This window comes from Somniosus microcephalus, chromosome 1 (genome assembly GCF_052327205.1).
Source record: "Somniosus microcephalus isolate GS21.2 chromosome 1, FLI_Smic_1.0, whole genome shotgun sequence".
NCBI lineage: Eukaryota > Metazoa > Chordata > Chondrichthyes > Squaliformes > Somniosidae > Somniosus > Somniosus microcephalus.
Genome location: NC_140987.1, coordinates 196,582,373 through 196,654,210, shown reverse-complemented (window position 1 = coordinate 196,654,210; position 71,838 = coordinate 196,582,373). Strand labels below are relative to the sequence as shown.

Here is a 71,838-nt window from a genome sequence, read left to right as displayed (position 1 = left end):
TAAACAGTCAAATAAACAGCACCAAAGACAGAGTGAAAAATAGGTACAATTATAGAGGAAGAGACTGACAGGCAGAGACAGATAGCGAGTAGGGGACGGAGCGAGTGTGTATGCAAGTGTGTGGGAAAGGAAAGAGAAAGACAGAGTAGGTGTGAGAGTGAGTGAGAGGGTGTGAGCTGTTGCAATTTTCTCCCTGATGTCAGTCCCCACCCTCTCCTAAGTATTCCTGGTCCGTACCTCCCATTTATAGCGCCTGACCTGATCCGTAGGCCCTCTCAGCCCAAGTGTTTCCCCTCCCCACATGAGATCTTCAGCTATCATCCCGGATCCCAGCTTGCAATTGCTTTCAAGCAAGAAAACAACTTTAATTACTGTATTTTCCTCCACATAGTCGGCAAATGTAGTAACAGTGGATTTTGAACATAATACCTAGTTTCAGGCCAGGACCTGAATTGATGGCTAGGATCAGATGGTGGCTGGGTGAGCACATTCTCTTAGTCCTGCCTCGCCCCTCAGTGAACCAGTACCCTTGCTGCCACTACAATTCTTTCAGAACCTGGCACCCTTCTCACACTGCTCCCAAATCCCAACAACTCCCTCCCCCTCCCTCCGCAGTGCTACGGAATCCTGAGTTCCCTTTTTAGTCCTACTGAACCATGGGACTCTCTCCCTAGCGATACCAACTCCTGAGATTTTCCACCTTTACCGACCGCCAACTCTCCCAGACTCTGTGGGCTCGAATTTCATCGGGCCATTGAGGCGGGTTTGGAGGCGAGTGGGGGGGTTAAAATAGCAAAAACTGGCGGGCGGGCCCAACCCTGCCTCCATCCCGCCTCCAAGCAATTTTCATTAAATTGTGTCGACTGGTCCCGTCTCCATCCCGCCTCCAAGAGGCGGGATAGGCCGTTAAGGCCCTTAATAAGCACTAAATTGCCTCTATAATGCCATTTTGATAGGCCTTTGTGATTTTAACCCTTTTCCCACGTGAAGCATGCCTGTTCTGAAACACAACGGTGAAACCTGGCGGGAGCACAATTGGATTGCTGACTATCAGCTGCAGCTCAACCATTATATAGGAGATATGATCAGGAGCGCCAAGCTGCTGCTCACCCACCTGAAGCTGCATAGGCCAGAAGGGGCCAGCGCATGGAAGCCCGTCGGCGCAGGAGATACCCCCCAAACAGGGTCTACAGATGCAGGGTCAGCTACCTCAACATGTCTGAGCAGCAGTGCCAAAGGCGACTCCGACTTTCACGAGAGGTAGTGGGTGACATCTGCGCAATGCTGCAACAAGACCCGGAGCCCAGAGGACCAGGTGGACAACCCTTACCAGTGGCCGTCAAAGTCACCACTGCACTCAACCTTTTTGCCTCAGGGACATTCCAGGGATCAGCAGCAGACATCAGGGACATCTCCCAGGCGGCCGCACACACTTGCATCACGCAGGTAACCGATGCCCTCTTTGCCATCGCGCACAATCACATCCATTTCACCAAGGATCAAGCAAGTGTCACGACGCGTGCGGTTGGATTAGCTAATCTGGCAGGCTTTCCAAGGGTGCAGGGCGTCGTTGACTGCACACATGTGGCCCTTAAGGCACCCCATTGCAATCCAGGTATTTTTGTCAACCGTACGGGCTTCCACTCCCTTAACGTTCAGCTGGTGTGTGACCACAAGAAGGAAATTTTGCATGTTTGTGCCAAGTACCCTGGCAGTTGCCATGACTCCTTCATACTGCGCCAGTCTAGTGTGCCTCCGCTATTCAGTCCGCCAGACCAACTTAACGGATGGCTACTTGGAGACAAGGGCTATCCCCTGAACACGTTGCTAATGACGCTGTTGAGGAGCCCATCCAATGAAGCTGAGGAGAGCTACAACTCCAGCCACATGTACACCAGAGCCATAATCGAGCAAACCATCGGTTTGCTGAAGATGCGCTTCAGATGCCTGGATAGATTAGGTGGAGCCCTGCAGTACTCAGCAGCCAAGGTCTCCAGAATCGTCATGGTTTGCTGTGCACTTCACAACATGGCACAGCGTCGTGGCTTGCAGATTCCTGAGGACCAAGTGGCTCATCACATATCCTCCTCAGATGAGGAGGAGGAGGAGGAGGAGAGCGAAAACGAACATCTTGCAGAGGCCCATCAACCAGCGGCAGCAGTACACGAGAACATTGCTGCCCGAGATGCAAGGAATGCACTCATCTTGGCCAGATTTGCTTAGCCTAGCCAATCAAGCACTTTTGCCTCGCAGCTTCTTACCTCAGCTTCGACAATGACCAAGAACCAGTGGATTCCTAGCAATTTGACCACCATACTGACAATTGCAAGTAATCCTATGCCCTCAATTTGGAAGTCCCATTCACGAAATGACACACGCCACAACTACAGCAGTAGCCATCAGATTTTTTATTTACAGTAATCATCGGATGGCTTTTTAACATAAAACATCAAATTTCACCCAAGTGACTACTCTTGTGACTATTTGTGCAGTATCTTTCTCTTACGCGTGCTCCTACGTGGTGCTTCCCCTGTGGCTTCAGCAGATGTGGAGGCCCCTTGCTCACTTTCTTGCTGCTCCTGTCTTGACACCTTTGGTGGGTGTCCTCTGGGGTTGCGAACCTGTAAGGGTTCGCCAACAGTCTGCTGCTCCTGCAGCTGTGCAGGGGTTGAGACGCCAATCTCAGTTAAGTGTGGACTCTGGTGGGGCTCTGACCGAGGGCTCTGCAGTGACATGGAAGTGTGAGCGCTTGGAGAGGAGCCCCCACTTCCTTGATGTCTGCTACCAACTTCCCTCTCATAGGTCAGGTCCCCCTCAGTGCTTGCCAGTGGCTTGAGAGCACCTTGCTGCACATCAGGGGGGCCATGAGGACCCATATCTGCACTGGCAGTCCTACTCAGAAGGACTTCCATGAAGGTCTGGTTTCTCTGTATAATAGCTGACCATCGCTCCTCCAGCGATGTCAGCCTATTCTGAACAGTCACCATGTTTTCTGCACTCTGGTGACTTATCACCTCCATGGTGGTTGCTATCCTTTCCATGGTGATGCGTTCATGCGCCAATGACTCCACAAAGGCTCTGCTCATGTTCGCAATGGACTCCTCCATTTGCTCCACACTCGCAGTGACCCTGGAGACAAAACCTGCCAGAGACTTCTGCATCTGTTCTTGGAGTTCCAGCACCGCTGATCTTATGGATGGGCCCAGAGGCAGAGGGTCGACATGCAGTTGAGCCGAGCTGGCAGAGTCCTGCGCCCTCTGACTAGGACTCTCCACTGCTGTCCCTGTCTCCACAACCTGCTGATGCTCACTTGTGAGCTGTGATACACCAGGTGACAACACTACTCTATCTCGCGATGGTCCCACCGAGGTGTGAGTGTCTGCGCTGGTGCTGGGTGCGGTGAATTCTGCTGATGCTGTACCCTCAGAGGTTGCAGCTTCCTCTGAGGAGTCTTGAGGCTCATGCTCTTCCTCCTGGATAGTGGGGATGGTTGCTTGCGATGGTCCTGTGGGGGAGTAAAGGAAAGAGTCAGAGATTTGAGGCCAAGGTTACATGCACATTGCATATTGCAGATGATCATAAGTCCATCTGTTAGAGCTTAAGAATCATTATCAGCGACTCATGCAATGTCATTGAGAGAGATGGAAAACTATTCTGTCACCAGCTTGCTGTGATGCGCCCGTCTGTCCATCCCCCACTTGGGAATCTTCCTCCACTCCCACGATCTCCAGGACTGCCTCCTCCCAGGTGGTGAGCTGGGCTACTGAGGGTGGCCCTCCTCCTGTCCTCGCTCTTTCTCGCTTTTTGTGAGCTCTCTTGAGGGAGACGAGTGGAGTTTGAGTGAGAATGAAGGAGTGAGTGTAGAGAATCCATAGCATAGATGCTTAGAAGGAGACAAAGATGGAGTGAGGTGGCAAGACCAAGGGCACTCCCTGTGTGTTGGACATTGCATCACAGTGATAGGGAGTGTGAGGGCTGCATAGTCGAATAGTTAGGTGAATGTGATCATAGAGAGAGAGGGAATGGGTAAGGGTGCATGGATGTCAGTGTCAAGTGGGATGTGGAGGAAGAGATTGCTAAAGCTGAGTGCTGGTGAGGAGAGGCAATGGGGATCAGATTGAGGGTGATGGGAAATTCATACTCATTTTTCCAGTGCGCAGAAGGTCATGAAACGTCTTCCTGCACTGAAGCCAGGTTCTGCGGGTTATTGACAAAGAGTTTAGCTCCTCTGCCACCTGGGTCCACACAGCCTTGGTTTGCTGGGGAGGCTTCTTCCTCCCTGAAGAAGGGAAGAGCACCTCTATTTGCTCTTGCTCCCTCTACTAAAGCCTGCAGGGCAACGTCATCAAAGTGGGGTGCAGACCTAGGTCTCTGGCTGGCCATTCTTCCTGCAGGTGCAAGGGCAAAAACTTGGCAGTCTGCAGAAAAAGCAAGGCTTTTTGCAGACCTTAAATGCAGCAGCAATGATGATGTCATCGGAGGCGACTTTCAGACTGGAAAAACTCATTGGCCATGGGTTCCCACACGTTGGAACTCAATTGGCCAATTAAGTTAAAATGGCATCATTTTCCCACATTGATTTCGAATCGGGTGGCTAACACGAAATGCGGATTACACGACCCCAGCCCGCCCCAGTATCAATATCCAGCCCTGTGACTCCATTCCATAGTGCTGACAGACCTTAAGATCTCCAACCAGTGCAACCTTGTCCCTTCCCCAGTACTCCACACCCCAGTAGGCTCCTCAGTGCTGCTACATCTTAACACCTTTCCATGCAGTGCTGCTAGACTCTGTCCATCCCCCAGTACTCCCAGGACCTCCCGATTGCCCCCCCTCCGCAGTGCTACTTTATCGTGGTAATTGCCCTTCCACCCTCCACCCACCACCACTGTCAAACCCTAAGAACCTGCCCCCTTTATGCCTGGTCAGAACCCAGTAAACCAAACATCGCATTCAATCCCATGTCCTATCAAACCTCATGTTTCACCTCTAGCATACTGCCATACTCTAGAACCATTCCCAACACTATCAAAACAGACCAATCCCTATAACTGCTCCTAAACACCACAACCCCCATCTCCATTACTGCTAAAATGTCCTACCATCTTCCTGTGTGTCCTCACCTTTAAAAAAGGTAAGAGATGAATCAAAGCTACTAATTTACAGTTTTCACAGTAAAATGCCTGTGATGAAATATTCCATTCATCACTGCCTGTGACTGTGGTTGGTTTCAGGTTTCCCCTCACCATTGTATTGCCTGTGACTGTGGTTGGTTTCAGGTTTCTCCTCACCATTGTATTGTATATTGGAATGTATGGAATGTGTTGTGTGTAGGGCTCCGCCCATACCTGGCCTCTATGTAAGCCAGCTCAGTCTGGCCTCATATCCAGTACTGCAGAGCTCCAGATGGAAGATACCTCTCTCCACTGCGTGTTATCTTCTAAGTTAATAAAAGCCTTGTTTTGTTCCGCTAACATCGAGTCTCGGGATTATTGAGGCACATCAATTTTATTAACTTATTTTTCAACACAATGGATCAACTCCTGAAACCCGAACGTTTGGATTTGGATCAGCATGCTCTGGACGCATCAGCACACTTCGGACACTGGTTTATGTGTATGGAATTCTTCCTGGACAATTCCGCAGCCGTCAAAGACGCTACGGACGCTGCGAGTATGAAACTCGGAATTCTGCGGAATTGGGTAAGCCACCGGGTTTACCCCCTCATCCAAGACGCCGACACGTACCTGGCCACCTGCGACATCTTAAAGGTGCATTACCAGCAGCCTACGAATGAGGTGTATGCTAGGCATCTGCTCGCCACTCGCGCACAGCGACCTGGGGAATCGGTGGAGGAGTTCCTAGGCACCCTGAAAATGCCTGGCAAAGACTGCAAGTGCCGAGATGTAAAAGCCGCAGTGTACACCGACGAGCTTGTTCGCGATGCCTTTATCACAGGCCTCAGCTCCACTTACATCCGGCAAAGACTGCTGGAAAAAACGGGATTGGACCTGAAACAGGCTGCGGACACCGCGCGATCCCTGGATGTGGCCCAGAGAAACTCGGACGCCTACTCTTCAGCCCGCGCCGTCCACGCCGCCACGTGTGCACCAAGGGCGCCGCCATCTTGGAAGGCATCTTCCCCGCCCGGCAGCCCGACACCGTCGGGGCCCCGCTCTCCCCCCAGAAGCCCTACGACAGCCGCGACGCGTCGGGGACCCAACTGCTACTTCTGCGGGCAGCCAAAGCACACCAGAAACCTGTGCCCGGCGAAAGGCACCACCTGCTTTAAGTGCGGTAAGAAGGGGCACTTCGGGAAGGTGTGCAGAGGGAACCCCGCCGGAAAACCAAAACCCGCCACTGCCGCGTGTGCGCCGTGGGAGCGGCCATCTTGGACGCCATCTTGCCCGACCTCGTGGGGTCCGCCATCTTGTGAGCAGACAGCGTGGACGCCATCTTGTCTCGATCAGGGCCCTACAGTGGCATCGGTCACAGTGGACCAGACCAGGCCCCACCCGCTATCCAAATCAATGGTGGACATCGAGGTAAACGGGTGCCGGGTTAAATGTTTAATTGACAGCGGAAGCACGGAGAGTTTTATCCACCCTGAACTGGCACAACAACTCTCCCTAAAGGTGGTCCCTACTCGGGGTACCATCTCTATGGCTGATAAAACCCAGACATCGACCATTCTGGGTTACTGCACGGTACAATTGTCCGTTAACGGGACTGTATACGATAATTTTAAAGTATTAATCATGAAGAATCTATGCGCGAGTGTGATCTTGGGCCTGGATTTCCAGTGCAACCACCAAAGCATCACGCTCAAGTACGGTGGGTCCCAGCCGCCCCTCACAGTGTGCGGCCTGGCTACCCTGAAGGTAAAGCCGCCTTCGCTATTCGCGAACCTTACCCCTAACTGCCGGCCAATAGCGACCAAAAGCAGGAGGTACAGCTGGGAGGACAGGCGGTTTATTGCGACCGAGGTAGACAGGCTCCTGAAAGAGCGCATTATTGAATGCAGCAATAGCCCGTGGCACGCCCAAGTGGTGGTGGTAAGGGGTAGCGAGAAGAAACGGATGGTGATCGACTATAGCCAAACGATCAACAGGTACACCCAACTAGACGCCTACCCGCTACCCCGCATATCAGAAATGGTGAACCAAATCGCCCAATACCGGGTGTTCTCCACCATCGACCTCAAGTCAGCGTACCACCAGCTCCCTATCAGACCAGAGGACCGCCCGTACACCGCCTTCGAGGCGAACGGACGCCTCTACCAATTCCTCAGAGTCCCCTTTGGGGTGACGAATGGGGTCTCGGTCTTCCAGAGGGAGATGGATCGCATGGTCGATGACCACCACTTGCAGGCAACCTTCCCCTACCTCGACAACGTCACCATCTGCGGTCACAACCAGCAGGATCACGACTCGAACCTCGAGAGGTTCCTGAAAACCGCACAAAAACTCAACCTCACCTACAACGAGGACAAGTGCATTTTCAACACCACGCGCCTCTGCATACTAGGCAGCATGGTGGAGAATGGGGAAATCGGACCAGACCCCGACCAATTGCGCCCCCTACGGGAGCTGCCCCTGCCCAACACTCCCAAAGCCCTGAAAAGGTGCCTGGGGTTATTTTCTTATTATTCCCAATGGGTCCCCAACTACTCCGACAAAGCCCGCCCCCTCTTGAAAGCATCCTCTTTTCCGCTCTCTGCTGAGGCCCACGCCGCCTTCAAAAGCATTAAGCAGGATATTGAGCGGGCCACACTACAGGCAGTGGACGAGAACACTCCATTTCAAGTGGAAAGTGATGCGTCTGACTTTGCCTTGGCGGCCACCCTCAACCAGGCGGGGCGGCCCGTAGCTTTCTTCTCGAGGACCCTCCAAGGGCCCGAGATCAGACACTCCTCCGTGGAAAAGGAGGCCCAAGCCATCGTGGAGGCAGTGCGCCACTGGCGCCACTACCTAGCCGGCAAACGCTTCACCCTACTTACCGACCAGCGGTCGGTAGCGTTTATGTTCAATAATAAACAGAGGGGGAAGATCAAAAATGATAAGATTCTTAGGTGGCGGATCGAGCTCTCCACCTTCGAGTATGACATCATTTACCGGCCGGGGGCCCTTAACGAATCCCCAGATGCCCTCTCATGAGGGATGTGTGCCAGCGCCACCGGGGATCGGCTACAGACCCTCCACAACGACCTCTGCCACCCAGGGGTCACGCGGCTGTTCCACTTCATAAAGTCCCGCAACTTACCCTACTCGATTGAGGAAGTTCGGTCTCTGACCAGGAACTGCCGCACTTGCGCTGAGTGCAAGCCTCGGTTCTACCACCCTGATAGAGCCCACTTAATCAAAGCTACACGGCCCTTTGAGCGGCTCAGCTTAGATTTCAAGGGCCCCCTCCCGTCCGTCGACCGCAATGTTTACTTCCTGAACATTGTGGACGAATACTCCCGGTTCCCATTCGCCTTCCCCTGCCCAGACATGACCAGCGCCACGGTCATTAAATGCCTCAACAGCCTGTTCTGCCTGTTCGGTATGCCGAGCTACATCCACACGGATAGGGGGGCGTCCTTCATGAGTGAAGAGCTACGCCAGTACATGCTGTCCAGAGGTATCGCCACGAGCCGTACCACCAGCTACAACCCCCGGGGTAACGGTCAAGTGGAGCGAGAGAACGGGACAGTATGGAAAGCAGTCACTCTAGCTCTAAGGACCAAGGGCCTCCCTATCTCCCGCTGGCAGGAAGTCCTCTCAGATGTGCTCCATTCGATACGGTCGCTATTGTGTACTGCCACTAATGCCACGCCTCATGAACGAATGTTTAGCTTTCCCCGGAAATCCACCTCAGGCGTATCCATGCCGTCATGGCTCTCCACCCCAGGTCCGGTATTCGTGCGAAGGCATGTGAGGGGCCATAAGACGGACCCTCTCGTGGAGCCAGTGCACCTACTCCACGCCAACCCCCAATACGCGTATGTCCGGCACGCCGACGGAAGGGAGGACACCGTGTCAATAAAAGACGTCGCCCCAGCCGGTAACGACAACAACCACGGCAATAGCAGCAACAACGACCACAGCAACTCTTACCCACCCACTACTCTTTCATCACCCCCGGAAGAACATCGACCAATGGCACCCCCACCACTACCCCTTCAACAACCCTGGCGGCACCCCCGGCAGAGACCCAGGAGGCCACCGGGGACACCCAGCTGACACCCGCGACACCACAACAGCCACGTCGGTCGCAGAGGACTACCAAACCCCCGAACAGACTAAGGCCTAGAAATTGAGTTTTGGCGCTGCCAGGGCTTTAGCGCCGGAAGTTAGTGCCGGAGCTAAGTCGCGCTGGTCGGGCCCAAAATTCACTGGTTCTGCGCCCAAATGGCTGCCGGCGCTGCTGAAAGCTGTTAGCGCCTGAAAACTGGCGCTATGTGCTGAATTTCGGCGCTATTCCGGCGCTGCGGCGCCCGCTGCGGTGCGGCAGGTTCGGGAAGTGCAGGCCTCCTCCTTCCCTTAAGGAGGAGCTGCCTGCACCCGGCCGCGGCCCGCGATAATCTTATTAAAAATGATCCGGCACCTCGGACAAGTGCCGGGCTTGCTTCTGTTCCGGGGGGGGTGGGGGGGGAAGTCCGGGGAGGGAGCTGCGGCCAGGCGGGCGGCGGGAATGCGCCGGCGCAAACTTGTGCAAGGCACCTCTGCCAGAACGTTGCTTGCGGCTGCCACGGGCGAGGCGGCCGCAAGTCAATTTCGGCGCTGGGGCCCGTCACCACGGCAACCGGGACGCTGCGCACACCGATGACGTCATCGGTGCCGGCGCAGCGCTACCGGTCTACCGCGGCGGAAGGGCCCCAGGCAATTTAGGCGCCGGCGCCAATTGCAGCGCTAGGCCCTCTAGCGCCGCAAAATCGGCGCTAAGGGCACTGAATTTCTAGGCCTAAATCTATAGAAGGGGTGAATGTGATGAAATATTCCATTCATCACTGCCTGTGACTGTGGTTGGTTTCAGGTTTCCCCTCACCATTGTATTGCCTGTGACTGTGGTTGGTTTCAGGTTTCTCCTCACCATTGTATTGTATATTGGAATGTATGGAATGTGTTGTGTGTAGGGCTCCGCCCATACCTGGCCTCTATGTAAGCCAGCTCAGTCTGGCCTCATATCCAGTACTGCAGAGCTCCAGATGGAAGGATACCTCTCTCCACTGCGTGTTATCTTCTAAGTTAATAAAAGCCTTGTTTTGTTCCGCTAACATCGAGTCTCGGGATTATTGAGGCACATCAATGCCCAGAGTTTTTTAATTCAATTTTCAAAACAGCAGTAGAAATCTCAAAGTACCTGGTAATAAAAATGGAATTTGACTTAAATCAGTGTTGTTGATTATAAAATGTTATGCATTACATGACATTACAATCCTATTGTTAATAAACAACCTGTCTGCTAACTCACCCTGAGGATTGCAACTGAGATCTCATGATATATATTAAAAGCCTTGCATATAGCATATACATCCTGTAAATGTAACATTCACATTTTTCAACTCTTTTCTGTCACACTATTTCCATCATCTTTTTCTGTCATGCTAATTAATGTATTTCTATTGATTTTACTTACATCTGATTGAGTTACCCATGACGGGTCTCCAAGGTAGGTGGTGCATTTGCCTAGTTACCTGTGAGACCTCTAACTTAGCCTAAGTGGCACTATGGATACAAGAATTAGGCATTTACAGTCTTCAAATAAGTTTAAAAAAAAGAAATTAAAGGGACAGGGAAGCCTTGATGATGAGAGAGGGGCTAGGATAGGATGAAAGCGGATAGCCATAATTCTCCTCCACCTTGTCTCCAAAAATACTGCCAGACCCCAGCCCTTCTGTCCACACCTGCCTGCCTCCAGTATTCACTCAAAATTCATAACTGCCAGACAATTCCCCCCCCCCGCACTCCCATCGTCTCATCTCTCCATCTGCTTTTCTTTCCCCTTTGACCTTTCACTATCACCATTACTCTTCCATGTAATTTCCTAGTGCCAGCTGCCAACCTGTTTATTGGGCAGTGTGATGTTTTGGATTTCTGACTATTAGACCACAGAAGAATTTTGGTGCTAAAATGATTGTATTGATTAAAATTCAGGCCAGAAGAGATTACGTCCATAGCATGCAGCTTTTGGGAAATGTGGATTAGAATCAGAATTCAGACATAGCAGTAGAGATAACAGAGGTACATCACAAACATCCCAGTATTTGTTCATGGTTAGGCCACAAAGTACTGTGCACAGGCAGCTTATTATAGAAAGGATTTAAAACTACAGTGTACGGCGCAGATTCAGTAGATGTTACCAGGAATTGGAAACTATAGTTGCCATAAAACACTTGGGCCTAGAAATTCGGTGGGCTGCGCCACCAGTTAGCGCCTAAAGAGGGCACTCAGTGGCTTTAGCGCCACTGGCCACGCCTCCCGCGATATTTAGCGGGGCGCTAATGGCGGCGTTAGCCTGTAGTGCTGCGCCGCCACCAATGACGTCATCGGTGTGTGCAGTGCCCCGCTACCGCCCCGATCACGATATTTGGTAGCGCCCGCCTCTGTAACGCCATTTGCAAATCGCGCCCGGTTCATGGGGCCTACCTGTGGCGGTACTGGCGCAAATTAAGGTGGAGGTGCGGGGCGGCCATTTTTTTCGGTGGCCGCCTGCCAGCACCTCCCTCCCCGGTCTCCTGATCCCCCCCCCCCCCCCCGGGCAGTGCCGGCTGTGTCCAGAGTGCCCGGCACTTCTCCTCGGTGCCGGGCTCTTTTGCCGGCACTCGCGATCGGTCATCGCGCTGGTGCAGGCCCCTCCCCCTTAAGAAGGGGAGGAAGGCCTGCAGTACCGCAGCGCACTGCGATATTCAGTTTCAGCGCCCCAAGAGGGACGCGGGGTGCCTCGAGCAGCGCCCCGCGTCCCTCTTGGGGCGCTCAAGCTGAATTTCCGGCGGGCGCAACGGCTCCGATCGCAGCGGTAATTCCGGCGCCCAGGCGAGCTTGGCACCCCGTTTGGGGCTCCACCGAATTTCTAGGCCTTGAGATATTGGAACTATTACCACTGCAGCAAAGTAGGTTCAGGTGGGCATATCTTCTGCTAGCAGCCAGTTCCACTGAAATGTAGTGTGTATTGTAGAACAGGTATAGCTCTGGGTTGTCTGACTTACAGGGCAAATTCCAGTAACCTATACCAGAACTACACCACTTTTGCACCAAAAACAAAATCAGAATTGCAGGCCGTAAGAACTGGTTTACAGCTTCCCTTCTTGAACAAAGGTATTATGTTGGCTAGTCTCCAGGCTCAACTTGCAAACTTGAGGATTTTAAATTTGTGATTAATGCCTCTGCTACCTCCTCTCTGACTTCCTTCAACAGTCTAGGGTACATGCCATCAAGGCCTGGTGACGTATCTATCTTGAGTTCTGCTAATAGTTCCAGAATCAATTCCTTTTCTACAGTTATTTCCAATAATTGTTCCACTTCCTTCTCTGGTACACCTACATTCTCACTTCCATCAACATTTGTAAAAAATCAGACCACAAAATATATTATTAATATCTCAGGAGTAAGCTGGAAAACCTGTATTGTTTAAAATAAATACTCATCAGTATCAATGTTAAATGATGCAGGCATCACCAGGTCACCAATGAAGAAAGCCTTTTCAAGCCAGGTTTACAGATAAACATCACAGGTATTCTCCATATCCCTGACTATCCATGCACAATGGCACAAGGGATGCACTAATCTGTAAAGAGAAAGGATAGGTTTTAATGTTTCCGGTGTAGATTTTTCCATCAGAATTGAAAGCTGGGGGATAAGTGACCTCCTGGACTGAACAAAAAACAAGTTATGGAAACTATCAGAGTGAATCTCCACAGGATTCTCCCATTCATTCACCATAACTTCGGCGGAATTTATACCATTTACCCAGGGTTTCCGCAGCTCTTCCACCGAAGTTATGAAGGATAAATAGAAGAACCACCCTGGAAATTCAACCTCTATATTCAGAGCAAGAATATTAGCACATCTTATAGTTAACAGATTAGGAAGTTACTGCAATGGGGAACTTTATGAGAAGGCCACATATTAAGCAAGCCTAATTTTATTTTTGGATTTCTACAAATGTTATATAGTCCGAATTTTCATGTGATGTATACTGTTAGCCTCCCATTTATAGGGTATATCTTTAAGAGAATATGCTGATTGGCATCATTTTGCATATCTCATAAAATGCAATGGTTTTTGAGCTACTTTTTTAAAAATTCCTTTCCTCCAATTTTCTCATCTTATTTCCTTCCTTTTTTGAAGCCATTGATTCATTTGGGGTGCAATTTCACATGCATCAACAGCCCTGCTATTTCATAAATGGCTATTCTTCATGTGTGAGTGTGAACAGGAAAGTACATGTAGGTGTGGGGGGAGGGAGAAGGAAGAGGAGGAGATTGATAAATATCCATGTCGGACACCATTGCAGACCTTGATTCTATGCTCACCTAACATCTACACATTGTGGGGGGTGGTGTGGGGTGGTTGGCGCATGCGCCCAGTCAGTTATTCCTCTGACTGTTTGTGAGCGGTTCGAATCGCTCCCACGCCCCTGGGTTCTAGACACCGGACTTAGGTACAGGCGGCGATACAGAAAAGACTTGAGTAGACAGGTGGTTGGATGTAAGCAAAACTCAAGATTTTATTAAACAGAAAAATAACACAGTCTTACAAGAAGTTACTACAGGTAGACTATCCTTTATCTGCACTTCCGAAAACCGAAAACCTCTAAAAACCGAAAGTTTTTTCATGGAGCGTAAGTCGTGCGCACGACATGACCCGAGTGGCGCCAAACATGACAGGAGTGGTCCGGGAGCTCTGCCTTTCCCTGTGAGCAGGGCAGAGGGTCACAGAGTTCCCTCCTGGGTAGGAGATTGCAGGCCGAGCCGGGCAGTGTGAAGGAGGTACCGGGAGAGTGAACCCAACAATACAGCGGCCCGTCCGATAGCTGCAGCGGCCCGTCCAATAGTCTTTTCTTCCTCCCCCCCCCGACCTGATTTGCGGGCCAGCTTAGTGTAGGAGTCAGCCGATATCCGGCTTTCCCACAACTGGCGGCGGCAGTCGAGCCCCAGACCCCCGCTAAGTCAAGGAATTCAGATACGGAGCAGGGGGAGCCGGAAACCTCGATCTAACAGCAGAAATCAGCAGCCGTTTTGTTGGGTTTTTTTTCTTCCCCTAGCATTTTTTTTCTTCCCCTAGCATTTTTTTAAACAGTCAGGCTGTGGAAAGAGTCTCTGTAGCTTAGCAACAGCTTCAGAGATGCTTCCAAGGCAGGGCCCAAGTGTTTACAAGCTGTTGCTAAGCAACAGTGTTTGTTGTCAGATACGGAGATGAAAACCTTCTGAAATCTGAAAAATTCCGAAAACCGAAACACAGCTGGTCCCAAGGTTTTCGGATAAAGGATAGTCTACCTGTAGTATAAAATTACAGGCAAATACACATAACTATACTTATACAGGGGATGGGGAACACACGGTACATCGAGGGTAAACAACTATTTTAACAATCCCCTTATCCTTATCCCACCCCCTATACCTAACTAGATTAAGCTATGAGGGGCCAGAATTCATGCTCACCAATCAAAGATCTGCTGAATTCAAAACAGCGGTGGGGCTTGGGGTTCGCTCTTTGTGCTCTCTGGAACCTGCCGTCGTCACGCGGTCTCCGGGTGCTGCAAGAGCGTTGTCCAGGTACGAGTACCCCAAAGTTAAAGTCTCTGCTTGGGTACTTTACCTCGCAGGGATGATGGTTCCTCTTCCTCGGCCGACAGTTTGAGTTTGCAGGAAGATAGTCGCAGGTCAGCTGGACTGAAGGCCCGATTATTCGAAGCTTTTCTTCAATCGTCTTCTTCACCACCTCGCCTCGTCGCGTCCCGCCTGGCCTGGCCTGGTTTGTCCGTGTCTGCCTGGCGCAATGCCGGGCGTCCCTGATGGAATGGGGAAGGCACGGGCAGTGGCCGGGCGGTAAGCGTGGGACAGGGAAAGAGCAGTAGCCACGAGGGCGAGGGGCCAGAGCAGGAGCCGGGAGCAAGGGCAGAGAGCAGAGCGAGAAGGTTGCCAGTGGGCCTACAATTATACTCCTTCGGACGGCCTATATCTGCATGCCAAATCAGGTTAGTTCTTTGTCCCAATCTTGGCAGGCTAGTTTAAATAATGGTAGCAATCTACACTAACTGTTTTTAGAGGGCCGGTAATCACATCTACTGGCCTGATAATTGACTTGTTTTGTTATTAATACTTCTTAATGGGCCTGTCCAGCCTCGATGGCTTCCTTAAGCTGTTCCCGATTATTTATGCAAACTGCTTGATGGCCTTAAGTATAGGCCAAACTGGTCTTGATCTGTCTCCGATTTGGCTTAATACATAATTCAAAGGCCTGTCTGGTTTTCAAAATGCAAAGTCTCTCTTCACAGAAACTGCAGCTTTGGTTTCGATTTCTCCACAAGCTGCCTGTGCCGCAGAGTCCCAGTTTTTAAAACCTCACAGGCTTTCTGCCACGAGGCGCGGATGCCATCTTGGGTACCCTTTTTAATTAAAATGTCCACGCAGGGTCCCTTTTGTTAATAATAACCTTTGGGAAAATGTAGAAATTTTGCAAATCCTACAACATGAATATTTCCATCAGGAGGTCATAGGATGGCAATCTGGAGTAAAATTTGTGGCTGCTTTTTCTTCTCCGTAGTCCAGAAATCCCTTTAGAGCAGCGGTAGCACTGTTTGGTCTGCTTCACCAACCATTTTGCTGTAATAAAGGAACAGTTGGCGGCTTTTAATGCTGGCTTTTAGGTCTAACACCTCTAGGATGGAAAGGTTTGACTGCATAACTAAACCTTACAACTGCTGAAGTAGAGACCTTTACAGTGAAGGTCGGGTGAGGATTCCGCTCTCCCGCACTTACATCATTGGAGTGGGCCGCCAGGAATTTTGAGACCATAGAATTTTTACAGCAGGAATGAGGATATTTGGCCTGTCATATCTATACCAGCTCTTTTATAGATTTATTTAGTCCCATTTCTCTTCTGTTTTAAAATGTTGCTTTTTCAAGTATTTATTCACTTCCTTTTGAAAAGCTGTTATGGATCCTGCCTCCACCACTGTTTCTGGTAGGGTGTTCTACATCCTACCTATCGTCTACTTATCTCACTAATTCTCTGTTCAACAGTTTGCCACTGAGCACCTTCCCTACATGTTACTTAAACAAAAATCTGTTTGTTACATAATTTCATGCCATGATGCAATTGCAAATAGAGGTCAAAAAGCAAAAGAAATATTGGAATGACAAAGGCATGAATTACTTACCAAATAAGGGAACCTCTCATTTCTTTCTTAGCTCAAGTGGAACTGGTTCCTTCAGTACTGCTTTTATCAACACCAAAAAATGGAATTCTGCCACTCTTTACAATCACAGGTTCCCTTTTCTCTGACATACAAGTGCCACACAAGAAAATTACTCCAGTTAAATGCTTTTAATATCTTTCAGCCTTGCTTTGGCTGCTATCAAAGCTGTTGCAACCTTTAACTATAATGTTAGAAGGAAGTCTTGCGCTTTAACCAGAAGAAAATGTGACCTAAAGTGACACAATGATAACATCGTACCGCCTTCAGTGAGGCAAATAAATAACTTGTTCCAGAAGCAGAATTTTGGTCTCAACAAAGATAATTTAAGCTGTAAGATAATGTAGACACAATACTTAATATGGAGTATTGGATGGCAGGGTGTGTCTAACATAGATAATAATTAATGATGGTTGGGAAGTGTTACATCCTTGAACAAGGCTCTAGCCTTCTGGTTATAATACTGTAAATAGATTTCCATTTGTTCTGTTTTACCTTTGGTGAGCTATCTAGGTTGGGTTTTTTGTTGGTGCTTTTCCTTTTGTCAGTGACAGGACCATTTCCTTTACTGCCGATAGCCCATCACTGTTAAAGTGATTGTGTTTTTAATGCTGTTTTACATCATGTATAGGGAGAGGGAATTTTTATAGGACAGTGATGGGATTTTACTGGACAATAAAATGTGTGGTCTTCCCACATTACAGAAAAATGATTTTTATTGAAAAATAACACTACTGTTGTAAATGTCATTATCAATACATACAAGAACAGTGTTTCCTGATATCCAGCAGTAAGAATGAGTCACGTGGCATGCAGAATTTATTTTTATTCCTGTAATTTATCCATTATCCATCCCAGAACCAATTTTTTTTCTCAAAATATAAATGCCTTCCTACTCCCCGTGGGCCAGCTCTACCTGCTTCTACATATTGTGCTCCATGGATCAACTAATGTGCTGCCCTCAAGCGTATTATCTAAATCCCCAGGAGGTTGGATGGATGTGTTCTGTTGCTTTGCAGAGTGAGATTGAGTTTTGGGGTGCCATCTGAGGTACTTGTGAATCCAGTTCTAAGGGACCTGAGAGAGCTTCTTCTGTCTTATGTGCAGACATGGAAAGAGAAAAAGTATTAGTCACATGCCCCCCAAATAACTGATTGCCAAATAGCCTTCATGAAACAGTTGGCATGGAGCTGCTGGTTTGTGCAAGCTTTCATTGTAACTGAATAGGATGTATCCTGCTTTTCAATTTCTTGTCCAAGTCCAGCTTGGTTTTGGAGGGCCTGGTACTCAAAAAGGGTCAGAGGTATTGTGAAGATAAAAACATGCAGCATGCAAGTGCTAGTCATGCATGCAAAGAGCTGTCAGTTGGTTATCCTGCGCAGCCTTCTACTGAAGGGAATGGTGCTCAACAATGCACAGTGCAGCTTAATGGGTGCCCATGGGAAGGCAAAGTCACAGTGAATAAATGCATGGGTGAAAAGGAACAATTCATGATAGTAATAGTTGGTACAGTACATAATTATGAGATGATGTTGCTGGCTTCCACCTCATTTCTCCCGGTGGCATCATTAAAATTTTTGCAACACTGCAGCCATATTCTCTGCACATTGCTCCTGGCATTAATGGAGTCTACTACCTCCTGATAAACGCTGCCCCACCGCCCTGTTAACCTGATGGCTATCTCATAGAAGGAGGAGGTTCCTCATGAGTTGCACTTGCTTCTCCCTGGATAGGGAGGACAGTGCCGCCAACATTCCAAACAGCAAGCTTCCTTTTAAGCTGCTGCAGGTCTTCAAGGCAAATCATCAGAAACCAAAAATACAGACAGGTTCAGGTGCATTCCATTCAGGCGCGCAGCCTGATTTATGCCTGGCTGTGGGGTGGAGTAGGAGAATTGGCCCTTATATGTTATAGAAATAATAACTTGGCGTGATTTCAAAACCATCTCATCAAGAGTTAAGATACCCATTAAAAGTCATTTGAGGTTTGTCCTCGTGGTTTATGATATAATCTGAAATTCTTCATGAGATTACTGCTTCATATCCACTCCTGTGTATTGGTTATTCTCGGAATAATACACTCATATACATTACAATCACGTACACAATAAAGTATCTTTGACCTTTAGCAAGCCTTTGATCTTCCCAAGGCCACCAATGAGAGTCCAGTCAACATTCAGGATTATGCTGCTACCCTTGTGCAATTGTTACGACACGGACAACTCCTACCTCTTGGAATCTGTCACCAACATCCACAGGATTCTGTAAGGCTTTCGAAATTTATGCCACCAACATTTACACAGCTGCCAGTGCCAACAAAGATACCTCTAGCTTCTCAGAGACCGCTGCCAGCATCCTACTGATGCCAGCAGGCTTTTGGAGTCCATCAGCATCATTCACAAACTAGCTGCTGCCATTATCCAAAAGGATGCTGCCAGCCCCTCACGCTGCACTTCCGACATCCATAGGCAAAACCAGTGAAAATAAATAAAATGCAAACAAAACAAAAGTGCAACTTATAAGACAAAATCAACGTTCGATACATCATTCTGACAATACTGACAAACACCATGACAGCGTGTCATAACAAGGAAGTGCGAACTACCCCAGCTGGAGCCACGTGAGATTAGGTAGGGTCATTATTACCACTGTAGCTTTATAACAGCTTTTAATTTTGCAACTGAAGCCGTTGAGGTGTATAAATAAATAGCGCAGAAATGTCACCATGGTGCTGGTCAGCATTCTCATGATGGTCCATCCAGTGATTGTTAGGTCTTATAAGAACTACTTGCATCTTGTGTACTTTTTTAAAATTAAATTAATTCTTTCGCTTTCCTACAATTTATATCTTTCAAAACGGTTTGTTTTTCTCCTTTTATATCTTACATGTCTATAGTGATGGACAGTTCATGGAGTACAACTCTCACCAACAATAGTGTCAGCTTGTCTGCTCCCACACCCCATGACCAAAAGTGAAAGGTTGCAAGTCAAAAATTCTAGTGGCCTTGCAAACAATGAGAACAATGCTCCCAGGGTTTGTGCAGCTAGAACCTTGAAATTGACATCTAGAAATGATACATGGGCAGTGATTTCCTCTGTGCACCGTGTTTCACAAAACTATAACCAATTTATAAAGAACCGGTTTAGGATTTTGGGACACGTAGCACACAGAAGACATCTTCCCCCTTAGTGTTCTTTTGCCACAAGGATTGCCTTTTCATACCACTACCCAAGTTTTATTGCACAACTTCACTTTTTCCACTTGTGCTGCCAGGTTTTGTCAACCGAATTTGTACTTTTTGCTTTTGCCAAGTTCTGCTGTTATATTTTTAATCTTTTATTATTAAACAAAAATTCCCCTTACTCTTCTCTCCTGAAGGCCGTAACTTGTGCTTGGGTACATATCGTCATGCTACTTTGCTCAGATAACCGTATTTTCTGTTTTCTCCCCTACAGGCAGTGGCGTTAGCTTGGTCCTGTTCCACAGCCATCACTGGTGCTCCAGTACCTCTTCCCGGTAGCCATTATGTGTGTGCCTAGTCAGTGACTTTTTGACTAGCTATTTGGCTATGGGCAGAGACTGGGCACAAACAGATTTTCACCCTGATATCTTGTAAGCATCGTGTTTTAAACCACACACAAAGATGTCATCTCACAAAATTATGGAAATTATGTTATAACTAAGAACAAATGGCATTGTGAAAAAAATCCTTCTCACAATTCTCACAAGGAGACAACCCACAATCCTTATCATTTTATTTCCTTACTTGATAACAGGCGGGAGGTGTGTGACCAAATGCCTGATATGCACTGCCAGTTGGCGAGGCTCTGCACTGGGAGTGTAAACTTGGAAAATTACCACCATAAACAGAATAAATGATGAGGAGCCGTGGTATACAATGTATTTATCACACATGGTGTTGATTAAAGCTCACTTGCAACTTTGTTATTTTTTAAGCTACCAAGGTCAGCCTTTTTGATATAAGTCATAGGCCATGGCTCTTTCCCATGTTTTCTCTATGTTCACTTTCTTTGTGTTTAAAATTGTGAGCTAACAGTTGCATTAAACAAGAAAATGAATGTACGATAAAGCATAGGAAAATAAATGTGTAGGTCTAATATTACGTGCATAATCCAGTCCCAGCTGAATTGATTATTTCAATTCTTTGCGTGACTGATTTAATGAAAACAAGCTGACGTGCTCCTTTAGAAATCTTAGCCAGCATCCAATTCCTTTCACCGTAAACATCAGTAATATGAACAGAAGAATTCTGACTTTTCAGAAACAGCGAGATAAGAGATACCAGCTTGAGGTGACTCCTGTAATTACAAATGGTTTGCTGTTTGTACGCGTCCTGTACTCTGTATGGTATGGAGCTGAACTGGTTTGTTGTAGTTGAATGAACTTAAAAACACACAGGATTTATATATCAATAGGGAATTATACACCAATAAATTGATCTATCACAATGTTTATGACGTTTTCCGTAAGACAGATATGCTTAATTTTCAGTGAAACAGTATATATTTCTTTCTGAAGTGTAAATCTTTATCAAATACAAATATCAATTCATTTAGAAAGCATATCTGATCAATATTGGGTTGTTAGAGTTTATATTATCATTGGTCAATGTAATAAGAAAAAAATCCAGATGTTTCATTTAAGGAGAGTTATCAGCTCTCAGAACATACTGTTTTGGAGGTAAAATGATGGATGAGTACATTAGGTGGGAAAATGTTAGGAGGTTATACAGGCCTCTAACGCATAATTAAATTGGAGGAGTGGCCAATTAATTCAAAACCTCCTGTCTATTCCCCCTGGACAAGGTACCAGCAGCTCCAGATATCACTTGCATTAGCTGTTAATTTCATGCCCAGCATTTTAAGCCTTCCTGGCTCCAATTTAAAGTTTGATGAAGCAATTTTTGTTACTTCTAAGACCATTGACAAAACATGATGCTCTGGGGTGTATTGTATCTGCATTGGTGCACCAGCATGCTGCATCATTGCTGTGGAGGCTCAGTCGTTGAGTATATTTAAGACAGAGATCAATGGATTTTTGGATATTAAGGGAATCAAGGGATATGGGGATAATGCAGGAAAGTAGAATTGAGGTAGAAGATCAGTCATGATCTTATTGAATGGCGGAGCAGGCTCGAGGGGCCGAATGGTCTACTCCTGCTCCTATTTCTTATGTTATCACACAAAAGATTATCATGCAAAATTAAGGCTCATGGGATTGGGGGCAAAGTATTAACGTGGATAGAGAACTGGCTGGCGGATAGAAAACAGAGAGTTGGAATAAACGGCTCGTTTTCGGAGTGGCAGGCAGTGACCAGCGGGGTGCCGCAAGGATCTGTCCTGGGACCCCAGCTGTTCACAATATATATAAATGATCTGGATCAGGGAATTGGATGCAATATTTCCAAATTCGCTGACGACACTAAACTAGGAGGAGGGGTGGGCTCTGATGAGGATGTCAGGAGGCTACAGTGTGATTTGGACAGGTTGGGGGAATGGGCGGATACGTGGCAGATGCACTATAATGTGGATAAATGCGAGGTTATCCACTTTGGGGGTAAAAACAGGAGGGTAGATTATTATCTAAATGGCAATAGATTGGGAGATGGGGAAGTGCAGAGGGACCTGGGTGTTCTTGTGCACCAGTCACTGAAGGAGAGCATGCAGGTGCAACAGGCGATTAAGAAGGCAAATGGTATGTTGGCCTTCATATCAAGGGGGTTCGAGTATAGGAATAGGGATACCTTACTACAGCTGTACAAGGTGCTGGTGAGACCGCATCTGGAGTATTGTGTACAGTTTTGGTCGCCCCATCTGCGGAAGGATGTTCTTGCCATGGAAAGAGTGCAACGGCGATTCACCAGGCTGATACCTGGAATGGCGGGAATGACCTACGAAGAGAGATTAAATAGTTTGGGCTTGTACTCACTGGAGTTTAGAAGATTGAGAGGGGATCTCATCGAAACATATAAAATTATGGCAGGCCTGGACAGGCTGAATTCAGAGAGAATGTTTCCAATGGCCGGGGAGCACAGAACCAGGGGCCACAGTCTAAAAATAGCGGGCAAATCATTTAAAACAGAGATGAGGAAGAATTTCTTCACTCAAAGAGTGGTGAGCCTGTGGAATTCCCTGCCACAGAGGGCTGTGAAGGCTAATTCAATAAATATTTTCAAGAGAGAATTGGATATATTTCTGAAGGCTAAGGGGATTAAGGGTTACGGAGAAAAGGCGGGGACGGGGTACTGAACTGGTAAGATCAGCTATGATCTCAGACGAAGATCAGCCATGATCTCATTGAATGGCGGAGCAGGCTCGAAGGGCCGAATGGCCTACTCCTGTTCCTATCTCTATGTATGTATCTATGTATATAGACTCAAACTGGTGTTCCTGTACACAGCAATCTTTTGATCTTAACCAAGCTGCCAAAGCAAAGACTCATAGTAAAACTGGTCACAAACGTGTGCAGTTCATACAGATTAGTGACAAATCCCTTGCCTACATACCTACCTTTTCACTCAGAGAATGGCATAATGTGCAGGGCAACTAAGAGTGTTGGGGGAGGGGGGTGGTAAACAATTTATTAAGAAATAGCCCCCTCCCCTCCCCGCTGCACAGTATATTTGTTGCATGGTGTGGTACCGAAATGAGGAAGGTTCTAGTTTCAGTTCCTGGCCTGTCTTGAATTACATGATCCCAGCCAGAACAGAAGCTGGGCAGTGGGTACACAATAATTGGAATCTGTGTCCCCAGGCTAGGGAGGAGAAAAGGGCTCCTGCCCTTGATTGTTATCCAATGTCCCCTACTGTAAATTGCATGCTTGTAAACACCAGTTGAGGACAGGATCAAGCTCGGGTGGGATGCCTCCATAGTCCGGTCTGCCAACACTCCGAGGCTCACACTTGAATAATGACCATTGAGCAAATTCTGGAGAACTGAGGATGCCTGTGGAACTTACTACAACATGTCTGCAGGAGGGAAAATTGGGAATAAAATAAGGATAAATAAAAATATATTGGCCCGGAATTTGCGGTCAGCAGCGAAGCAAAGGCATTCGCCGTTAGCCTCGAAGCAAGCTTGGCATGGGCGGCAGCAGACTGGGCTGGCTGGCTGACAGCAAGGGCACTAGTGGAGTGGCACTGGTGCGAGGATGAATGCTGTCATCCTGAGAGAGGACAGCAGGTTCGTGCGCCATGGAGCTACTGCCGCGCCCCTGGGCGTCGCCTCACCAATTCTAGTAATCTGTTGGAGGACAGATTGCTGGACTGCTGTGACACCCTGCAAGCCCCTATCAACACTGATAAACACAGCCATGATGGCAGCTGTCTGAGCTTGCGTCGGAGCAAGCTGAGCCTGCATGAGAGCAGCCTGAGCTTCCACTGCAGCATTCAGATGTTGGGTCGCTTCAGCTGAGACATCGTCCATCAGACTCAGCATCGTAGTTGGGTCCACAAGTACGCAAATAGTGTTGCCCATCACTTCCATCCTGGAAATCATGGGCTCCAAGTTCTGCTCAAAGCCCTGTGCAAAGTTGGTGCAGGACTCCTCCATGCTCCTTGACAGTGACAACACACTCTCTGGCAGGCCTGCCAATGCACCAAGTATTTCTGTGTGCATGCCCATCACCCTTCTTCTATAGGCCACCCCATCGAAGTCCTCATCTGAGTCCTGTGCAGCAGAACTTGCATGCAACCTTGCCCTGTGGGAGCTGGCACCTGTGCTACCCTTTCCCCCTGCCCTGGCTGCAGACCACTCATGCCTGGTGATTCACCATGTGCAGACCCTGCCTCTATACTACCCTCTAAAGTACGCGCAGTGCCAGTATCTAAGATGTGAGATCCTTTTGCTCTTCCAGCACTGTCTGGCCAGGTTGGAGTTCTTGGGTATCTGAAAGGAGAAAGGCACAAGGGTTGGGTTGTGGTGAGGGGAGTGGGGAAGCAAGATGTGCAGGCTTACACCATCAGCAGCTTGTAGGTGAGAAGAGATTGTGGGATTGTGGGATGAGGGGGAAGTGGAATGTGAGAAGGAGGATTAGGTATGAGCATCTTCAGTGGTTTCAGCCTCGCCATTCGTTATGGCCTCAGTGACGGCCCCTCCAATAATTCAAGCACCGTCTCCTCCAGCCAGTTGAGGATATGCAGGCTTGCCTGTCCCCCGCCAGTTAGCCGCTGCTGCCTGTGGTTCTGAGGCACCTTCCCTTGCCTCTCCCCTTCTCGTTAATTCCTGCTGCCTCCTATTGTGTGCCACCTTCTACTGCAAGAAAGAGGGAAGTCTGTCAGTGAGTGTGGTGCAGTGTGTTTGGGTGATGTGCCTGTCATGATTGAATAGTTGGCAGTGTATGCAAGTTGTGAGATGTGGGTGTAAGGCTTGCAGCAGTGGTATGTGTGTAAGGGTGAGGTGAAGCTATGAATGTGAGATTTGAGTCGTGATTGATAGAGATTGTTGTTAGGTGAGTGATGGGGGTGTGGTGCTTTGAGCAGTGTGTGAGGCTAGTGGTGCAGTTGGTGGGATATGGCTTTTGAAGATGCATTCACTGACCTTGACCACTCGTGTGAGGTCATTAAAGTTCTTTTGGCACTGTATCCATGACCTTGGGGCAAGACAGGTGGCATTGACCTCGTCGGCTATCTGCTTCCACTACCTCCTGACTGTGTGTCTGGAGGGTCTCCTAGCTCCCTGCAGATAGAGGATCTGTCTCCTCCTTTCCACCCCCTGCACTAAGGCCTCTAGTATTGCGTCCAAGAACCTTAGAGCCCTTTCTCTGGCCAGTTGAGCCATTTTTCACTCTTCTTCTTTTATGAGCCTTGCCTCCACAACCAGTTGCATGAGTTGCTGCAGGCAGAATGCACCTGCTCTTTAAGAGGTGCAGACTGTGTTTAAGGAGTGGAGGCTAGCTTTAATTGGAGCTAGCCTCGCACGAACTTGGGCCCCCTGCTGTGCATTCAGCCGCTCAGCAGTGTGTTCAGAGCTGGGCTGAATGCTGCAATCATTGTAATTAGCAGGCAGCATGAAAATTGCATGCTGCTTGCATTCCTTTCAACGGGCCCAGACCGATTGCACATTGCGAACCCGCGCCCATTTTTGGGGGCTATCGAATTTTTAGCCCTATGTACTTTTGTTTATTTCTCACGGTGGATTTGTAATTCTTGCAGTAACTGTCTTTGGTGCATCACTAGACTAAAGAGATTTTTCCCACCATCAAGTCTCCAATGACCAGCACCTTGAACACTTAGTTATTCACCTTGGTGCAAGTGACTGACTCGAAACACAATATCTGAAAGAACGTCACAAGCTTTTGCATTGCATTCAAATATCAATCTTCCTCAGTGACATAAAAAGACAAACACCTTTATCGCAGAAATGTTATTTAACAGCTTAAAATGTATAAAATTCTGATAAAAATGAAACTTATTGGCCTAGAAGTTGCAGTCGGAGGCGTACCTCCGGAGTACTCTGGGAGTACGCCATCACAGACACCGCGATCTCAGGGCTATTAATTTCAAGTCTGCCCTCAGGTTTAATGTCACTCGTATCTTCTGTGAACAATTACAATTTCCATGTCCCTTCTGATTTACTGTCCAATATCTAATCATATGATAGCGTGACTTAGTGGTCATAACAATGAAAATCCCTTGTTATGTAAACTGGCTACTGTTATCTCGCACGGCCCATGTGTGTTTCTCCTATTTTCAGAAAAACGGAAAATTGAGCACTCTAGTAAGACATGGCCTATTTAAATCAACAAGCTAGTTTCTTTAATATATAATGCATGAACAGAGAAATGATTACAGTGAATTTTAACTCATTTTGTAATGGTCAACACCACATAGAAAATAAAGCAAATCACACTTCCCATTAGTGAGCTAAATACACTTTACAGATTGGCATTCTCCCTGAATCTAGATGGCAACACCCTAAGGAGACAGCTGTGTCTCTTACTTTGTGGTTTACTAATTGTCCAAAAACTTTTACTTTCTGTCCTTATGTAGCAGGACGAGAGGCCAAGAATTGAACTCTGAACTTCCCACAGCTCCCCATATGTCTGGGGATTAGTCAGGTGGGCTGCCAATTAAACCTACCACCTTGAATCCGTAACCTCCCCCACCCACAGCATCTACATGTCCGAATCCTGCTATGCTGAGTGAGAAAGAGCCTTCTGATATTACATATGTGAATATCACTGGGTGACAAGCTACCAATTGAAATGGTCAAATAAAACTATCAATATCATCTCCCTCTTAAAAATTTAGAATCAGGTTCAATTTAGCAAAATGATCGTGGTCAGCTATGGCTCAGTTGGTAGCACTCTCGCCTCTGAGTCAGAAGTTTGTGGGTTCAAGCCCTGCTCCACAGAGACTTGAGCACTCCAGTGCAATACCAAGGGAGTTCTGCACTGTCGGAGGTGCCGTCTTTCGGATGAGATGTTAGATCGAGGCCCTGTCTGCTCTCTCACATGGACATAAAAGATTCCGTGGCACTATTTCAAAGAAGAGCAGGGGAGTTATCACCAGTGTCCTGGCCAATATTTATCCCTCAATCAACATCACTACAAAACAGATTATCTCGTAATTATCACATTGTTGTTTGTGGGAGCTTGCTGTGCTCAAATTGGCTGCCATGTTTCCTACATTACAACAACAACTTCTATTTATACAGCACCTTTAACATAATAAAACGCCCCAAGGCACTTCTTAGGAGCATTATCAAAAAGAAAGCAAAATTTGACACCGAGCCATATAAGGAGATGTCAGACCAGATGACAAAAAGCTTGGTCAAAGGAGCATCTTAAAGGAGGAAGTACAATTGGAGAGGCAGAGAGATTTAGGGAGGGAATTCCAGAGCTTGGGACCTAGGCAACTGAAGGCATGACCACCAATGGTGGAGCAATTCAAATTGGGAATGTTCAAAAGGCCAGAATAGGTGGAGTGCAGAGATCTCGGGGGGTTGTGGGGCTGGAGGAGATTACAGAGATAAAGGGCAAGACCATGGAGGGATTTGAAAACAAGGATGAGAATGTTAAAATTGAAGTGTTGCTTAACTGAGAGCCAATGTAGGTCACCGAGCACAGGGGAGATGGGTGAACGGGACTTGGTGCAAGTCAGGATACAGGCGGCTGAGTTTTGAATGACCTCAAGTTTATGGAGAGTAGAACTAGTGAGGCTGGCCAGGAGTGCATTGGAATAGTCAAGCCTAGAGGTAATAAAGGCATGGATGAGGGTTTCCACAGCAGATAGGTTGAGGCAAGGGCGGAGACTGGCAATGTTACGAAGGTGGAAATGGACGGTATTAGTGATGGATCGCATATGAGGTAGGAAGTTTAATTCGAGATCAAATATGACACCAAGGTTGCGAACCGACTTGGTCAGCCTGAGACAGTTGCCAGGGAGAAGGATTGGTGGCAAGGGAACAGAGTTTGTGGCATGAACCGAAGACAATGGCTTCGGTCTTCCAGATATTTAACTGGAGGAAGTTTCTACTCATCCACTGCTAGATGTCAGTCTGACATTATAGAGATGGTGAATTATTCGAGAGAGGTAGAGCTGGGTATCATAGAATGGTTACAGCACGGAAGGAGGCCATTCGGCCCGTCAAGCCCATGCCGGCTCTCTACAAGAGCACTTCAGCTAGTCTCATTCCCCTGACTTTTCCCCGTAGCCGTGCAAATTCTTTTCCTTCAGGTACTTATCCAACTCCCTTTTGAAAGCCATGATTGAGTCTGCCTCCACCACTCTTTCAGGCATTGCATTCCAGATCCTAACCACTCGCTGAGTAAAAACGTTTTTCCTCATGTTGCCTTTGGTTCTTCTGCCAATCGCCTTAAATCTGTGTCCTCTGGTTCTCGACCTTTCTGCCAATGGGAACAGTTTCCCTCTATCTACTCTGTCCAGACCCCTCATGATTTTGAATACCTCTATCAAACCTCCTCTCAATCTTCTCTGCTCTAAGGAGAACAACCCCAGCTTCTCCAGTCTTTCCATGTAACTCACATCCCTCATCCCTGGAATCATTCTTATAAATATTTTCTGCACCCTTTCTAAGGCCTTCACATCCTTCCTAAAGTGCGGTGTCCAGAATTGGACAATACTCCAGTTCAGGCCGAACCAGTGTTTTATACAGGTTCATCACACTTTCCGCGCTTTTGTACTCTATGGGCTCGATTTTCCAAGCCCCGAGGAGGTGGGTTTGGAGGCGGGAGTGGTGGGAAAATTGCAGAATCAGGGGCAGGAACCCATCCCGCCCCCAACCCGCCTCCGTGCCAATGTCCCAGGAGGCGGGTACCCGACCTGTGCTGGGAGCCGCCTCCCCGAGGCGGGAAGGGGATTAGTGCCAATTTTTTGCCTAATCCCTATTTTTAGCCCTGAAGTGTGGGCTGTCCGATGGGTCTGAACCACGGCAAGTTCGTGAGGCGGACCATCGGTCTGCAGGGGTTGGAGGGGTCGAGATGTCTTTTGTGCAGGTGAGTGATGGGTGCATGTGTGCAGAGGTAAGTGTGTGAGGTAAGTGTAAAGTGTTTTAATAAGTTTTACTTACCTTTACTTTCTCCTGCAGGCTTCCTTCCTTCAGGTCTCGGGAGTCCCTCAGCTCACTGGCACAGAAAGCAGAATAGCCGCTGAACTGTCAAAAGCTGCAGCCTCTGCTTTCTGGTTTGGAGAGCTCTCTAACTCAGTCTGAGTAGAGGACTCAAGATAGAAGACAGATTGTCAGTGTTTGACGGCTTCACAGAGCTGTCAAATGCTGATTTTTCATCTGTCAAAAGCTCTTGACAGATGAAATGTCAATCGCTGACATCACCAGTAACCAGGTGTCCCTTAATTGGCCTGCTAAGTCCACTGGGCGGGCGTAACAAGGTCAATCAAGGGAAAATAGTGTGGGTTGGCCACAAGTCGATGGAGGCGGGACTACAACCCAAAAAGTGGGAGTCCCGCCTCCAAAAGCTCCCCATTGACAAAATCGAGCGCTATACCTCTATTCATGAAGCCCAGGATCCCGTAAGCTTTTTTAACTGCTTTCTCAACCTGCCCTGCCACCTTCAACGATTTGTGCACATATACCAGGCCTCTCTGTTCATGCACCCCCTTTAGGATTGTACCCTTTAGTTTATATTTCCTCTCTTCATTCTTTTTATCAAAATGTTGCACTTTGCACTTTTCTGCGTTAAATTTCATCTGCCACGTGTCTGCCCATTCCACCAGCCTGTTTATGTCCTTTTGAAGTCTATCACTATTTTCCTCACTGTTGCCTATCAAATTTTGTGACATCTGCAAATTTTGAAATTGTGCCCTGTAGACCCATATCCAAGTCATTAATATATATTAAGATAAGCAGTGGTCCTAGAACCGACCCCTGGGGAAGACCACTGTATACCTTCCTCCAGTCCGAAAAACAACCGTTCACCACTAAGATAGCAAAATACTGCGGATGCTGGAAATCCGAAATAACAACAGAAAATGCTGGGAAAACTCAGCAGGCCAGGCAACATCCATGGAGAGAGAAACAGGGTCAACGTTTCAGGTTGAAGACCCTTCGTCAGGACTGAGAAAAAAAAGGCAGGAAATGAAACAGATTAAGAAGCAAGTAGGGGGCTGGGAAATGGGGCAGGGGATGAAAGAACAAAAGGGAAGGTCTGGGAGGGGTAAGGAGACATTTAAGGTGAGACGAGATGGTAATAGGACAAGTAAAGAGACAAAGGATGGCTCTAGATGAAGTATGAAATGCGCTGGCAGAATGAAAGACAGCTGTCATGTGGGGGAGAGAGAGAAAAAAGGAAAAGTCACAAACCAAAAGTGTGGATAAAAAATATATAAAAATATGATAGGGGCCGAGGTTATGATCTGAAATTGTTGAACTCGATAGTGAGTCCGAAGGCTGTAAAGTGCCTAATCGGAAGATGAGGTGCTGTTCCTCGAGCTTATGCTGAGCTTCCGTGGAACAATGCAAGAGGCCAAGGACGGTGAGGTCCGAGTGGGAATGGAGCGTTGAATTGAAATGACAGGTGACCGGAAGCTCGGGGTCACCCTTACGGACTGAACAGAGGTGTTCCGCAAAGCGGTCACCCAATCTGCGTTTGGTCTCCCCAATGTAGAGGAGACCACATCGTGAGCAGCGAATACAGTATACTAGATTGCAAGAAGTACAAGTAAATCGCTGTTTCACCTGGAAGGGGTCTTTGGGGCCCTGGACAGTGGGAAGGGGGGAGGTATATGGGCAGGAGTTGCATCTCCTGCGCTTGCATGGGAAGGTGCCAGGCGAAGGGGAAGGGGTGCTGGGGGTGATAGAGGAGTGGACTAGGATGTCTCAGAGGGAGTGGTCCTTGCGGAATGCTGAAAGGGGAGTGGAGGGGAAGATGCGTTTGGTGGTGGGATCACATTGGAGGTGGCGGAAATGGCGGAGAATGATCCTTGAATGTGGAGGCTGGTGGGGTGAAAGGTGAGGACAAGGGGAACCCTATTGTGGTTCCGGGAGGGAGGGGCAGGGGTGAGGGCAGAAGTGCAGGAGATAGAATGGACATGGTTGAGGGCCGTGTCAACCATGGTAGAGGGGAATCCTCGGTTGAGGAAAAAGGAAGACATGTCGGAAGCACTGCCGTGGAAGGTGGCATTGTCGGAGCAGATGCGGCGGAGATGGAGAAACTGGGAGAATGGAATAGAGTCCTTACAGGAGGCAGGGTGGGAGGAAGTGTAGTCCAGGTAGCTGTGGGAGTCAGTGGGCTTGTAGTGAATGTTGGTCAATAACCTATCCCCAGAAATGGAGATGGAGAAGTCGAGGAAGGGAAGGGAAGGGAAGAGTCAGAGATGAACCAAGTGAAGGTGAGGGAAGGGTGGAAATTGGAGGCAAAGTGAATGAAATTGTCTAGTTCAGGGCGAGAGCAGGAAACGGCACCAATGCAGTCATCAATGTACCGGAAAAAGAGGTGAGGGAGGGGACCCGAGTAGGACTGGAACAAAGAGTGTTCCACATACCCACGAAAAGGCAGGCATAGCTAGGACCCATGCGGGTACCCATAGCAACACCTTTAATTTGGAGGAAATGAGTGGAGTCAAAGGAGAAGTTGTTCAATATGAGAACAAGCTCAGCCAGGCAGAGGAGGGTGGTGGTGGATGGGGACTGGTTGGGGTTCACCACTACTCTCTGTTTCCTGTCACTTAGCCAATTTCATATCCATGTTGCCACTGTCCCTTTTATTCCATGGGCTTCAACTTTGCTGGCAAGCCTGTTATGTGGCACTTTGTCGAATGCCTTTGGAAATCCATGTACACCATGTCAACTGCATTGCCCTCATCAACCCTTTCCGTTACCTCATCAAAAAACTTGATCAAGTTGGTTAAACAGAATTTGCCTTTAATAAATCCGTGCTGGCTTTCCTTAATTAATCCACACCTGTCCAAGTGACTGTTAATTTTATCCCTGATTATTGTTTCTAAAAGCTTCCCCAACCGAGGTTAAACTGATTGGCCTGTAGTTGCTGGGTTTATCTTTACGCCCTTTTTCAAAAAAGGGTGTAACATTTGCAATTCTCCAGTCCTCTGGCACCACCTCCGTTTCTGAGGAGGATTGAAAGATTATGGCTAGTACCTCAACAATTTCTTCCTTCACTTCCCTCAGCATCCTAGGATGCATCCCATCTGGTCCTAGTGACTTATCAACAATCAGCCAGCCTTTCTAGTGCCCCCTCTTTATTAATTTTGATCCCATCCAGTATCTCCTCTACCTCCTCCTCCACTATGTCTATGGCTGCATCTTCTTCCTTGGTGAAGACAGATGCAAAGTACTCATTTAGCACCTCAGCCATGCCCTCTGGCTCCATGCGTAGGTCTCCTTTTTGGTCCCTAATTGGCCCCACCCCTCCTCTTACTATCCATTTATTATTTATATGCCGATAGAAGACTTTTGGATTACCTTTCATGTTACCCGCTATTCTATTCTCATACCCTCTCTTTGCCCCTCTTATTTTCTTTTACACTTCTCCTCTGAAGTTTCTATATTTAGCCTGATTCTTAGATGTATTCATGACCTGACATCTGTCATACGCGCTCTTTATCTGCTTCATCTTACTCTCTATCTCTTTCATCACCAAGGAAGCTCTGACTTCAGTTGCCCTACCTTTCCCCCTAGTAGGAATGTACCTCGACTTTACCCGAACTATTTCCTCTTTAAAGGCAGCCCATTGTTCGATTACAGTTTTGCCTGCCAATCTTTGATTCCAATTTACCAGGGCCAGATTCATTCTCATCCCACTGAAATTGGCCTTCATCCAATTAAGTATTTTTACTCTAGATTACTCCCTGTCCCTTTCCATAGCTAATCTAAACCTTATGATACTATGATCACTGTTCCCTAAATGTTCATCTACTGACAATTGCTCCACTTGACCCACCTCATTCCCCAGAACCAGATCCAGCAACGCCTCCTTCCTCGTGGGGCCAGAAACATACTGATCAAGAAAGTTCTCCTGAACACACTTCTGAAATGTTTCCCCCTCTCTGCCCTTTACACTATTACTATCATCAGCGTACATGTAAAAACTCATGCAGTGTCACTGGATGATGTCACTGAGGGGCAGCATGTAGAAGAGAAATAGGATGGGTCCTTGGGGGACACCAGAGGTGATGTTGCAGGATCGGGAAGAGAAGCCATTGCAGGTGATTCTATGGCTATGACTGGAAAGCTAAGAATGGAGGCAGGCAAGTGCAGTTCCAGCCATCTGGACAAAGATGGAGAGGCGTTGGAGCAGAATTTTGTGGTCAACTGTGTCAAAGGCTGCAGGCAGGTCGAGACAGACGAGGACAGATAGTTGACCTTTGTCGCAGTCAATTAGGATGTTATTTGTGGCCTTGGTAAGAGCCGTTTCAGTCCTGTGGTGGGGGCAGAATCCTGATTGCAGAGATTCAAACAAGGAGTTCTGGGAAAGATAGGCATGGATTTGGGAGGCGACAACATGTTCAAGAAAGGGAGGTTGCAGATAGGGCGATAGTTTGCAAGGATGGAATGGTCAAAGGTTGTTTTTTTGAGGAGAGGGGTGATGACGGCAGATTTGAGGGAGAGGGGGACAATACCCGAGGAGAGAGAGCCGTTAACAGTATCCGCTAACATGGGAGCCAGGAAAGGAAGTTGGGTGGTCAGCAATTTAGTAGGAATAGGGTCGAGAGAGCAGGAGGTCGATCTCATAGACAAGATGAACTTTGAAAGGGCAAGCGGGGAGCTAGGAGAGAAGCTAGAGAAATATGCAAATTTAGGGTTAGGGCAGAGGGAAACAGGGAGGAAGTAAGGCTGGTGGGCTAGGGGAAAGGAGGGAAGTAGCGGAGCAGTTGAACGGATGTTCTCAATCTTTTTAACAAAAAGGCACATGAGCTCCTTGCATTTATTTTTGGAGGTGAGGGAGGAGGAGGCAGGGGAGGGTGGTTTGAGAAGACAGTTAGTGGTGGAGAAACCTGGTGTTATCTTTGCCTTCCTGGATGATCTTAGAATAGTGGGCAGGTTTAACGATGGAGAGCAGGATCCGATAATGCTTTATATGATCTAGTCATATCTGGTGATGGATGGTTAGACCAGTTGTCCGCCAAAGAAGTTCAAATCTGCGTCCCTTGGACTTAAGGGAGCAGAGATGAGGGGTATACCAGAGGAATGACTAGGGTGAGATAGTGTAATGATTTTAGTGGGGACAAGGGCATCAAAGATGGTTAAGAGGGTGTGATTTAGCAAATCAATAGCTGCAGAAATGCCATGAAGAATTGTAGGCCAAAGGCTAGATAGTTGGGAATTAGAAATGCAGTGGTAAGGGACTTGACGGGGTGGGGGGTGGGGGGCGGAGATTTTTACCAGGGGCGGACACAGAAGGAAGTGGAGTTGGAAGGGGAAGGGGAATATGGGTAGAGAGTGATATAAGGAAATGGTCGGAGATTGCCTTATCGGTGATAGTTACTGTGATATCCGAGTGGTAAGGTCAGAAACTGAGAGAAGCGAGATATAAGGAACAAAACCCAACTGTTTAATTACCCGGGGTAGCAGAGAAACATCTCTTACAGGCTGCAAGCAAAACACACAATTTCTTACTGCACAATGGCAAGATGGAGGATTCACCTCTGAGTCGCACCTGAACCAGAGCGGGACAAATATCCTTGCGGGGAGGTTTGCTAGCACTGTTGGGGGGGGTTTAAACTAACTTGGCAGGGGGATGGGATACAGAGGGGAGCTGAAATAGGGGGTGATGTGCTGCCAATTATAGAGAAAAAAACAAGTCAGCTTGGTAGACAGGGCAAATATATAAGGACAAGGCTGGATGGCATCTATTTTAATGCAAGGAGTCTTGCAAATAAGGTGGATGAACTGAAGGTGTTGATAAACACATGGGAGTATGATATTGTTGCTATCACAGAGACATGGTTGAGGGAGGGGCAAGACTGGCAGCTCAATATTCCAGGGTACAGAATCTTCAGGCGAGGCAGAGGGGGAGGTATAAGAGGAGGGGGTGTCGCAATATTAATTAAGGAGTCAATTACTGCAGTAAGGAGGGATGATATATTAGCAGGTTCCTCTAATGAGGCCATATGGGTGGAGCTTAAAAACAAAAAGGGGGCAAGCACTTTGCTGGGAGTGTACTATAGGCCTCCAAACAGTCAGGGGGAGATAGAGGAACAGATATGTAGGCAAATCTCAGAGAAATGTGCAAATAATAGGGTAATAATAATGGGGGATTTCAACTTCCCCAATATTAACTGGGATAGTCAGAGTGTGAAAGGCTCAGAGGGTGTAGAATTCTTAAAGTGCATCCAGGAGAGCTTTTTGAGCCAGCATGTAGAAAGTCCTACAAGAGAGGGGGCGGTACTGGACCTAATTCTAGGGAATGTGGCCGGCCAAGTGGAAGAAGTGCTATTGGTGAGCACTTTGGTGACAGTGACCATAATATGGTGAGATTTAAGGTGGTCATGGAAAAGGACAGGGATGGGCCGGAAATAAAGGTTCTAAATTGGGGGAAGGCCGATTTTAATAGGATAAGGCAGGATCTGGCCAAAATGGACTGGGATCAGCTACTTGTAGGAAAACCCGCATCGGAGCAATGGGAGGCTTTCAGAAGGGAGATTGAGATCATGCAATGGCAACATGTTCCCGTAAAGGTCAAGGGTGGTTCCAAAAACCACAGGGAACCTTGGATGTCAGGGGATATACGAGAATGGATTAGGAAAAAAAGGAGGGCTTTTGGCAGATACAAAAGGCTAAAGACGGAGGAAGCCCTAGAGGAGTACAAAAAGTGCAGGGGGATACTTAAAAAAGAAATTAGGAGATCAAGGAGGGGCCATGAAATAACACTGGCGAGCAAAATAAAGGAAAATCCTAAGATGTTTTATAAGTATATTAAGGGTAAGAGGATAACTAGGGAAAAAATAGGGCCCATTAGGGACAAAAGTGGCAATCTGTGTGTGGAGCCGGAAGATGTAGGAGGGGTTCTAAATGAATTTTTTGCATCTGTTTTCACTATGGAGAAGGACGATGTAGACATAGAAATAGGGCGGGGGGACTGTGATATGCTCGAACATATTAACATCGAGAGGGAGGAGGTATTGGCGGTTTTAGCAGGCCTAAAAATGGATAAATCCCCAGGCCCGGACGAAATGTATCCCAGGCTGCTGTGTGAGGCAAAGGAAGAGATTGCGGGGGCTCTAACACATATATTCAGGACCTCTCTGGCCACAGGGGATGTGCCAGAGGACTGGAGAACCGCTAATGTAGTACCATTATTCAAGAAGGGAAGTAGGGAAAAACCGGGGAACTACAGGCCAGTGAGCCTAACATCAGTGGTAGGAAAATTATTGGAAAAAATTCTGAGGGACAAAATTAGTCTTCACTTGGAGAGGCAAGGATTAATCGGGGATAGTCAACATGGCTTTGTCAAGGGAAGATCATGTCTGACTAATTTGATTGAATTTTTTGAGGGTGTGACTAGGTGTGTGGATGAGGGTAACACAGTGGATGTGGTATACATGGATTTCAGTAAGGCCTTCGATAAAGTCCCACACAGGAGACTGGTCAAGAAGGTAAGAGCCCATGGAATCCAGGGTGCCTTGGCACATTGGATACAAAACTGGCTTAGTGGCAGAAGGCAGAGGGTGATGGTCGAAGGTTGTTTTTGTGACTGGAAGCCTGTGGCCAGTGGGGTACCACAGGGATCGGTGCTGGATCCCTTGCTGTTTGTGGTCTACATTAATGACTTGGATATGAATGTAAAAGGTATGATCAGTAAGTTCGCGGATGATACAAAAATTGGTAGGGTGGTAAATAGCGAGGAGGGTAGCCTCAGTCTGCAGGACGATATAGATGGGTTGGTCAGATGGGCGGAACAGTGGCAAATGGAATTTAACCCGGAAAAGTGCAAGGTGATGCACTTTGGGGGGACTAACAAGGCAATACACAATGAATGGTAAGACCCTAGGCAAGACGGAGGGTCAGAGGGATCTGGGTGTGCAAGTACACAGATCCCTGAAGGCGGCGGAACAGGTGGATAAGGTGGTAAAAAAGGCATATGGGATACTTGCCTTCATTTGCCGAGGCATAGAATATAAGAGCAAGGAGGTTATGATGGAGCTGTATAAAACACTGGTTAGGCCACAGCTGGAATACTGTGTGCAGTTCTGGTCGCCACACTACAGGAAGGATGTGAACGCTTTGGAGAGGGTGCAGAGGAGATTCACCAGGATGTTACCAGGGCTGGAGCGCTTCAGCTATGAAGAGAGACTGGGCAGATTGGGTTTGTTTTCCTTGGAGCAGAGGAGGCTGAGGGGGGACATGATTGAGGTGTACAAAATTATGAGGGGCATAGATAGGATGGATACTGAGGAGCTTTTTCCCTTAGTAGAAGGGTCAATAACTAGGGGGCATAAATTCAAGGTAAAGGGCGGGATGTTTAGAGGGGATTTGAGAAAGAACTTTTTCACCCAGAGGGTGGTTGGAGTCTGGAACTCACTGCCTGAAAGGGTTGTGGAGGCAGAAACCCTCACAACATTTAAGAAGCATTTGGATGAGCACTTGAAATGCCATAGCATACAAGGCTACGGACCAAATGCTGGAATATGGGATTAGATTAGACAGGGCTTGATGGCCGGCGCAGACACGATGAGCCGAAGGTTCTCTATCCGTGCTGTATAACTCTATGGCTCTATAATGCAATGCCACATTACCTTAATAACTGGTGTACCAGGACATTGACTACATGACCCATTACCTTAAACACTGGTGAATGTGATCCCTTAATATTTGGCTCCATCTGGTGGATAACTTAAACATTACCTCCCAGATTACTATATCCCTCCCCTCTTAAGTTGAACATTAATTTCTTAACAACATTCTTAAAAAGTCCCATAAGGAAACTCCTTTAACGATAGTCCATACTGAACGAATCTAACAGGTCGTTATCAATCTCTCTGGCGGCTTGTGAGTCCTTGGTGAACATCTTACAGTCAAGTCCCTGCTTGGTTGTGGTAGAGCCACCTGCTGCTCCTGAGCAGTGCTCAGAGAATCTGACTCTGCTATGATGGTTTCCTCTTGATGAAGGGGTCCAGGTGGAACTGGCTCTGTTCGTGGTGGTGGTACCACCGATGCATTTGGATAACTGGGGGCCAACTTGTCCTCCGACATCTCCTCTGGAACCTTCAGTTCGATTTCCCCTTGTCTGGTCAGTATCTGATCTGCATGTCTGCGTACTACCTGACCAGTTCCCACCATGACCGTATATGATACTGGACCGGTCATTGAGTCTATGACGCCAGGAATCCATTTTGGACCACAACTGAAATTCCTGGTAAGGACCGCATCTCCTTCTCCAAGACTGCGGCTCTTTGTCCTTGTCTCATGGTTCTCCTTTTGTTTGATTTGTCGGTTTGCCACCTTCCTTTTTAGGTCTGGGTGAACCAGGTCAAGAGTGGAGCGTAGTCGACGTCCTAACAACAGCTCAGCAGGAGAGTCTCCTGTAGTAGACTGAGGTGTTATTCTGTAGCTGAACAGAACTCGTGACACCTTGGTTGCCAAACTCCCTTCTGCGCTTTTTTTCATCATCTCCTTAAATGTTTGTACGGCTCTCTCCGCAAGTCCATTTGAAGATGGATGATATGGAGCTGAGGCCACGTGCACTATGCCATTGTTTCTCATGAACTCTTTTGTTTCTGTACTCACAAAACACGTGGCATTGTCACTTACTACGATCTCCGGTAGCCCTTGATTACTAAAACTCCTACGCAGGCAGTCTATAGTAACAGTAGATGAAGCAGAATTTACAGGATACACATCCACCCATTTGGAATGGGCATCAATGATTATGAGGAACATCTTTCCCATGAATGGACCTGCATAATCTACATGTAATCTTCTCCATGGTTTATCCGGCCACTCGCAGGGGTGGAGAGGAGCCGCTGCTGGTGCCTTCCTGTGTACTTGACAAGTACTGCATGTCTTGACTAGATTTTCTATCTCCTCATCTAGCTTTGGCCACCACAAGTAACTCCTTGCCAAGGCTTTCATACGCGAAACTCCAGGATGACACTGATGTAGTTGCCCTAGGATAGACTGTCGTGCTGGCTGTGGAATAATCACTCGTGCTCCCCACAACACGCAACCATCCTGCACACTCAGCTCTGTCTTCCTGACACTGTAAGGTGTGAAATCAGTCCCTTCCGGATGCTGTGGCCAACCCCTCATTACATATTCTCAGACTCTAGACAGTCCTGGATCTTTACCGGTCCATGTCCTTACTTGTTCTGCGGTCACAATTGCCGTGTCCATGTCCTCCAACATCAAAACTCTGTCCTCTGGAGCTGCATGGATAGGTGTACCTGGCAGTGGAAGACAGCTCAAGGCATCTGCGTTCCCATGGTACTTGCCCGCCTTGTAAACGATGACATACTCATATGCCCTCAACGTCACTGCCCACCTCTGGATCCGGGGTGACACCATCTGTGGTACTGCTTTCATTTCATTAAAAAGAGATAGAAGAGGTTTATGATCAGTGCATATGGTGAATTTCCTGCCATATATGTACATGTGAAACCTCTGTAACCCAAACATTACTGCTAATCCCTCTTTATCTAACTGGGAATAGTTTTTTTCCGCTGGTGTCAGAGTTCGAGACATAAACCTTATAGGTCTTCCAAGCTTTGTGAAAGAACCGCCCCCACCCCGTAAGATGAAGCATCACAAGAGAGAATGATGTCTTTCTCTGCATTGTAGTGAACCAGCACATCCGAGGACAGCATCAGTTTCTTGGACTGTTCAAATGAAACCCTCTGTTCCTCTTCCCACTGCCACTGTGTCTCCTTACGCAGAAGTTTGTGAAGAGGTGCTAACACTGTTGACAAGTTTGGTAAAAATCTGTTATAATAGTTTAGCAGTCCCAGGTAAGCTTTTAACTCAGTCACATTGGTAGGAGCTGGGGCCTCCTGCAGTGCTTGTACCTTCTCCTTGATTGGATGGAGCCCGGTGGCATCCACTCTGTGTCCCAGGAACACAGCCTCATTCCCCAGGAAAGTGCACTTACTCCTCTTGAGCCGTAACCCAGCCTTATCCAATCTTTGTAGTACCTCCCTCAGAGTGCTCAGATGCTCCTGGTCAGTTCTTCCCGTCACCAGAATGTCATCCAGATAGATTGAAACATGTGGGATCCCTTGCAGTACACCCTCGATAGTCCTCTGGAAAATAGCTGGACTAGATGAGACACCGAATGGTAAGCGGTTATAGGTAAACAAACCCTTGTGTGTATTTATGGTTACATACTTCTTTGATTCCTCATCTAGTGTAATCTGCAAGTATGCATGACTCATATCCAGCTTCGTGAATTTCTTCCCTCCAGCCAGGTTCGCAAAGAGATCCTCTGTTTTAGGAATAGGATACTGTTCTAGTTTAGACACCCTATTTACTGTCAATTTATAATCTCCACAGAGTCTTACCGAATTGTCCGGTTTTAAAACAGGTACAATGGGAGCTGCCCATTCTGAACATTTCATGGGTTCCAGAATGTTCTCTCTCAAAAGACAGTCAAGCTCAGCCTCTACCTTCGGTTTCATGGCATACGGCACAGGTCATTGTTTAGAAAACCTTGGCAGTGCCTCCTTGTCTACATAAATCTTAGCTGGGGGGCCGTTAAATGTGCCAAGTTCTTCCTTGAACACGTTCTCATGTTCAATCAACACTTCTTGCAAAGACAATTGTTTGCCTCCCTCTATTTGATTTATTGCTCCCCAATCTAATTTAAGTTCTTGTATCCAGCCCCGACCTAACAAGTTTGGTCCACAACCCAATACTACAACTACAGGTAGCTGTTCCACGGTGTCCCTGTGTTGCACAGTTACAGTAGCGGTACCCAATGTCACCACTCGTTCACCGGTATATGTTTTAAGCTGCATAGAGCAAGACTTTAACTCTGGAACTTTTGCACGGTTCCACAATTTTGAGTACTCCTCCCTGTTCATTATGGTCACCCCGCATCCTGTATCCACTTCAAAGTTGACCATAGAGTCATCTATTGTCAGTTGCAAAGTGATAGGATCCACTTTTGGAATGTTCTCTACCATACTATGCATTATGAACATGTCGTCTTCTTTCTCAGCTTCTCCGCTGATGTGATGTGCTCCCTGTTTTTTCACTTCTCTTCCTGGGTTTTGCTTTCCTCCCCCTTTTGGTTTGGATTCCTCCACGATTGCTTTTGCCCTGCATGCACGTTTTATGTGTCCCTTTTTCCCCACACTTGTGGCACTTTTCCTCCAGAAACCTGCATTCCTTCGCCAGGTGACCGCCATTGCATCTATAACATGCCTTTACATGCTCACGTTGTGGTTTCTGATGCATATTTAACTTGTGCACAACAACCGGACCTGCAAGTTGCTCTGTAGTAGCCCAGTCTGAACCCTGTATTTCTTTTACATCGCGGTTCGCTGTCTCTATGGCTTGAGCAAGTTCCAACGCTTTTTCATATGTAAGCCCAGTCTCGGACAATAATCTCTGCTGCATTCAATCATCCATTATCCCGCAAACCAGCCTATTTCTCAGCCCTGTTCCTGGGACTAGGGACAGGGTCACTGGCAAGGCTTGGAAGCTAAGTCAGAGCCAGGCCTGGTTAGTACCTGGAGGGGTGACCATTAGGGAAGACCAGGTGCAGAAGGTCACGGAAGGAGCCCCGAGGAGGGGCGGTTGGTCAGAAGGTCACGGAAGGAGCCCCGGGAGGGGCGGCTGGTGAGCAGGCCCGGGCGTTGGGCTGAAGATTGTCGGACAGGAGGAATGGTGGAAATGGAATGGCGGCGCGCACAGACGCAGCAGCTTTGCTTCTCCCAGGATGGTGCTATTTATGTTTAATGTTATTTGTACTGGACTCATGGGAGCTTGCAAGATCACATTTCGTTGTTCATGTACTTGTGCATTGTACAATGACAATAAAGTTAAATTATTATGTCTTTCAGGTTGTTGCCTTAATTGCAATCATGAGCCAATTTTCTCAACACCGCTACATAATCTAATACAGTCTCTCCCGGTTTTCTGTTCCGTGAATTAAATTTGAAACGCTGTACAATCTCATTCGGTCTGGGATTGAAATGTTCCTTTAGCAAGGCCACTAATTCAGCAAATGTACTGTCTCCCGGCTTTGCAGGACTGTATAAGTTTCTCATTAAACTATACGTCTGACTTCCCACGGAAGTGAGCAAAATAGCTTTCCTTTTTCCGACATCATTTATATCATTTGCTTCAAAAAAATGCATCAGCAACTCGCAGTACTCATCCCAGGTCTGTGTCTGAACATCAAAAGTAGAGATCTTTCCTACCGTAGCAGCCATGATCCTCTATTCAGTGCTCTTTCTTTTTTTTTCTTCTTCAAGATGTGATCTGTTGATCCTCGTCGCCAATATATGATATCCGAGTGGTAAGGTCAGAAACTGAGAGAAGCGAGATCTTAGGAACAAAACCCAACTGTTTAATTACCCGGTGTAGCAGAGAAACATCTCTTACAGGCTGCAAGCAAAACACACAATTTCTTACTGCACGATGGCAAGATGGAGGATTCACCTCTGAGTCATACCCATAATGCAATGCCACATTACTTTAATAACTGGTGTACCAGGACATTGACTACATGACCTATTACCTTAAACACTGGTGAATGTGATCCCTTAATATTTGGCTCCATCTGGTGGATAACTTAAACATTACCTCCCAGATTACTATAGTTACGGTGGGGATAGCGAGGCCACGTGAGATGACAAGATTGAGGGGGTGATCATGTATATGAGTGGATGAGTTTACATGGAGGGAGAGATTAAGGGAGGAAAGGAGGGCAGTGAACTCAGAGGAGAGGGAGCAAGAAGAGTTGAGGTGGAGGTTGAAATCACCGAGGATGAGAAGTTGCTCGGTGCAGAGGCAGAGGGAGGAAAGCAGAGAAGATATCTCAGTGAGAAAATTGGTGTGGTATTTGGGTGGGCGGTACAGAACAAGGATTTTAAAAGAGAAACATGAGGGGTGGAACAAGGTGAGATGCTCAAAGGAGGAGGTGTTGCCAGAGGAGTAGGGAGACATAGTAAGGTGTGATTTAAAGATAAACTGTCGCAGCGGTTTGAGCGGGACAAATGGTGGAAAGTATAGTCAGGTGTGGAAGCTTCATTAAAGGGAAAGGTGTCATCACCCCTCAAACATGCCTCCATCAATGCCATGATGTCAGTGTGATCATCCACAATGTCATGGATTACAACAGTGACCACACTTCAAAAGTACTTCATTGGCTGTAAAGCGGTTTGGGACATCCTGAGGTTGTGAAAGGCACTATATAAATGCAAGTCTTTCTTTTCTTTTTAAGATTATGGGCAAACCTCACTTACTGGACTCGCTGTCGATGCACTTTTCTCGTTGTTGGCCCCAAATCTGTGTTGCTCTTCTTCCTGTCTGTGTCACTCCAACTCTAGTTGAAATTTGTGCTCTTTAAGCTGAAACTCTCCCTTTTACTTTTTCTTCAGCCACTAAACGAACAATTTCAAATTCTGCCTCTTTTGATATGGAAGGCGTTTTAAAATATCTCTGCCTCGGTTTTAAATTATAAATATTTTAAATCACTTTTATGCCACCAGTGCAAATCAGTATCCCAGGCAACTAGCCACCAATTTTCAACTTGGGTTCAGTGTCACCAGTCTGACCCGTGAGAGGATCCCCTTACATTACCTTATTATCAGGAGTTTAACTTTACTGGACAATATCTAGTCATACAACAGGATGACCCGGAAATCAAAATGATGAAAACTCTGTTCTGTGAACTGGATACTGTTAACTCACGAGCTCCCAAATGTGTTTCCTCTATCTTTGGAAAGGTGGACAGATGAACACTGTAGTGAGATGAGGCCATTTAAATCAACAAGCTGACTTTTTTAATATGTAATATGTGAACAATAATTAGCATGAATTTTAATTGATTTTGTAATGCTCCTTGGAACTTTAAAAATAACAAAGCAAGCCACACTTCCCCTCTTAGTGAGTTAAATATAATTTTCTGACTAGCATTCTCCCAGAGTCTAGTCAGCACTACACTTAAGGAAATTAAACTGTCTCTCCCCCTACCTTGTCCCAGAAATCTCCCCCACCCACAGCATCTATATATGTTCAGCCCAGCTCCTGCTGTGCAGATATTACATATCTGAGTATCACTGGTAGGATATGTTAACCATCTTCCCATTGTCTCAAACTAATATAGATGAGTTTCCAAGCCAGGCCTATTTCCTTTCAGAAGAGGTAATTAAACTACCTAGTCCTCATTTCTGCCAGTGGCTCCAGACTTTTTCCTCCATCAAAAAAAATGCTAGTCCTGAGGGATTAATCCTTAGAATCATGAATCAGATTTAATATCAGAATTAAACCTTTCCATTTTTGAAGCTCTTTTTCGCTGTGACTATTTGTAAAAATGTTTTACCTGGCAGTCCTGTGATGTGAATATCAATGCACTCTGGATATTATAATCCTATAGTGGAGAGGCTAAAAACTACAGCTTCCATAACACATCTTTCTCTCTCACACACACAAAAATGGGATGCTGAGGTTGCAAACAGTTGGCTGCAACCTGACACTGGCTAGGGAGGGGGATGGAATCGGTGACAAGGGTACAGAGTTTGTGGCGGGGGCCAAAGACGATGGCTTTGGTCTTCCCAATGTTTAAATCAAATCAAATCAAATCAAAATCAAATCAACTTTTATTGTCATTGTTAGTGCACAAGTGCAGTACAACGAAATGTAGGCTTGCGGCTCCCGAGAGTGTACATTTGGATTAAGACATTTAAACATTCAACATACATTTGGCTTGTAGTATATTAACATAAATATGACCATAATAAAGTGCATTGGCAGATGTGCAGGCTTTAGAGTTTATTTGTGGAGTTCAGTAGGATGACAGCCCTGGGAAAGAAGCTGTTCCTAAATCTGGTCGTACGGGTGCGAATGCATCTGTAGCATCTCCCAGATGGTAGGAGGGCGAACAGGCTGTGGCTGGGGTGGGTAGGGTCTTTGATGATGGACCGTGACCTCCGTAGACAGCGTTTCTGGTATATGTGCTCTATGGTCGGTAGCCGGGTGCCGGTAATGCGTTGGGCAGTTTTGACTACCCGCTGCAGGGCTTTCCGGTCATAGTAGCTACAGCTGCCATACCATACTGTGATACAGTTTGTCAGGATGCTCTCTATAGTGCAGCGGTAAAAGTTAGAGAGGATCAGGGGTGACAGATTACATCCCTTCAGCCTCCTTAAGAAATATAGGCGCTGCTGGGCCTTCTTCACCAGAGAGGAGGTGTTGAGGGACCAGGAGAGGTCTTCCGTGATGTGGACTCCGAGGAACTTAAAGCTGTCCACCCTTTCCACCACAGCCCCATTGATGTGGATGGGGGTGTGACTTCCGCCTTTGGACTTCCTGAAGTCCACAATGATGTTCTTTTGTTTTCTTGGTGTTAAGGGCCAGGTTGTTATCGGCGGACCACTTCACGAGATGCTGGACCTCCTCCCTGTAGGCTGACTCATCATTGTTGGTGATCTGGCCGACTACCGTGGTGTCATCCACAAACTTGATGATGGTGTTGGAACCATTAACAGCCACACAGTCGTGGGTGAAGAGGGAGTAGAGGAGGGGGCTCAGCACACATCCTTGTGGGGCCCCCGTGTTCAGGGTCAGGGGGGGTGGGGGGAGGTGTGGTTACCTAATTTGACAGACTGGGGTCTGTTTGTTAGGAAGTCCAGGGTCCAGTTGCAGAGGGAAGTGTTCAGGCCAAGAGTTTGGTGGCCAGCTTGTTGGGGACAAGTGTTGAATGCTGAGCTGTAGTCTATAAACAGCATTCTGATGTAGGTCTCCTTACCATCTAGGTGATTCAGTGCCGAGTGTAGAGCAGTTGTGATTGCATCCTCCGTTGATCTGTTTGCACGATAGGCAAACTGGTGTTGGTCAAGGGAGGCAGGAACACTGGCTTTGATGTGGGCTAAGACCAGTCTCTCGAAACACTTCATTATGATGGGTGTGAGTGCGACAGGTCGATAGTCGTTCAGGCACGTCACAGCCGTTTGTTTTGGCACAGGAATAATGGTAGCGGTCTTGAAGCATGTAGGGACTACTGCCTGGGCCAATGACAGATTGAAGATGGCGGTGAAGACATCAGCCAGCTGATCAGCACATTCCTTGAGTACCCGTCCAGGGATGCTATCCGGTCCAGCAGCCTTTTGTGTGTTCACTCCGCGTAGAACACCCCTTACGTCGGAGGTCGACAGAGTGAGCACCTGGTCTTCCGGGGGTGGCAAGGCTTTGGTAGCCGGCTCCATGTTGTCCCTGTCGAAGCGAGTGTAGAAGTTGTTAAGCTCCTCCGGAAGGGAGGCATCGCTAACCGGGGGACTGGTGTTTTTGCCTTTGTAGTCAGTGATGGACTGGATGCCTTGCCACATGCGCCGGGGGTCCGAGTTGTTGTGGAAGTGATCCTCTATCCGCAGTGTCTGTTTCCTTTTGGCAGTCCTGATACCCTTTTTTAGGTTGGTCCTAGCTGCACTGTAAGCCGCCGCGTCGCCAGATTTAAATGCTGCGTCGCGTGCTTTCAACAGTGAGCGGACCTCTCCGTTCATCCAGGGTTTCTGGTTGGGGTATGTCCTGATATTTGTATGGGTCGTGACGACCTCGACGCAGCTGTTGATGTAGAATAGCACTGTGGATGCGTATTCCTCGATGTCATTATGGGCAAACATGCCCCAGTCAGTGCGTTCGAAGCAGTCCTGAAGCTCCGATACTGCCCCCTCTGGCCATACTTTCACTGCTCTCACTGATGGTCTCCCTCTTTTGATGAGCGGTTTGTATGCCGGGGCTAGAAACAGGGAGAGGTGGTCAGACTTCCCAAGGTGGGGGCAGGGAATGGCCTTATAAGCGTCTACAATGCTCGTGTAGACTTGATCCAGTGTGTTCTCCCCTCTTGTGGGGCAGGAGACATTCTGGTGGAATTTCGGTAGTACAGTTTTTAGGTTTATGTGATTGAAGTCCCCCGCGACGATAAAAGCTCCGTCTGGGTGCGCAGTTTGTTGTTCGCCGATGGCCCTGTAGAGGTCCTTCAGTGCTAGTTTGGCATTAGCATGTGGTGGGATGTAGACCGCAGTGATGATAACAGCCGTGAATTCCCGAGGCAGGTAGAAGGGTCTGCACCTTACCATGAGGAATTCCAAATCAGCCGAGCAGGATCTATCAATTATATCAGTGTTAGTGCACCAGGCATTGTTAGTGTAAATGCACAAACCGCCTCCCTTGCTCTTACCGGAGTCTACAGTTCTGTCGGCGCGGAAGACCGTGCGTCCTTCTAGTTGGATGGTGGTGTCAGGGATGCCGTTGTTCAGCCAGGTCTCTGTGAAGATCATGGCGCAGCATTCCTTTGTCCTTTTCTGTGTGGAGAGATCCAGTTTGATCTCATCCATTTTGTTCTCCAGTGACCTGACGTTGGCCAGGAAAATACTTGGGAGGGAGGGTTTGTGTGGGGCCCTCTTCAGCCTGTTTTGGATACCTGCTCTCTTACCCCGCTTCTGCTTGCGTTCCCTGCGCGGTCTGTGCTGACTTCCGGCTGGGGAAGGACGCCACGCTGGTCCCAGGGGTCGGGCGATGTCGGGAGGCAGATCGATGTCGCCGAGTGTAAGCCGCACGCAGTCGGCCCCGATATCTAGGAGCGTCTGCCGGCTGTACGGTAGGTCAGCCTTTAATTCCCGAATCAGCAGAGTCCAGAAGAGACTCAGAAGGAGGGTGAAAACGCTCAGTCTCGGGAGACAAAGCCGCTGCGTCCGTGCGCGCCGCCATCTTGAAGATGGAGAAAATTGTGTTTCTTTGTGGGCAGGACATACCTGGGGAATTTTCCACATTGTCATGCCGATATAGTATTGTAGCTGTACTGAAACTAGTGGCTCGGCTAGTTTTGGAACACAGGTTTTCCATACTACATCCCCAGGATGCTGTCGGGGCCTGTAGCTGTTGCTGTGCCCAGTGCATTCAGCAGTTTATTAATGTCCCGTGGGGTTAATCAAATTGGCTGAAGACTGATTATCTGTGATGGTTGGGACCTCAGGAGGAGGCTGAGAAGGATCATCCACTCAGTACTTCTGGCTGAAGATAGTTGAAAAAGCTTCAGCTCATCTTTTGCTCTCAAGTGCTGGACTCCACCATTGTTGAGGATGGGGTTGTTCACCTCCTCCTTCGGTTAAGTTAATTTTCCACCAACAGTCATGACTAGATGTGGCAGAGCATTGATCTTATCTACTGGTAATGGGTTCGCTTAGTTCAGTCTGCTTTCATTGTTTAGCATGCACGTAGTCGTAGCTTGCATGTTGTAGCTTCGCCAGGTTGGCAGCTCATTTTCAGGTACTCCCCAAGCATGCTCTTCTGCACTCTTTGTTGAAGCAGGATTGGTCATCTGGCTTGATAGCGATGGAGGAGTGAGGGATATGCTGGCCCATGAGGTTACAGATTGTGGTGCTGCTGCTGCTGATCGCTCACAACCCTCATGGGATGCTGAATTGAGCAGGTCGATCTGATCTCAATCTATCCCACTTAGCACGATGGTAGTGCCACATAACCCGACGGAGGGTGTCCTCTGTGAAAATTAATGTTAACAATGGTTATTGGGGTGCTTAGTTTTTATTATACATGATTAAAAAATGAAACATGAAGGAAATTATTTTCAATCTTGGTTAGAATTTGACACAAATTCCAGCTAACTAAAAAATGGCATTTACATTTCCAACACTGAAAATGTGCAAAATTCTGGGTGGGGTGGGGGGGGGCGGAGGAAAGCAAAGTAAAACAATCCAAGTATTAAATTGATTTATATATGAATTTAGGAGGTATGATCAGTAAGTTCGCAGATGACACAAAAATTGGTGGAGTGGTAAAGAGCGAGGAGGGAAGCCTCAGGCTACAGGACGATATAGACGGGTTGGTCAGATGGGCAGAACAGCGGCAAGTGGAATTATTTTCCTTAGAGCAGAGAAGGCTGAGGGGTGACCTGATTGAGGTGTACAAAATTATGAGGGGCATAGATAGGGTAGATAGAAAAGGAACTTTTCCCCTTAGTAGAGGGGTCAATAACCAGGGGGCATAGTTTCAAGGTAAGGGGCAGGAGGTTTAGAGGGGATTTGAGGAAAAACTTTTTCACCCAGAGGGTGGTTGGAATCTGGAACTCACTGCTTGAAAGGGTGGTAGAGGCAACATTCAAGAAGCATTTAGATGAGCACTTGGTCCGTAGCCTTGTATGCTATGGCGTTTCAAGTGCTGGAAAATGGGATTAGGATAGGGCTTGATGGCCAGCGCAGACACGATGGGCCAAAGGGCCTCTTTCTGTGCTGTATAACTCTGACTCTATATTTGCTAATTCTAATCGAACTGTACAAGAGGCTCAAAGTGCTTTTTCTCTTCTTACAGAAAATAGGTCAGTGCCTTTGGCCTTGGTTTTTCCACTGTGTAAACTAGGAACGAGGCAAGACAGATTGCCCAGCCTGTCTTGATTGTGAGTAGATAATCAATTACACCACAATCGAAAACTTTAAATCTTCAATGTATTTTTACATTGGCTGCATTGACCTGCTCTCCTTCCCAAAATTCCACACTTCAAGGATTGATTATAATTGGGGAACATTTCCTTTTATTGGTAGCCTTGTGGTTCCTCAGCCTTGTATTCATTCATGGTCAACCTTGACAGCGAGTGATGGCAGGCCATCTGTGGTGAGCGGCACCACAACTGAGCTCATCCTGTACTTACCAGACATTCACACACATACACCTTCCAGCAGGGGGTGCCAGATAGCAATAACCCTGGTCCATTTTTCCCTTTCCCTTGGGCTCTATGGCCAATTGTAGAGGCCCTACTGATTGAGCTGATCTCAGCCAGGCTTTCAACACAGGAATCAAACCTGGGATCTCCCTGGGCTGGGCATTTAGCAACTGAGCCATTTGGACAGCTTTAGCTACATTACCATGTATGCATTTAGAGAGAGGCAGGAAAAGTAAAATACTAAGTGCAAAAATTCAATAGCAAAACATTTTAATTTTATACACGAACAGCTAACCAAAAATTAAACCACAGAACATGGATCTTTGTCTCCTTAACAAAATCTACAAAGATAATTACAGCACCAAACTAAAAAAAAGTCTGTACACGGTCAAGGAAAAAACCTTACAAAAAACATTAAATATTGCACTTGGTTTCTAGAACATTTTGGATTTTTAAAATATTTATTCCTAATTTTTAAATCAGGAAACTAAAATGAATACTGGACTACAAAGTCCTTTTTTCTTACATTAGGGATCGACCAATATCTAAGAAATATATATTTAAAAAACATTTGCATACCAATTCGGTTTCAGCAAATACATTGATAACTGAAGTATTGAGAACTCCATTCAAATAACTGCACTCAAGATCTGAAAAGCGAAGAAAAACTGACATCATGAGTAATGACCAGTCATCTTTGGCCAATGAAGGGTGCAGAATATTGATCGATCCCTTTTTTTATTTTTTATAATTTTTCTCATATGGAATCAGGTTTCACACCTACTGTAGACATAAGCAATTGTTGATCCCTAGTTTTGGAAAAAAAAATGAGGGTTGCCCAAATGGAAACATCAAATGCCCTAATATGCCAACTACCCCACAAAACAATTTGTAAATCAGGGGCACTCGCAAAATGCTGTGAACCTCAATGCCCTCTCTCCACAACGTAACAGAAAAATACACAGCGTAATACAGTCAAACCCTTCCACATAACTATTCCATGTTTGTGCTGCACTTTTGTCAATACAGAATAGCATACTTCACTTGAATTTGTATTCTTTACGAAAAGGCCACTCGTGGAATAAGACCACTTGTACTCAATCGTGCGACTGATCGAATTGGAAGAATTTGACTTGCTTTCACAACAGAAATGCCCATTACTGGTTCTAAAAGTTTCCACCTTGGTGAAACGTGTAGCATCCAGTACTAAACAAAGTGTTTAAGTCCTTCAGACTTTTAGAATGTCTAGAATTGCTGATTTTTTTTTTGTGTAAACAGGTTAATCAAATCTTGGCCCAATTCATTGGGAACAGGGTAACAGAAATACGGAAGGGGAAAAAGTAATGCTTCATTGTGCGAGTAAATATTATGGTCAAATGTGGTGATGGTTATGGGGGACAAAATGGAATTCAAAGTCCATCCATATTTTGCAAGTGTCCCTCATTTTAAAACAGTGCAATTTAATCAAAACACAAAAAAAGAGAATACCAACAATTTGGCAAGTGACAAATTCACCTGAGATTTGAGTGTTTTAGGCAGTCTGAAACACAAAGCTACTCTGTATATAGTAGAAATGCAACAAATAGGAACAACAAAATACATAGTCTCCCACCAATAGAAAATTAACCTCCAATCTTCTCTGTAGCCTTATTCCAGGTTGTTGATCTGTTGCTATTCTACTACAATAGGCTGCAAAAGAACAAATAGCAACAAATATTGGCTTGAAGGCATTTGATGTTTTAAAAGAAGCCACAATTAGGTTGGTGTTGCAAGGCCAGCCTGAGAAGACAATACTGAGCACGTGCAAAGCAGGTACAGTCCAGGCTACATAACATCAGTGCATTGTCAGTTTTGTACACTGCTGACTTGATCTTTGAACTGTGCAGACCCCAGACAGAAATCAATAATTTGAAGTCTGCGGCCTGCAATTCACCACAGACAAAAATAAAAAAACAGCCATCATCAAGACTGAATGGAATATGAAGCGCAACACAAGCACTGAATAATATGTGCAAATTTCAGTAAAGGTTGAGAACCCCAGTAGAATGGTGTGAATGTCATGACATACTGTGGCCACTGTCCACTTCAGCTGCTTCTTGTATGTGCCACATGAAAATGTTACGATTTCTTCCGGCCTCTTCAGCAGCTTTCTGTCTAGGCCACAGATTTTCGGTTTCATTAGCATAGGCTGTCTCTGTCTATCCACTGTTATAAAACATCACTGAGTTTCCTCTTCATGTCGAGACTTCTGTCCTCAACAGTGCAGTGATGCATTTTAAAACTGTCGTGAAAGAATAGGCTCAATAGCCACTTAAAGCCCATCAGCGGGAGGAACAACACGGGTTTATTTCTCGGTTCTGATTTGACTGATCTGGATTAGGATCAATCTGTAAAATAAAATGAATTAAAAGAATAAACAAACAAATGTATAGACAGATCCCCAGTCCACAACAGTCTCAAATAGAACAACAAAAGCGGTAAGCACATGCAGTAAAGGGCTCTGCAAACATATGCTGCTAATTACTTGGTGACCACTTTTTTTTGTATTTACTATGTGATAGAGCCACAGAGTTCAGGTTTGGCTTCTGGTCCATGTCTCAACCAGGTGATGCCAGCCATGAGTCAGTGCTGTCAGGGGAGGAGGGAGAAAACTGGGAACAGGAACAACAAAATAAGGGTTTTAGTGTAAAGGTAGCTGGGTGGGATTAGTCTATGACAAAGGGATGGTTTAATGGTGGAGTCTAATGGCTGCTTTCTGTTCCTAAAAATTCTAGGCCTGGAATTTCCTTCAATGCGCAACTGACAATTTATACCAAAATTCACGCTGATCTTGCCATTGCCGAAATTGCAGAATGTCATTTAGCATTTGCTAGAACGTAAAAATCGCCGTTAAACAAGCAGAAAGCAGCGTAAACAACCGGGGCCCGAAGTGCGTAAACAACCGGGGCCCGAAGCGCAGAACTTACTCCCTATTCCTTCTTTGTGTATGAAAATTAAAAGTTTGAGGCCATCAAGCCATCCTTTGTGCACATTAGGCGTGCATCTTTAACAAAATGCAACTGTGAATGCATTTGAATTTTTAATGCAACTCATTCTGATGTTGTAAAAATGCATTCAAAGATCCAGTGTAGGTTTCAATGAGCAGAACGAAAAAAAAAACACTTAAAGCAAAAGCAATTGCTCATCAAAAATCTAACTTTGGGTCCTGCTGCACCTAAAATGTATGTACAGTACACCCATTCAGAACAGGCGTTCTTTGGTCTTTTGCATGAGGGGCGGAGCTTTGTTAATGAGCAGCAGAGAGTTTCAGCAGAGGTTTCACTGAATCGGTGCAAAAGATTGAGGAAATTAATGATCTGGATTTGGGTATAAAGGGCTTAATTTCAAAGTTTGCAGATGATACAAAGCTTGGAAATGTAGTAAACAGTGAGGAGAATAGTAGTAGACTTCAGGAGGGCATAGACAGACTGGTGAAATGGGCAGATACATGGCAGATGAAATTGAATGCAGAGAAGTGTGGTGATGCATTTTGTAAGGCAAAATGAAGCGAAGCAATATAAACTAAATGGTACAATATTAAAAGGGGGTGCAGGAACAGAGAGACCTGGGGGATAACATACACAAATCTTTGAAGGTGGCACGACAAGTTGAGAATGCTGTTAAAAAAGCTTACAGGCTTTATAGGAGGGTTAAAAAGTGAAATACACGCAACACACCAAAGCGTCGCGTATGCAGCCATCTCTATGCCGGTGGATATCGGGGCTTCCAAATGTAATGTCCCGCCGTGAAGAGGTGGGACACTTAATTAACATTTTTAAATTGGGCATCCACAGTGCAATTGGAAGCCTAATTTAAAATTTACAGTTGCTGAATGGGCTTCCCAGGGGTCTGGAAGCTCAGCAGTGAAAGGCGGATGGGAGCTGCCAGCTCCACAAGTTAAGTGGCTCTTTTTAGCACTCCTTGTGGGCCAGGAGGGGCAGGAATGCTCTCTCCAGACCCCTAAAGGAAGCCATCGGTCTCACCCAGCCATGATTGTTGACCCCCCCCCCCCCCCACAAGCGAGCCTCCCTGACCTCCCGATTGCTGGGGACTGTCCCAAGAGTCCCTGGCTACGGCCTTCTACCGCCGGAGTCTCCCTCCTGTCCGCCGACCAGGCTGTCAATTTGGCTGGGGTTGGGCGGGAAATGGAGCTAAAAAATGTCCATGAGGTCCTCGTCCTCAGCCTTGCTGGGTTCTTCGGCCTCACCCCCACCCTCCCCGTAAATATCGGGGCCATAGAGTACAAAAGCAAGGAAGTTATGCTAAACCTTTATAAATCACTGGGTAGAACTCAACTAGAGTACTGTGTCCAATTCTGGGCACCACACTTTATAAAGAATGTCAAGGCCATGGAGAGGGTGTGGGGGAGATTTAGTAGCATGGTACCAGGGATAAGGGTTTCAGTTATCTGGAGAGGCTGGAATTGTTCTCCTTAGAGCAGAGAAGGTCAAGGGGAGATTTAATGGAGGCGTTCAGAATTGAGAGGGGTTTTGATAGAGTAAATAAGGAGAAACTGTTTCCACTGGCAGGAGGGTCAGTAACCAGAGGACACAAATTTAAAATTGGCAAAAAAGCCAGAGGGGAGAGGAGAAGAAATTATTTTACTCAGCGAGTTATGCTGATCTGGAATGTATTGCCTGAGAGGGTGGTGGAAGAAGATTCTATAATAATGTTCAAAAGGGAATCTACTTAAAAAAGAAAAAAATTGCAGAGTTATGGGGAAAGAGCAGAGGAGTGGGAATAATTGGTAGCTCTTTCAGAAATCCGGCCCTGGCATGATGAGCTGAATGGCCTCCTTTTGAGCTGTAAGATTCTAAATTTGGATGTAGTGTAAAAATGGGTGCAAGTCACTTACAAACTAATTTCTTCGATCTTTGGCACTGAAAATTGGCATTAGACCGTACTAATGCCGTGTTTTGGCACAAGTTTTCAAGAAATTCTGGGCCCTGATGTTCTTGATTTTGTTGCAGTGATTTCTACCCTACATCTAAAAGTCTATCTGAAAAGTTGCCCAACACAAGGTAGCAATGATCAGATGAATCCAGGACAATGCAGCCCACTTGATTGGCACTCCATCCACCACCTTAAACATTCACACCCTCCGCCACTGGCGCATCGTAGCTGCAGTGTGTACCATCTACAAGATGCACTGCAGCAACTCGCCAACGCTTCTTCGGCAGCACCACCCAAACCCGCGACTTCTGCCACCTAGAAGGACAAGGGCAGCAGGTGCATGGGAACACCACCATCATCACCAAGTCCCCCTCCAAGTCACACACTATCCTGACTTGGAAATATATCGCTGTTCCTTCATCGTTGCTGGGTCAAAATCCTGGCACACCCTACTTAACACCATTGTGGGAGTACCTTCACCACACGGACTGCAGCAGTTCAAAGCAGCGGCTCACCACCGCCTTCTCAAGGGCAATTAATGTTGTGCAATAAATGCTGGCTTTGCCAGCGATGCCCACATCCCATGAATGTATGAAAAAAAGGCAAGAGTTTATGAAGCAGTGGTTATCCCTATATTAGTAAAAGGATCCGAATGCTGCTGAAAAGTTCGGGCTACTCCTACTACAGGTGCAGGCCCAATTATACTAGTTGGGGAAGCCCCAAAAAATCCCAGATAGTGCGGACAGAGTGAAGATCCAACATAACAGATTTATGCACTTCAACCCTCTTCACTGAGAAAAGTTAACAAGCAAAAGATACTAATAGCAGAGATGAGTTAGTTGAGAGGAATACTGGGAGTATCCAGGATGCAAAGAATCAAGAATGATATAATAAGAGCATGGCTTATACAGAGGATCCAAGAAAGACAACGGTGATGGTTTGGGCACATTTCAAGAATGGAAACAGCTAGGACCTTTCATGGCCCGGCGCACAGAGGTACATGGAACAAGAAGCTGAGGAAGGCCAAGGGAGCTCTGGATAGACAATGTCAGGAGTGACTTGTCACAGAAAGGAATATAAAGGACTGAAGCAACCAGGTTAGTTCAAAACCAGTAACAATGGAGAGAATTAATTTGGCCCCATTGTCAGTGCTGGGCAGATGGATGTGAATTTAGAAGCGGCAGTAGTAATCATATAAATATTATTTCTATTGTTATATATTCAGATGGGTCAGAAATAAAAAAAATGGTGACTAGAACCACTTTGAAACAATAAACACAGGATTGTTGAAATTGCAGCCTTTCAAATGATTGCTGTGTTGTGGGTTTCTGTGGAATCTTCTCTGATGAAGCAGCTGCCGGTGTTTTTCCTTCCCTGCGCCATTTGCACGGTCTGGGAAACTCTAGACAAATGCCTGCCCCCTGCTGGCCCTTTTGCTACCATTCCCCCGCACCCCCAGATGTAGAGGCAAAACTGCAGCAGGTGCCTGCAGCTGTGGTCCTATCCGCTGAGACCAAGTCCTTCTGGCTACAGCTGGAGAGCAGCAACCAGAAGGCCCCAAGTGTTTGCAATTGTCCTAATGCAGTGTTAAAATAATTTGCCAACTTGTCTGCTCCAGACCCCTGCAGATTCTCTGATCTGTAGAAGTCTAGGGGCAGGCCCTTGCGCCAAGGTTTTTCCAGACGCCTCTCCAAATGGGGTTCCCAACGGTCCCAGGCCAGATTGGAACGCCTCCTCCCGCCTCATTATACTGGAAAAGTTCGGGCTGCTCCTACTACAGGTGCAGGCCCAATTATACTAGTTTGGGAAGCCCCAAAAAATCCCAGATACTGCAGACAGAGTGAAGACCCAACATAACAGGTTTATGCCCTTCAACCCTCTTCACTGTGCCTGGGGAATGAGGAAAATCTACCCAAATGTCATGTGTTTTACACAAGATCTTTAATTATATAGATTCTGTACACTCAGAAATTCCAATTAATAAGAGTTCCCCATATTTCCATTCTTCCAAATAACCCAAAAGACTCTTACCTCTGAATATACAGGGGGAGGCTGATACCTAAATTCCTGGATGTAGGCGAACAATGGTCCCTCAAACACTCTTTCTAATTCATCCCGTACTGCCGTGGTAGCCAGATTATTTCGTCGTTGATGCTCGGACACAATTTCTGCATAGCTGGGTGGAGCTAAAATGAAAACACAGGCGTGGGTCATTATTTAAAATGAATTGCAGTTAGTTCAATCAACTGTAATGACAACATTGTATACAATACTAGATTCCTATTTTATTAGTCTAACACCCAACAGTAACTTATTAAAACATACATCACTGCTGCATTTAGTTATGATTTCTTTCTGCTTTTTGCTCCTCCTCCCCTTAAGGCATTGGCTCTTGCTGGTAGAGTTCCACAGCCATTAGCTGCTCTCCGGTATATTGCCTAAGTAGCAATTCTTCACATGACAACCCAGAAAGTAGGTGTCAGGAAGCTATTCATCCATTAACAGGCATCCCTGTTGCACCCAATCCAAGTATTCATATGTCCATGTTTTCCAACAGATGCAGCTGGATAGCAATCAGAAGCGGGAACCCTGGCTGATTTCTTTTTAAATACATCCGTGGCCCGATCCCTGTGGGCTATTGTAGCACAATAAATATTACCCCAATTGAGATTAGCTAGCTTAGCACTGGCCAGGAATCAAACCGTGGACCTTATAGTTTGTCCAGCTAATTACACCGGGTCGTCATTCTACCCAATTGGCCAAAGGGGGAGCTGCCTCTCAATGGATTACATTTTTGCCAGAGCTCGTTTTTACCTTCAGGTCTTTCAGGCAGTGCAAGGCTTAGCCAGTTCAAATTCATGCTACACTGGCTGCTGACGCTGGATGTTCGGCTGCCAAAGGGATGCAAGGGAATTGTACCAATAACTAGTGGTAAATTCAGGGTTAAATTCATTGCCCCAGGGATATCCACATAGACCTAAGAAAAAAGAATTGAAAGTTTTAATCACTGACACTTACTTTTCCACCCCTCTCCAATTTTCTCCCCTTACCCCTCCTCTTCAGAAGGTGGTAACTTATGCTGGAGCAAGGTTCCAATGGTAGCAGCACAGCCCTCTGGTACCTCACCCAAGTGGCTATTTGTCACATGAACACCTGGATAATGAAGGTCAGTTGGCCATTCCATTATTGGGGTCCAACTAACCCAGTTTCCAATATATATCCATACACATGCACTTCCAGCATGGTCCCTGGATAGCAATCTGGAGTGGGAAACCTGATCAGTTTTGTTTTTACTTTATATAAAAAAAAACTACCATCGAGGTTACAAGTAGTGCCTTCACCAATGTCCGGCTGATATCACAGAACTCGGCTGAGCTGGAATCAAAATGTGCAAGCGCCTCAGTTTGCACAGCTCAATAACGTACCATGGTGTGCATTAACCCAATGAGCTTTGGGAGAAGGCACTGCAATTTACCTCTGAATGCTTAGTTACTGAAAAGACAAAGTTAAACTGCAAAACTTGTATTCAGAAATATTTTGGTAAATTATTTGTAAAAAATTGGGCCTCATCTCAAAAAAAGTTATTCGATTGCAACTCATCTATCTTGTACGCTTTCTGAAAGATCTGTATTGTACTTTTGTGCCATTCTTTAATGGCATGCAAGTTTTAAATAACGATTCCCCTCCCCCCACCAAAGGCGCTGACTCTTGTTGCCTAATATTCTACAGGTGCCGCTACCAGCCCTTCAATACCTCACCCAAGGAACCATTCTTCATTTAGGGCCCTAGATGGTAAGTAGTTGCAGGCCATTCAACTATAAGGGGAATCACAGCCAAGCCTGATCCTGTTCTCAACTGATGTTCACATACCAAGCACCGCAGTAGAGGCTACTGAATAGTGATCAGGAACAGGAACCCTGACTAATTTTTTTCCCCTCCATCAGCCAGGTGCACTGAGACACCCAAATTATTATGTTGGCTGTGAACAGTTAAACTCAGCACAGGTTAGATACTGAATCTGTAACTTTGATATGTAGTGGTTTAGTACTGCTTTTACCCTCTAGTCGCTTGTGTGATCTCTTTGAAATACGAATACAAAAAAAAAAAATTAAAAAAAAGTGAGAGCATCCCTTTACATAAATACCTCATCCACCAGGGAGTTGAAAAATGTTGCATGAGTTTACGATTGCCAACTAGGAGGAAAAAAAATGATACACAATTTCCCAAGTTTTACTACAGGGCTATTTTCAAATTCGGAATGATTGCCTTCATCACTGAATTGCTCCAGTGTTCTACAAAAAGGAGATTTTGATTTGACTATACAGCAACAGGTGGTGATGTGGTTTTTAATGATGCAGACACTACTAAATTCCCAGCAGGAAACCACGGTTACCCTCAAGCTCACACACTTTTGCAGAAGGACATTAATAGATGTTAGTTTCTTAAACCTTGTTACACATCACGGTAACGTAGCCTAGAATGGTCACAGTTAAGCTAACCCACCAAGAAAAAAAAAATAGGCAGCAGAACTTTAAACTAGCAGGTTCCTGGAGAAAGGACAATTCCTCTAAAATATAAAATGACACTATTCGCAAGACAGTGAGTTACCAATCTCAACCAGGCCAGCGGAGGAGGGATAAGTGGAAGCTAACTGTCTCCCCCATAAGAATAATAAAAAAATGTTTTAACAGTTTTAAAAACAGGGCAAATCACCCCGCGCACCTCCTGGCAGCCGGTTACAGAGCGGCATTGGCCTGGGAGCAGGTCACCTTCACGCCCTCTTGGCCGGGATGTAGTGCGTGGTGATCTAGAGAAGGGAGAAAATAATTTTTTAAATGGGAAAGAAATACATACAAACATTAAAAAGACATTTTATTCAATTTTTTTTTGTTCATCTTACAAACACCTGCAGTCACAAAACGTTACCTGGGGAAAAGGGAATTTTGCATTCTTCAAGCTTACGGCAGGAAACCTAAAAAAGGGTTAGGAAAAAGATCAAAACCATGAAAATTTCCCATACAGTTACTTGCACTTTCCTCGACAGCCAGTTTCTCAGCATTGGTCAAGTTATTAGGAGGGAAACTGGCTGGGAAAGGATCCCCACCTATCTCAGATGTGTCTACAAACTAAACATCGTAACCAAAGACTGTATTGAGCTAGACTTGGGGATGGGGAAAGAGAAAAGGTGAGGAAAAACTAAGGCAAGAAAAAGATGATAGCATAGTAAACCTCCTTCTTTAAAGGACTGGTGTTACCAATGTGTTTCAATGTCCTCATTTTGCATTGTCAGCCCACAAACTGTAATTCAAGAAACCACCTACCGTCAATGAGTATTCCACACGGATTATACTGCAGTCTACAATCGAGGGCGACACTGGTGGAATTTTCAGTAGTTTTCCATTCCAACTTTCTGATTTTCCCGATGACAGTGATTCTCCTCTCAAGTTGGCTACAAGGTGTTTAACTTCCTTCATTTTCCCTTTGGCATAGAAAGTCTGTGTTTGGTAAATGGCTGCCTTTGGCACTACCATACGGGAAGAACAATTCTCAATTTCAGCAAATATGTGAATTGATTCACCTACACAAGAAAAACACACATACACACAAATGCAAATTATATTGTGCACTACATCTGGAATATGCATTCAGTCTCATTAAAGACAATAATTTAAAGTCCAGTTTAAATAACATCTAATGCCTCAACCTGTTCATCAGTAGTCTTCTGTATTGATAGTGTTTGTGCTTTAACATGCAAGGACACAACTACCAAAATGGCAATGTGAATAGCACTGGTCGCAGCATTAACAGTGGAAATCTGGAGCCATTTTTTTTCCTTTCACAATTAAAATATTACTAGGTGGAGCGATTTAAAGAAATGTATTGTATTTAGTTTATTGTAATTAAAAGCCAAGATTTGAAAAGAGGCACTTATAGAATTTGTAAAACCAATGAACTAAATTTGATGATTATTGTTGTAAAGAATCTCCTCTTTGCAAACCTTCTCTGATTCTCTCCTGAAAGTGGTGACTCATGCCAAGATATGGTCCAACTGCCACCAGCAACCCTCTGGTACTTGACCTAAACATAAAGAATGGCCAGTTTGGTGTGGACAGTAAATGCTAGCAGGCTATTGGATACATTTGATAAAGGCTATTTGATGACAGCCAAGCCTAATCCTCTCCTTAATAGAAATATGTACACCTGCACTTTGCAGTAAGGGTCGCTGGAAGTAGGGATAATTGGATAGCAATTGGGAGTGTGAAGCCTGGCTGATTTTTCCTGTCCTAGTGCATACACATTGAAGTCAGTTGTAGCACCAATACTGCCACCCGGCTGAAATCAGTTAACCTAGCATAGACCAAGGACGGAAATTAGTTTTCAGTGCTCCAGATTTTTACCTGGTGTGTAGCCCTTCCGTTCGATTTTGGCACTTAGGGATATTGGGCCTGAGGAACAGAACCAGCAACAAAGAGTTTTCTCTTTTGTGCCTGCCTGTGGTGACTGCAAAAAGAACAGAAAGCACAGTAAATACCCCTGCTCCCCTTCAGAATAGACAGTCTCTCAGGATGACATATGGTGCTTTATTAATAGCAAAATACCTGAAAATCTCTGCTATACACTTTCAAGTGCAAGGTATTAATGATTTGTACAGAGAATTTTACTACAGGCATGTGATCAATTTTGCACAATGCACAAGAGTGCATAATGTCAGTCCCATAGCTAGTGCACAGTACCCCACCACCTTTGATGGACATGTTAAAATTAGTACCACTGAAACACCACTGGTCAAAAAGGTTTGTTTGTTCTGAACAGTTCACAAGTTCAAATTGTTGAGCATTGTTCACAAAAATACCCCCCACCCCCCCTGCCATGAATATTTATGAAGAAATGTATAGCAATCACTCTAAAAGTCAAGATCCTTTAAAAAGAATCATCAGTATCAGGGTTTAGGGGAATGGGAGGCAATTATGAACATTAGTTAAAATCCAATTAAGTATATGTGTTAGTCTGTGTAAAAATGAGTAGGAATTTCTGCTCCTGGTCATTATCCAGCAATGTACTGCTAGAAATACATTACTTGTATGTGTCAGTTAATGACTGGATAGTTAAGCTGTGATGACCCCTGTGGTGGAATAGCCTTGCTTTTGTGTGTATACCCTTTATTGCAGCATCCGAGACACTTATAGCCAGAGCTGAGGAAATGCAGTCTGCTTGCACAACTATGGGGGAACCAAAATGCTACAGTATTTCACGTGCATTTAAAACAATCAAATTTATTTAAAAAAATCTAAGAGCCATACTCAATATGAAAAAGTTTAATTATTGGCATCACTTTCACTTCAGATTAACCGGGACTGGAGTTAAAATAAAATCTGCATAGTGTGGGATAAATGGGATTTACAAATTCTGGAGACCATGCAGTGTTTTTTTTTTAAAACTTGATGAATGTGTCTGTTTCATAAGCATTCATGTCTGTCCGGAGAAACAGTTTAATCTTCTGGAAGAATTTGTACCACTGTATTGCAGTTAAATAGGTTCATAATCTTCGATGGGAAATGACTTATTAGTTATGAGCTTACATTCAATTTAAGCAGAACAATGCAAGTCTTGTACAATAATCACCTATACTACAGCTTGTAAGGGATCTACCCAATTTTCAACACCAATTGATCACACTTTTAATTAAAACAGCAATTGTTTCATAAAAATGTAATGGCAACATTTTCTTTAAGGCTTTCTAACAAATGTAGCCTAGCTGTTTCAGCCAGTGGACAATAATAATTTTTGTTTTATTGTAACCACTTAGTTTCAATTACTGGGAGCCCTACATTAACATCTTGCATTCTTTATTAAACTGAGTCAAATATGTACATGTCTGGAGAAATCTACATAACTTTACACTGGTAAGTTTGCAAAGTTTTCCAGCACTTACCAGCAACAATGGAGTGTTAATGTCAATGTGTTCAAAGACTGTAAATTCTTTCTTCACTTTCATTACCAGCATCCACGGCCTGTGCAGTTCAGCTTTCACCCAATAGCGAACACTGCCATATTTGCCTTCAAAGGAGGTAGCTAATGGTCTGTCAGAAAAAAAGGATCATAAAGCAATGGCCGCATACAATATGGTACTAATTTGCAACACCAAAATCAACTTCATAGGAATCAATCAAGACAATGCCATCAGTCAAGTTACTGCAGAAGGTCTTTCAAAATTCATAGGGAGTTTAGTTGGTTGAAATAATTTTGATTACAAGCATAATATCCCAGATCCCTTCTTTCATCATACAAGTCTCCTGTGAAGACTTTCAGAATTGCCAGGGTAGCAAGAGAAGAGGATATAAGCTAGAAAAGAGAAGGCTGTGGGGAGACCTAATAGAGGTCTTTAAGGTTATGAAAGGGCTTGACAGGGTAGATGTAGAGAAGATGTTTCCATTTGTGGGGGGAGACCAAATCTAGGGGCCATAAATGTAAGATAGTCACTAATAAATCCAATAGGGAATTCAGGAGAAACTTCTTTACCTAAAGAGTGGTTAGAATGTGGAACTCTACCACAAGGAGTAGTTAAGGCGAATTGTATAGATGTACTTAAGGGGAAGCTAGATCAACACATGAGGGAGAATGGAATAGAAGGTTATGCTGATAGGGTTAGATGAAGAGGGGTGGGAGGAGGCGCATGTGGAGCATAACCACCAGTATGGACCAGCTGGGCAGAATAGCCCATTTCTGTGCTGTATATTCTATGTAATTCTACACTGAGGGTGATTATCATCTGGAATGGGTCGCTAGAAAAAGTGGTGGAGGCCAGAACATTGGACTCATTTAAAATAAATGATTCTGTTTTGGGAAGACCTTAGGGTTGTTATTCTGAAAGGATGAGATCAAATGGGCTGAACATCCTTCTTCATCAGAACCTCACCCAGGCAAAAAGGGTTTGTACAAGGAATGAGGGGAATCTCATCAACAAGCAGCTTTATGATACAAATCTACAATTATATAAAAATTCATATTCACATTTTGAAGAGAGGTTTTTTTGCAATTTACTCCAAAAACACATCACAAGGAAGCAGCAGTAATAAAGAAAAATGCAAATCTTACATCTGTGGAAGCTCAAAGCTGAATGGGTAATCGTGTCTGCCTGAAGGTATAGTGGTGAGGTCTTCTTCAGAATCATCATCATCTGGAAAAAAAAATTAAATAATTTGAAGCAGCAAACCAGCTATTTTATGGGTTATGTACATATGCACAGCCATTACTTACCAGATGAGGAGATGAAACAATTTACTTTATAACAACAAACACATCAGCATCCCTCAGAGTTTTGTGACAGGTACAACTTAGAGGAAAGTAATATTTCTATTGGAAAAATAAATTCTGGACAACTTAAGACTCGGGGTAAATAATGCAATAAATGTACCGGGTACAGTTTAGGGAAAATTAGCATGATTAGACATCAGTATGGGTATGTGATGGAAACCATGAACAAACCCTGCTCTAATTTATATTATTGATGCTTTGATAATCTGCATAAACAGCTGTATCCTCCAATATTTTAATTCATTCTTGGGATGTGGGTGACACTGGCAAGTCTGTAATTTATTGCCCATCCCGAGTTACCCTGAGAGGGTAGTGGTGGGCCACCTTCTTAAATTGTTGGTAGCAGTTTGAGACAACCGAGTGGTGTGTTAGGGCACTTCAGAGGGCAGTTAAAAGTCAACCACAATGGTGTGAGGCTGGAGTCACATACAGACCAGCCCTAAAGGACATTATTTCACCTTATTTTCTCATGGGAGTGCTAACACAATACAGATAGGCTATATTATTTGTTAATAGAAAGGCAGTAGAATTTTAAAATTCTAGCTCTTCTAAGTATAGAGGATTTAGTATTCAAGCAGGGAACTGGTAAAAAAAAACTAGTGATGTTTTCTGTTTCTATAAATAGGCAAGTCGAAACGTCGACTCTAATTTCTCTCCACGGATGTTCCCTGGCCTGCTGAGTTTTTCCAGCATTTTCTGTAGTATCATCTGGAATGGGTCGCTAGAAAAAGTGGTGGAGGCCAAAACATTGGACTCATTTAAAAAAAATAATAATTCTGTGATGGGAAGATCTGAGGGTTGTTATTCTGAAAGGATGGGATCAAATGGGCTAATGGTAGTGCAGTTAACAATTTCCTCCTCTTGGACGATAGCATTGGATCCCGGCTACTGATAGTTACCCCTATAGGAAAAGGGGAAGGTACATTAAGCCTGATTGTTTGTGGAGTTACTAGGCGATCTCCAGCGTTGTTTGAAGTGGTCCTATCAGGAACCACAGGGTCCGAGTAGCTCCACCCTGCACAGCCACAGTTGAGCCTTTGGGGATTTTAATTTTACGATAAACAACTTGACCTTCCTTATTCCCCTCAATGACGTGACCGTGTTCAAACTACCTCGATTCGTTTCCATATTAAGTTATACGTTTCTTGACGAGCACCAGGATTTTAAAAAAATCTGCAAATTCTGTAACAACCTGATGCTGGTTTCCATTTACTGACGACCCTTTGCAACACGGCACCTGTCTCTTCCAAAAGGGATGCCTATTCCACCAGATCATTACAGTGGATGCTAAAAATTGTGGTTTTAATAGGAATTATCAGTTTTATTGAAATGCACGACTAAAAACGTGCAAACGCACATGATGGTGGATTACGAAGAGCAATTCCTAGTACACATGGTTGGAAACGTTTTTTTAAATAAAAAAATATTTAAAGAACAATGTTGCATTAACAAAAAAAGGTTGCATTTATTTTTTTAATATAATATATATTGCATTATTAAAAGCCTTTGTGTAACTTTGCTTTCCAGCAAGATTGGGCTGCCTTTCTTCCTTCTGCGTTTTCTGCCAGCTCAGCACGCTGGGCTTTTTGCAGTGGAGCGGTAAACAAGTAGCGAGCTGTCAATCAGGCGGCAGCGCCCGAGAGCGGAGAGAGCCGGCCTGAACCGGCGCGAACAGCCCAGCGCAGCCGCATGCACATGGTATTCATCAGCACAGCAGACAGGGAGGGCAGGAGAGAGCGCAAAGCGCAGCCTAGCGTGCTGTGGGAGGGAGAGGCTGGAGGAGGAGCAGTGGGCGGGCTGGCGCGGCACACTGCTCTACAAATTGCAACCGCACAAAGCTCCTCAATGCATATCCACAGAAAAAGGACTATTGAAAAAAAAAATTTTCATCGGATTTTGAATTTCTTTTTTAATCGCCACAAAATGTTTCGGACCCATCATTTTGCAAACTCCCACGATTACAGAACCCCAACGGATTGATCATTGGTCGTTCGCCGTGTATTTTTAACCGAAGATAAGATACCGGCGTTGCCACAACTCTCAGGAATAAAAGTAGCGTCCATAATAAAAATAAAAATTCTAATAAATTGTGCATTTCTGCCAATTGACTGGTTTCTAAATCAATGTTTTACTGCTGTCCCTTTCAAAGCCTTTAACTCTTTTCAGAGGATTTTTTTTTGCAATGCTGATGACTGGGGCAGAGAAAGCGAAGTGACAGACAGCTCCATTGACCAAAGAAAAGTTAACAGCGCCTTAGCAACAGCCTAACAAACAGCAGCACCAATCAGCAGTCCGGGGAGGGGCAACTGCAACAAAGCTAAGCTGAACGACAGAAACTTGGGCAAGACACATAAGACGAAACTTCATTGCAAAAAAGGTAGAAAAATGTATAACAGTCAATAAAAACCCATTGCAATCATTCGACGATGTCGGCTACAGATTGGGTAATTACACAAATGCCCAACTATTGTTTTGAGAGATTGGAAATAAAATGAATGTATTCGTCAGCTGGGTCAGGGCAAATAATCCTAGTTGTGTTCTTGCCCATTAACTGAACCCCAATGGGAGTTCAAGGTGGATACATAAATGTACAAAAAAAATCGACATGCAATGTCTTGATAAATTCCTAAAATATCCTCGAAACTGGATTCAAATAACGCAGTTTTGCAGCGGAAGCTTTGCAAATTGAATATTGTAGTACGGTATCAAAACTGCACCAATACATGGGTGCTGAAAAGGGTCATTTCAGGAAAAATACACATTTTCGTTAGCAAAATACATATATAACGAAGGTGCAAAGCAGCTGTTGCAAATTGTTTTTCTGCAAAATAGCATTAAGTCATCCTCACCATCTGACGGTGTCGACCAATGAGCAAAGAGAAGACTCAGCCCCCCCTTCTTCCCCCAAACCTTGTCCCAAACAGGATTGAACCGCTTTGAACAAAGGGTGGAAACTTAGGAAAACAACTAACCCTTTTTTTAATGTTACTAAATATACAATAGATTTGCAATGGTTTAATACATAATTTGTAAGTACAATATTATTGGGACATTTTATATTGTATAAATCCACAATATAAAATCCATTTTGATGCCATAGCACCTCATCTAAGTGAGTGTCGAATGATAGTGTAAATGTGACTACATATTATAGTATATATAGATAAATAAAATAGGACCGTTGCACCAAATTAGTAATCATTTGATTAGCTTTATAAAAAAAACTAATGAGCTAGTTCTCAAATATTTTTGGACTGTAAATTAAGGACTGTTCAATTCAAGGACTTAGTCTGGAAGCCATTGCAGACACACAGGGCATTATATAAATTACTGCAGTTATAAAAAGACATTCAGGCATTTAATTTCTATTGTAACTTATGAATTGTTGGTCTCAAGATTTAAGCAGATTTTTTTTAAAAAAAAGCTTGGGTGAAGTTTGTGTCGCTATAATTCGACAGATATGTGATCTTTTGCGTTGCATCACATTATATTACAGAATGACGGGATTGATCACAGACAAAAGGAGTTTTAAAACCCCTATGAATCGGTGCAATAGAATTGCAACAAAACCAGTGAGGTATTGAGACGAAAAATGGTTTTAGAGCGTTTGCTATCCATCCCGTGTACCGTTTCCCCACTCATTGGCAAACAAATTGGCAGTGAAAGGTGAACCACAGGATACCGAACTTTTACATCTGTGAAGTTATGCCGGATTATTTTTTTTGTTGCTTACCGCATATTTTAATACTGAGAATATTTTACGATAACAATGCACTATTGTAGAATATGTCCTGTGATCTGCCCTGGATTGCTAACATTTTACAGTAGTGTTACAGTAAGCTGCACAAAGACTGAACAATGCAAACTTCCAGATCGTATTTGAAGCCTATTTTATTACAATTCCAAGCTTACCTCTCTCGTGTCCGATTAATACGTCTTTCTGGTTGAAATACTCCACTTCTTCAGTGTAGTTTTGAGTGTAGGCAGTATTAGAACCAGCGTTTCTCGATTCCGTCCAGCGCACTTTCGCCTGTCCCCTCGCATGGATTGTAAGAGATCTCACCCTGATTTCACCAGTAACTTCTATAATCACCCGTCCAGAGACTGAATCTCCGCTGGCATAGACGGGGATGTTGTTATCATTAGGACAGTCATAGCTTATTGTAAAACTCTTCACCTTTCCCAGCACCATGGTTATATATATCTATATATAGATAGATATGTGTGTGTATAAAAAAATGTACAAAAAAATGAAGATCTGAAAAGTGGGATCTTCACCACTGATCAATGCCTTTGGCTGCAAAAGCTGCAGGCGCGACCAGTGGAATATTAAAAAGGAGCATCTGGATTTGGACAGTCAGAGATGCTGTTGCCCAGCTTTTGGTCTGTACAAAAGACGGGGATATCATACCTACCACCTCACTTAAAACGGTTTTTGTGAAAAACAACCCCAGTGCGCCTGTGCATGATTCACTCTGCTTCCGCCTTGAGAGGTGGAGAGCTGGTGCCAGCTGATCAACAGCTGATTGAGGTCATCCCCGAAGCTCGCCTTCTCTCTCCACCCGAGCAAACCAGTAGCACTGGGGCAAAAATAAAACACCGGGGTTGTTTTTTTTTGCACGCATCTTTCTTTAATTTTATTATATCGACCTCCACCATGTTTTTTCCCCCCCTCTCCACAACGCGTTTTTGCACAAACGCGGTTACAAAAAGGCAATTAATTCAGCCAATTCTGTGCACAAGGCGAGCACTTGCACCACCCCGCGGCCTGTTAAAGTAGCACATGGATCACGTAGCATAAATCCGCAGGGCTCTGGTGTTGCATCCCCCCCATATGTGAATGGAACGTGAAAGCTTTATTCGGCAAATTAAAATAAGCATAATCATTGTTTAAGGATAATGTAAAATAATAGAAAACCACGGAGTACGGTTGCTGCAATAGTTGCACCCGGAGAATGTAAAGCCCATGATTCTCCTCCAGTAAATCTTCTATACCCTGACGACACCGTGTGGCTATTTCAGGTAATAGCCAATTACAAATTTACTATGTAAAGTAGGGATTTTTTTACTTTTTGTTAACTTAGTTTCCTTTCTCTCATTACTTAACAATAACATCTGTTCGATTGTTATATTTCTTTCTCTTCTATCCTACATTTATAGCTTCCCCACAATGTGTATTTTTCCTGTTTTCTCAATCCTTTCTTCCATTTGTTTTGTTTTTTCCCCACTTTCAAAATTTCTATTACAGCTGTCAGAAAGCGGACATGTTTTAAAAATGCTATTTATTATACAGAGGTTACAAAATGGAACATTGGAAGGCTTGAGCACAGAGCTTGGAGATCGCAAACAGAGTGGCTCGCAGGCAGAATGGAGGAATTTGGTGAGCAAAGGAATTCGGTGGAGAGGAGGAAGGTGGGTGAGATGTCTGACTGAAAAGGAGGAGCGGAGCCACAGCACCCAAGGTATCTAAGTTAATAGACACGAGAGCGGACCTGCGGGAGAGCGAGAGGAGCGGCCGTAGATAAAGGTAGGCCCAAGAGCCCGGAGGGAGCGCGAGCATCAGGGAACGAGGTAAGTGACATCAGCACAAGGGAAGGAGCTGATTGGTGAGTAGCTAGTGATTTTTTTTAGGTCTTAAGTTTATTTCTGTTGTTATTTAATAGTTTATTAAGTAGAGGCATGGCAGGGCACCTCAGTCCCATGGAATGCACATCTTGTGCCATGTGGGGACTCCAGGACGCTTCCAATGTCCTGGACAACCACATGTGCAAGTGTCATCAGCTGAAGGAGCTCAAGCTCCAGATTACAGAGCTTGAGCAGCAGCTGGCGTCAGTGCGGTGCATCCGTGAGGCTGAGAGCTACGTGGATAGCACGTTTCAGGAGGTGTTCACCCCGCAGCGTAAGAGTGTGCAGGCAGAGAGGGAATGGGTGACCGTCAGACAGACAAGGAGCACCAGGCAAGTAGTGCAGGAGTCCCCTGAGCTCATCTCACTCTCTAACCAGTGAATACTGGCGAGGGCGATGGTTCCTCTGGGGAGAACAGCCAGAGCGAAGTCCACAGCACCATGGGTGGCTCAGCTGTACAGGGAGGGGGATGAGGAAGATCAGGTACGCAATAGTGATAGGAGATTCGACAATTAAGTGAATAGACAGGCATTTTTGCGGCAGCAGACGTGATTCCAGGATGGTATGTTGCCTTCCTGGTGCCTTCACTGAGCGGCTGCAGAACATTCTGAGGGGGGAGTGTGAACAGCCATATCGGTATCAATGACATAGGTAGAAAGAGGGATGAGGTCCTGCAGGCAGATTTTAGGGAGCTAGGAAAGAGATGAAAAAGCAGGACCTCAAAGGCAGTAATCTCTGGATTATTCCTGATGCCACGAGCTAGTGAATATAGAAATAGGAGGATAGAGCAGATGAATGTGTGGTTGGAGAGATGGTGCAGGAGGGAGAGCTTTAGATTCCTGGGACATTGGGACTGATTCTGGGGGAGGTGGGACCTGAACAGGCTAGATGGGTTGCACCTCAACAGAGCTGGGACCAATGTCCTTGCGGGAAGAGGTTTGCTAGTGCTGTTGGGGAGGGTTTAAACTAATTTGGCAGGGGGATGGGCACCAGGATGTAGCATTTGAAAGGAGAAACAAGGTGCACAAAGGATTGGGAGAGAGATAGCACTAGAGTAAGAAATAGTATGGTATTAAGTGGGGTCAGACTAAGAGAGACTACAAGAAGGTCTAAGATAGGTTTACAATGCATGTGTGTGAATGCACGAAGTGTGGTAAATAAAGTTGGTGAGCTGCAGGTGCAAATAGACACATGGGAATATGATGTAGTGGCGATGACGGAGACCTCGCTCAAAAAAGGGCAGGGTTGGGTACTAAATATTCCTGGATATAAGATGTTCAGGAAAGATAGGATGGAAAGAAAGGAGGTGGGGTGGCAGTATTGATTAAGGAGAATGTTACAGTGCTGGAGAGAGAAGATGTCCGGGAGAGGTCAAGGACAGAATCTATTTGGTTAGAGTTGAGAAACAATAGAGGTGCCAGCACCACTACTAGGTGTATTCTATAGGCCGCCAACTAGTGGGAAGGATATAGAGGAGCAAATTTGCAGGGAAATTACAGAGAGCTGCAAGAACTATAGAGTAGTGATAATGGGGGACTTCAACTATTCTAATATAGAATGGGATAGCAATAGTGTAAAGGGCAGGGAGGGGGAAGAATTTCTGAAGTGTGTTCGAGAACTTTCTTGATCAGTATGTTTCCGGCCCAATGAGAAAGGAGGCATTGCTGGATCTGGTTCTGGGGAATGAGGTGGGTCAAGTGGAGCAAGTGTCAGTAGGTGATTATTTAGGGACCAGTGATCATAGTATCATAAGGTTTAGATTAGCTATCGAAAAGGACAGGGAGCAATCAAGAGTAAAAATACTTAATTGGAGGAAGGCCAATTTCAGTGGGTTGAGAATGGATTTGGCCCAGGTAAACTGGAATCAAAGATTGGCAGGCAAAACTGTAATCGAACAATGGGCTGCCTTTAAAGAGGAGATGGTTCAGGTACAGTCGACGTACATTCCCACGAGGGAGAAAGGTAGGGCAACCAAAGCCAGAACTCCCTGGATGACGAAAGAGATAAGATGAAGCAGAAGAAGACATATGTCATATGTCAGGTCGAGAATACAAGTGAGAACCAGGCTGAATATAGAAAGTTCAGAGGGGAAGTGAAAAAAGAAATGAGGGGCAAAGAGTGAGTATGAGAATAGATTGGCAGCTACATAAAAGCGAATCCAAAAGTCTTCCATAGGCATATAAATAGGAAACGGGTAGTAAGAGGAGGGTGTAGGGTTCTCAAAATTCCCACATTCCCCGAAAGTTATGGATAAAGGGACCCTGCATGGACAAGTTA

General features: G+C 45.7%; 2 protein-coding genes across 3 annotated transcripts; both read right to left on the bottom strand.

The window, feature by feature from the left end:
• Positions 1 to 44,648: 44,648 nt before the first annotated feature.
• LOC147124538 (RNA-directed DNA polymerase from mobile element jockey) lies at positions 44,649 to 50,357 on the bottom strand. The gene is made up of 2 exons (XM_085988987.1): positions 50,269 to 50,357; positions 44,649 to 48,513 (listed from the first exon to the last, which is right to left on the bottom strand). The coding sequence occupies exon 2, from the start codon at positions 47,789 to 47,791 to the stop codon at positions 45,581 to 45,583; it is 2,211 nt and encodes a 736-aa protein (XP_085845113.1). The 5' UTR covers positions 47,792 to 48,513; positions 50,269 to 50,357; the 3' UTR covers positions 44,649 to 45,580.
• LOC147124537 (arrestin domain-containing protein 3-like) lies at positions 49,943 to 68,433 on the bottom strand. Of its 2 annotated transcripts, none has more exons than XM_085989007.1 (8): positions 67,849 to 68,433; positions 63,718 to 63,799; positions 62,555 to 62,702; positions 61,020 to 61,122; positions 59,943 to 60,145; positions 57,436 to 57,598; positions 56,653 to 56,807; positions 49,943 to 52,076 (listed from the first exon to the last, which is right to left on the bottom strand). In XM_085989007.1, the coding sequence occupies exons 1-8, from the start codon at positions 68,126 to 68,128 to the stop codon at positions 52,011 to 52,013; spliced, it is 1,200 nt and encodes a 399-aa protein (XP_085845133.1). In that variant the 5' UTR covers positions 68,129 to 68,433; the 3' UTR covers positions 49,943 to 52,010. The 2 variants fall into 2 exon arrangements, with proteins under 2 accessions (XP_085845133.1, XP_085845124.1); XM_085988998.1 differs by having other exon boundaries at positions 59,943 to 60,199; positions 67,849 to 68,430.
• Positions 68,434 to 71,838: the final 3,405 nt, after the last annotated feature.

What these genes read in the sequence shown, in the direction of transcription:
- LOC147124538 (XM_085988987.1), bottom strand. Translation starts at nt 47,791, where the DNA reads ATGACAATGTGGAAAATTCCCCAGGTATGTCCTGCCCACAAAGAAACA.
- LOC147124537 (XM_085988998.1), bottom strand. Translation starts at nt 68,128, where the DNA reads ATGGTGCTGGGAAAGGTGAAGAGTTTTACAATAAGCTATGACTGTCCT. An exon ending in AGCTTTGAGCTTCCACAGAT is followed by an intron (nt 62,703 to 63,717) that starts GTAAGATTTGCA and finishes TTTTTCTGACAG; the next exon opens with ACCATTAGCTACCTCCTTTG. An exon ending in TTAACACTCCATTGTTGCTG is followed by an intron (nt 61,123 to 62,554) that starts GTAAGTGCTGGA and finishes TTCTTTTTGCAG; the next exon opens with TCACCACAGGCAGGCACAAA.